The sequence below is a fragment of the Nicotiana sylvestris genome, chromosome 8, assembly GCF_000393655.2.
Source record: "Nicotiana sylvestris chromosome 8, ASM39365v2, whole genome shotgun sequence".
NCBI classification, from domain to species: domain Eukaryota; kingdom Viridiplantae; phylum Streptophyta; class Magnoliopsida; order Solanales; family Solanaceae; genus Nicotiana; species Nicotiana sylvestris.
Window position 1 is genome coordinate 3,718,018 of NC_091064.1, and position 72,089 is coordinate 3,790,106.

At 34.4% G+C, this 72,089-nt stretch overlaps 2 protein-coding genes and 1 non-coding gene across 3 annotated transcripts; 2 read left to right on the forward strand and 1 right to left on the reverse strand.

The window, feature by feature from the left end:
* Positions 1 to 7,272: 7,272 nt before the first annotated feature.
* LOC104228182 (probable aminotransferase TAT2) lies at positions 7,273 to 16,900 on the forward strand. Its single transcript, XM_009780594.2, has 8 exons — positions 7,273 to 7,429; positions 12,606 to 12,979; positions 14,310 to 14,649; positions 15,012 to 15,230; positions 15,322 to 15,381; positions 15,632 to 15,787; positions 15,871 to 15,964; positions 16,476 to 16,900. Exons 2-8 carry the CDS (start codon positions 12,651 to 12,653, stop codon positions 16,604 to 16,606), a joined length of 1,329 nt encoding a protein of 442 aa, XP_009778896.1. The 5' UTR covers positions 7,273 to 7,429; positions 12,606 to 12,650; the 3' UTR covers positions 16,607 to 16,900.
* On the reverse strand, positions 8,246 to 8,440 carry LOC138876730 (U2 spliceosomal RNA). The gene has a single exon (XR_011402064.1). It is a non-coding gene; the product is annotated as a U2 spliceosomal RNA (small nuclear RNA).
* Positions 16,901 to 32,297: 15,397 nt separating the features above from the next.
* Positions 32,298 to 33,005, forward strand: LOC104228184 (homeobox-leucine zipper protein ATHB-52-like). The gene is made up of 2 exons (XM_009780597.2): positions 32,298 to 32,488; positions 32,585 to 33,005. The coding sequence occupies exons 1-2, from the start codon at positions 32,298 to 32,300 to the stop codon at positions 33,003 to 33,005; spliced, it is 612 nt and encodes a 203-aa protein (XP_009778899.1).
* Positions 33,006 to 72,089: the final 39,084 nt, after the last annotated feature.

Consider the following 72,089-nt stretch of genomic DNA (forward strand, 5'->3'; position numbering starts at 1 on the left):
ATGGGTACCCGCGCTCACTATGGGTGTGCAGACTCCGGAGGGGCCCCTTACGGCCCAAGCGCTATATCAAGCCACCTCGTGGCATCATCACTCAGCATATCCTCACATCACTCAAGCCACCGCGTGGCGTAAATAGTAACTCAGGCCATCAGCCTCATATCACTCAGCATATCCTCACACATGGCCCTCAGCCTCACTCAGTCCGGAAATCATCATAAGCCCCTCTGGCATTTGTAAAACAGTAGTTCTCAGCTCAAAATACCATTTAGAAATATCATTTGAGTTTTCAAATCTGCATAAAAGCGGCTGAGTTTGTAAAACAATAATTATCAACAGGACTGAGTTTAAATATAAGTCAAAACAGTGAGGAAATAGTGGATAAAAATTCCCAAAGGATTCAAATAATTGGCACGAAGCCCAAGTATGGCAATCAACCCAAATCATGATGATAACAAATAAGTTTCAATCAAATATGCGGTAAAATCATCAATCGGGATGGACCAAGTCACAATCCCCAGTAGTAAAAGACCCCGCGCTCATCATCCAACGCGTGTCTCACCTCAATATAGCACCACGATGTGCAAATACGGGGTTTCAAACCCTCAGGACATCATTTACAGTCATTACTCACCTCGAACCGGCTAATCCTCTATCTCGCGATGCCTTTGTCTCTCAAATCGACCTCTGAATGCCTCGAATCTAGCCACAATAATTCAATTCAGTTAATAAAAATTATAGGAATTAATTCCATATGAAATTCTACATTTTCCATTAAAAATCTGACATCAACTCGACCCTCAAATCTTCAAATTAAACCGAGAGGGTTTTCAAGATTTTCCCAACTAAAATCACCAAATAAATGCCAAAACTAGTAATAGATTCAGGTAATCTAACCAAAATTAAGTTAAGAACACTTACCCCATTGTTTTCTCTGAAAATCGCCTCTCCCCGAGCTCCAATTTGGTAAAAATGGAAAATTGTACTGTTCATATGTACTGTACACGGGCACTGTGCACGTTACTGTACATGGTACTATACACGGATACTGTTCACGCAGGTGCGGTTACTGTTCACACGTGCGAAAAATGTAGAAACTGCCCAGAAAATTGCAGCAGCTTTTCTTTTCACTAAAAAGGCTCTAACTCCATCATAGGAACTCGGAATTCGATGATTCTTGTTCCTATGAGTTACAAATAATAATACGAACATAGCCCTTCAGTCGAAACTCAATTCGGAGCTCATTTTCTTAGTTCAATACCCATTTTGCTCGTTAAACAATTAACTCATATTTCGTGTCAAAAAGCCCATCACGACTTGATGAAATTAGACCAAACTTTCTAGATCAGTCCTATAATTCATTATCAAAATATCGGAAGTCTCGAAATTAAATTTCGATCTCTAGAACTAAAAATGGACCTTTGGATCATTACATGCTTATGCTCAAAACGGCAAAATCTTCCAAAATCTCTTCCAAAACATATCCGAGCCTCATGGGACCCCGACCAAACATGCCAACACACCACATAACATAATTCAAACTTGTTCCAACCTTCGGAATGCTCAAAACAACATCAAAACATTAAATCATCCTCGGATTCAAGCCTAAGAATTCCAAAACTTCCGAAATCCGAATTCGATCAAAAAGTCGACCAAACGACGTCCAAATGACCTGAAATTTTTCACACACATCAAAAATGACATAACGAAGCTACAACAACTCTCAGAATTCCATTCCGACCCTCGGATCAAAATCTCACCTATCAACCGGAATTCGCCAAAATATTAACTTTGCCAATTCAAGCCAAATCCTTCCACGAACTTCCAAAATATATCCGCGCTCCTAAGTCATAAATCACCCAACAAAGCTATCCAAATCATAAAATTTCTGATCCGAGCTCATATACAAATAAGTCAACTTTTAGTCAAACCTTTCAAATTCAAAGCTTTCAACTGAGACTGTTCCTTCAAATTCATTCTAATTTTTCCTGAAAACCAAAACCAATGATATACATCAGTCATAATACGTTACACGGGGCAAGTCATGCCCGGGAACTGGCGATCAAAGTGCAAAAGTTCAAAACGACCGGTCGGATCGTTACAAATATATATACTCTGTTTACCCCATCCTCTGAAAAAAGAAACACATATAGTTCAGTCATGCCCCATTACTTTAAAACAAGGTAAACCAACCCCCTCCCTTCCCTCCACCCCTCCCCAAAAAAGGAAGTTAGAAGAAAACAACAGAAAAGGAGAAATCTTTCTAATAAGGAACAAATAAAACCATACGGGTATGTTCAAATGAGTGGCTAAACCAATAAAAACTAGCAAGAGCATAAGTATATCCTTTTACTATACATAATATTTCTCCAAATCGATTGATCTGTTATGCTATTGAAAAGAATCTCCTTTCTTTCAAAATCAAACTCAATCCACATATATAATCGTCTTTACAAGATGAACACACTATTTGGCATATAAAATAAAGGCGAGCAAAAATCAATCAAACAAAAAAGAATTTTTATCAGCAATACTTTTCAAATTTGGATGTAATTAAGTATTTGAAAGATATGTAATTCTAAGAAGAAATCCAATATTTGATAAACACAGAGTTAATTCATACATAGGAAAACACATAGGTTGAATAGAAGTTTATAGATTACCTTGACAAGAAGGAAAATAAAACCCTGGGTTGTAGAAAAGAAATCAACTTGTGATTCTTTGCAGATCTTTGACTGCTCAAAGCTAGCTATGTGCGTGTATTCTTGTAACTGCAATTTGTCTTGTTCTCAATTGATAAAAAAGAGAGAAGTTATCTTGTTCTCAATTGATAAAATAGTAAAAGGTGTTTTATTTTAGGAGGGGTGGTCACGAGAGTTGAGGGTTGTGGGCTGCTTGTGGATTGGGTAAAAAAACGAGGGAAAAACTGGCGCCTATTTATTACTTGTCTTATTGCTTATAATATATTTTAACGTCCGGATTATTTTAATTTTTAATGACCGAAAATCATCCCTTCGTAAATATAAAAAGAAATTAGACTTTAACAACCAAAAAAAGTTTGGTCGTTATACATACACTTTTAACAACCGGATTCATGTCCCTTAATTAAAATTTTGTTGTTAAAAGTCAGTATTCTTGTAGTGTATTCTCTTTTGGTTTCCATTCCTATTTGGAATTGGATTCGGTTTATTCCTATTTTGAGTGGATTTTGGCTTTAAGAGAAAGCACCACTCATGATCTATAAATAGGACAACTTTGGAGAATTATTCTATGCTCATTGATACAAGTCTTTGAAAGATTTAAGCACATAAGAGTGGTTTTTGAGAGAGATTTCATCAAAAGAGAAGAGAGAAGAAAAATATTTGTTGCTGCAGATTTTTATTCCGACCATCCAACTTCAAATCACGTTTTTCGATTCGTTAACCGTTGGATCGGGATGAAATTTTGACTGAGTGTTCGTAACATCTTGGTCTTGATTTTAATGGTGGAGATCTTAGTTTACAAAGCTGAGAAGATAGATTCACAGAGTAATGAGAGCTTAGTTGATATTGATCCAGTTTCAATTGCTAAGGCACCTATTACACATGAAGGAACCCAAGACAATGATGGAGATAGTGATCAAGATCAAAATGATCATCATGGTATAGATGTTATGGATGCTCCAGTTGATGAAGTTGTGGTTGATCAGCAACCAATTCCTGCATAGGTAACTACTTCGAATGCTCCTGAAACCTCTCTTAGAAGATCTATAGGGAGAAGCAAAAATCCATGCGCTATCCTCCTGAAGAGTATGTACTTTTGACTGACATGGGAGAACCTGAGAATTATGATGAAGCCATGCAAGATACTCACAAAGATCAGTGGATCGAAGCAATGGAAGATGAGATGAATTCACTCCATGACAATGGAACATATGAGTTAGTGAAATTGCCGAAAGGTAAGAGAGCTTTATCTAACAAATGGATATTCAGAATAAAGCAACATGACCATACCTCTGCGCCTAGATACAAGGCGAGGTTAGTTGTTAAAGGTTTTGGCCAGAAGACGGGAGTTGACTTTGATGAAATTTTCTCCCTTGTTGTGAATATGTCTTCTATTCGTGTGGTTCTAGGCTTAGCTGCAAGTCTAGATTTAGAGGTTGAGCATATGGATGTCATGACTACTTTTCTTCATGGTGATTTAGATGAGGAGATTTATATGGAATAACCTGAGGGCTTTGTAACTAAGGGAAAAGAAAATAATGTCTGCAAATTGAAAAAGAACCTGTATGGATTGAAAAAAGCTCCAAGGCAATGGTATTTGAAGTTTGAATTTGTCATAGAAGAACAAGGGTACAAAAAAACTTCTTCAGACCACTGTGTATTCTTCCATAAGTTCTCTGATGATGATTTTATTATTTTATTGCTTTATGTGGATGACATGCTTATTGTTGGCAAGAATAAATCCAGAATTGCAGTCCTTAAGAAGCAGTTGAGCAAATCGTTTGCGATGAAGGACTTGGGGCCAGTAAAGAAAATCTTGGGCATTCAAATCCACCGATATAGAGATAGAAAGGAGTTATTTCTATCCCAAAAGCAATACATTGAGAAGGTAATCAAGAAGTTCAATATGACAGATGCAAAAGTGGTTAGTACTCCTCTTGCTAAACACTTCAAATTGAGAAAAAGGAGATATCTCGTATTCCTTACTCTTCTGTCGTTGGTAGCTTGATGTATGCATGGTTTGCACTAGACCAGATATTGCACATGCCGTTGGTACTGTTAGTATATTCCTTTCTAATCTTGAAAAAGAATATTGGGATGCAGTAAAATGGATATTAAGGTATTTGAAAGGTACTGCAGATTTGAAGTTGTGCTTTGGCAATGGCAAGCCTGAACTTGTTTGTTACATAGACTCTGATTTAGGAGGCAATCTTGATAATTCAAGATCCACTTCCGGTTATTTGATCACTTTTGCAGGGGGGGCTGTTTCTTGGCAATCTAGACTACAGAAGTGCATAGCTCTATCCACCATAGAAGCCGAATATATTGCTGTCAGAGAAGGTGTTAAAGAACTATTATGGATGAAGGAGTTTATTAATGATTGTGGCTTTAAGAAGCCAAGGTACATCTTATTTTGTGATAATCAGAGTACTATCTGTCTCACCAAGCACTCCACTTTTTCAAGCCTCGAACAACAGCTTCATTTTTGTGGATTATACTCTTTCTTCAATTGATTAGTTGTTGCTATTGTTGCTCTGTGTTTGGCACTTGTTGTGTAGCCAATTTGGAGAACTTTTGTAACTCTCTTATTGTTATACTGGAGTTTTTTGGATATTTGTGATCCTGTGGTTTTTAACTTCGATTTAAAGGGTTTTCCATGTTAAATTTGGTGTTCTTTATTTTCTTTATTTTCAGGTTTGCCTATTCCTCGACATAACAGTGGTATCAGAGCCTTGGTTATTTATCCGGGTTGTTACGGAATGAAGGGGAATATGAGCAAGATGGTATGTTTAAATGGGAGAAATTATAATGTTTGGAGAAGCAAGATGAAAAACTTATTGTTCGTGAAGAAGATGCATCTACCCATTTTTCAGCTCATAAACCTGAGAGTATATCCGATGAAGATTGGGATCTCGAGCACCAACAAGTCTGTGGATATATACTACAATAGGTTGGAGATAATTTTCGCAACCATATTGTGAACGAGATACGTGCAAGATCATTGTGGGGAAAGCTAGAGACTCTTTATGCTTCAAAAATCGGGAACAAATAATTATTTCTGCTAAAGCAATTGATGACCTTTAAATACAAGGAAGGCAACCCTATCCTTGATCACATAAATGATTTTCAAGGCGTCCTTGATCAACTATCTGGAATGAGAGTTAATTTTGATGATGAGATACAAGGACTTTGACTTCTTAATACTCTGCCAGACTCTTGGGAAACTCTTCATGTTTCTTTGACAAATTCAGCTCCTGTAGGTAAGGTGACCATGGAATATGCCAAGAGTGGTGTGTTGAACGAGGAAGTAAGGAGAAAATCTTAGGGTTCGTCCTCACAAGTAGATATATTGGTTACAGAAGACCGGGGGAGAGATAGAACAAGAGGCTCAAGGAATAGAGGTAAAAGTAGAAGTAAGTCAAGGTCCAAATACTATAATATTACATGCAACCACTGTGGCAAGAAAGGACACATCAAAAGGTTTTGCCGCAAGTTGAATCAAGACACTAGAGAAGGAAAGAAAGCTGAAAATAACGAGAACAATGTTGGATCGGGCTGCAATTGTGATTGAGTGTTCGTAACCTCTTGGTCTTAGATTTGAACGGTGAAGATCGGATTTGGAGGCTCATAGCATCTTATTTCGAGCCTCGAACATCAACTTTATTTTTGTGGATTATACTCTTTTTTCAATTGATTAGTTGTTGCTCTTGTTGCTACTCCGTGTTTGACACTTGTTGTGTAGCCAATTTGGAGAACTTTTGTAACCATCTTATTGTTATAGTGGAGTTTTTTTGGATCTTTGTGATCCCGTGGTTTTTACCTTCGATTTGAAGGGTTTTCCACGTTAAATTTGGTGTTCTTTATCTTCTTTATTTTTGGGTTTGCCTCTTCCTCGACATAACAATATTCTCTGTGCCAAGAATTCTTTATTCATTCTCAGGTTAGAAGACGAAACTTATAATTAAACACTGTGAATTATTCAGCGGACTCGAATTAATTTTTGTTTCTTCTACATTTCTGTTTATATATTGTTTTTTTTCTCCAGAATTATTTTACAAATATAATATACTAACAAAATAGAATTGTTTTCTGAATATTTTTTGAGGGAAATATTCTCTATGGCTATAGTCATCAAATTCTATTTTTCCAACTCATTTTGCTATCTTTCTCCTCATCTACGAACAGGCAGAGACGTCTTCATGTGAGACTTGTCATCCTCATCTGCATAACTGCTGACTCACATTACTATGTGTCTTTCTAATCCTATGTATCTCTATTATCCAAAAACTTGGGAGATTTAGAGTGTGTTTGGTACGAAGAAAAATACATAGGGATTTGGGGGAAGAGGAAGGGGTAAGAAAAGTAGCATAAAATATTTTTTGAAAAAAGTTTTTCATTCACCAACCAGACAAGTAAAAATAAGTAATAAAATCAATCATTTTTCGGGATTCATACCAAACACACTCTTAGTGAGATCAATTTTTAAGGTTTTAGGTTTGAACTCACTATTTTTCAAAGTTACAAGTTCATTTCAATTATTTTATTTCAATTATAATAATTTTTTACACATAAATTATTTTTTGCATCAAAAGTTTGGATCCAGATCTATCCAGTACCTCAAAACTCTCTCTCTATATATATACGGGGAATGGGCAGCCACAATTTCACACAACTGCTAAGGTTGCTACAATTGCATTTCTCGACAAAGTTTCATCTACTTCTACTTACAGGTATGTTTTCTACTGGAAGAATAATGCTTACTAAAATGAAATATCACCTTTTTGTTTTTAACATAATACTATAGAGTTTAGTCTTAGTTTTACTTTGTATTAAAAGAAAAAAACAGTTTACGATAGACGTTTAATATTATGCTGGAATTAAATTTATAGCTTTGAGAAAAGGTGTAGTTATTATGTTAAATGTCTATTTACATTTTAGATCATATTATCCTCATCAATATTGATGAAATGATAATAACATGGTTAAATTTGCTTTGTTTCAACGATTAGATTTGATACACATGGTTACAGGGGCGGATCTAGGATTTTTAGTTTATGAGTTCCTACATCGATTTTAAATTAATATATTATAATAACCAGACTAAAGAACTGGGTTCCCAACTAAATATTCTTATACATTGAATGATTTTCTTAATACAAATACGGGATCTAGCCAAAAGCTACTGCGTTCTCGGGAACCCATACTCACACCTTTAGACCCGCCCCTGCATGGTTAACTTTGAAGACAAACTAAAGTTGCATTTGAATAGTTTTTTTTTTGGGGGTGCTCCAGGCATAGGCGTATCTAGGATTTTTAGTACATGAGTGCATAATTAAAAAAAAAGGAAGAAAAAATGTATTGGGTGGAATTGATCGTTATTCCTCTAGATAATAACACAACTTTCAACCAAGTGCCCCGTTCAACCTTCTTGGAGCATGGGTGCCAACAGTTAATATTATATCAATTTTTAAAAATATGTACATAAAATATTTAATTTTGCCGAAAGACCATGGGTTCATGTGCTCCGTCATTTTACCTATACATCCGCCCCTGGCTCCAGGCCTGGGCTGTAGTGCAACGCCTAAGCGATGCGTGAAGGCCCGGATAACAAGCTACTCTAATGGACATTTCTCTTAAAAAATTGAGTTAATATCGTGTGGGCTGATGTCTCACTCATCATATATTAAACTGATAAAAATAGATACTACACTTGATCTTTGCCAAAAGGCCGAGAAATGTATGCATTTGAATAGTTGTTCTTTTAAAGAAGTTTTTTCCCTTATACGAATCGGAGCGACAAATGGCCGAATCTTAAAGTAGTTCTCATATGTTCCAAAAAGAGATAGTATAATTTTTTTAGTACCTCGATAACTTTTACTAGAAAATAATTTCTCTTCCATAGTTAAAACAAGCACCATGTTTACATTAAGGACTTATTACAGTTTTATGTGGGTGTATTTAGTGGCGAAATCAGGAATTTTATAACGGGTGTTCAAAATTTAATACTATATATTTATTCAAAGTAAATTTTGATCTCTATACATAGTATAATTTTCTATATATATTCAATACTCTTCGTTTCAATTTATGTGAACCTATTTTTTTAGTCCGTGCCAAAAAGAATGACTCCTTTCCTTATTTGAAAATAATTTATCTTTATGCAATGTTTTATAACTACACAAAATATATATATATATATCTTATTTTATACTACAAGTTCAAAAGTCTTATAGTTCTTTTCTCTTTTTACTTGACTATAAATATTTCTTTTGTTAAGCTTAAGCTACACAACAAGAGGAATACTTGTTGTAGCTCTGAGGTATTGGATTCATATGAACTCGATAATTTAGACGCGAAATAATAATTTATGTATAAAAATTTATTAAAATTTTAGTAAATATTAATTATGAATTCATAATTTTAGAAATATAACTAGCTAAATATTAATAATTTTAAAGATCGAACCCATAAAATTTAAACCCTAATTCCGCCCTTGAAGTGTTTTATATATAAAAGGCAGCTTCAATTCCTTTCTGTCGTTTTTACTCGTTCAACTTAGCAAATATTTAGAAGCCAAACTCATCTATTGGAAGTAATTGTTACGTAGACAACTTAAATGAGTTTCACCCCTCAATTAATCTAAAATTGAATTGTTTATGTTCCTTAAGTTAGATCGACATATGAATTGACAGAAAATTTTTGTTCTTTTCTAATAATCGAAAAAATGTGCCCTCACAATAAAGAATGTCTGAGCGATTGGAGTTTAGTCAACCAATCATCTTTCGGAAAAAAGTGAATATAAAATTTCGAAAAAAAGTGAACAAAAAATTCAAGTGAAAATGGTATTTGAAAGTTAGAGTTTTGTTTGGACATGAATATAATTTTGGGGTTTTTTGAATTTTTGTGAGTGATCTGAAGTAAAAATTTTGAATTTTTTTTTTAAAGTTTTTCAAATTTTTAAAATTTCAAAATTCATCTTTAAGTAAAAATCGAAAATTTCATGGCCAAATATTGATTTCAAAAAAAGAAGATTTTTTTTCGAAAAAAGGCATCTTTTTTTTATGGCCAAATAGGCCCTTAGTCAACCAATCATCTTTAATGACATCTATATTGAAAATATATAATGCACTATTATTTACCCTAATTCATTAATCTTGAGGGAGGAAAGTACGTATTAAGATACAAAATTGGTTTGATAAGTAAAAATTAAAGTAGAAATATATATGACTTGATCATGGTTAAGTAACAAATATTAATACGTTCATATAATTTTTTTTAAAAACGTTAAGGTGCTTACTCTGTGCTCTAAAATTAAACATATTTCTTCTTTACCTTTTTGAAATATTTGATTATATCTTTTGTAATATGCTTGATCTATTTGATAATTTAATATATTATTGTAATACATATGTTTTGGTGCCTAAATATTAAATTGATTTTACTTATTAACATTTTATACATTTTTAGTGTATTTTACACAATCCATGAATATTCTATCTGATTAAACACTGTTTTAAAACGTTTATCAGCCAGGGAATAAGCTCCACAAAATTTTAATTTTTATATAAATAAGGTAAAGTTTATAAATAAAAAGTACATAACATATATATATATATATATATATATCGTATGTTAAAAACTGTTTAATATTCAAAAGAAAAAGTAAGAAAATCAGTATAATTAATCGAGGCAAAATAATACACGTTGAAAAGTATTCTAATAGCCTGTTTGGCCCAGCTTCTCAAGACAAAAAAAAGTATTTTTTTTCTTTCCAAAAGCACTTTTTTCCCTAATTTGAGGTGTTTGGCCAAGCTTATTTGGGAAAAAAAGTATTTTTGGGAAGAAGCAGAAACAGTTTCAGAGAAGCAGAAAAAAGTAGCTTCTTTCCAAAAGCAGAAGCAGAAGCAGTTTTGGCTTTTCTTCTTACCTAAAATACCCTTAACAAAATATAGTATATACCAAAATAACCCTTAAACCTAATACTTAGGATATTAATTTATAAATATTTCTTCTTATTTTTAGGAAACTTTCTAATATATAGTGTCTTTATGGGTGAATGTTTTTATATTTGTTGAAGGAATTTTAATATATTTAACTTATATTAAAAGAATTAAGTACTTTTTAATTTTATTTTCATATTTTACTTAAATAAAATGATTTTTTTTTAAATATTGCATGTAATAAAAAAATTTTGATATTATTTATTTGCTTATAATATTAATTATTAAGTAAATCTATTCATGTCCTTATTCGTAATTTGATACTTAAAAGCACTTTTTAAAAAGCTTGGCCAAACACAAATTATTTTCAAAAGTGCTTTTTTAGACTGATTAGCCAAATACAAACTGATTCTCTCCAAAAGCACTTCTCAAAATAAGCTGATTTTTCCCGCTTGACCAAACAGGCTATAAATCACCAAATTTCTTAATTATAATCAAAATAATTTTCAACACCACGAAGAGTATAGAGCTCTCATCCGGGCGCGTGGGGAACTTTTAACCACACAGCGTCAGAGAATACGGACAGTTTCCTAGTATCCTATGGGTCCCACATATAGATATCGACAAGTATCCAACTGGGCCCCACTTAGAACACGGATCTTTTTTCAGTTCAAGCAATTTTGGCAGAATTTAAATTTAAATTTTTTGTTTGTTTAATTTCATCCACCAATGCCAACCTAAAAAATGTTTGGTTTAACTTTTGTCTCCTATATGTTCGTGGAAAGATCATTTTTAGTCCGCGATCGAAATTATTATATTCAATAGCTGCATAAATATATAAATTTTGTATATTTTTTGTATATAACATACAAAAATAAAAAAAATTATACAAAAATATATTTTTTCGACTATTATTTTGAGAGCGTTTATATAATGTTATTTTTGCTATATATTCACTCTACCAAATAATATGATGAGATAGTTAAGACCCTTATAACTTGAGCTTTAAATTTGAAGAACTTCTTGATAAGAAGCGTTTAATCCTATAGTAGGTATATACAATACGAATTTGAAATGATCGAATTTGTGAGCTTATACGTGCGCTCTACTGAAATCAAGAGAGATGTAGTGGGATGGTAAAAGTCTCAAAATTTGAGCCTTTAAAATAGAGATATTTTGGTAGAAAATGTTTTATCTCATAATAGATTGGCACGATCCGAATATGAATTAATTGAAGTAGTGAATTTCGTGAGTTCATTACTCAGATGGTCACTGAACAATATAAAATTATGGAATAAAGTTACTTTTATTTCATTTGTAACAAGAAAGTCACTTAACTATCCGAATTGCACTCTGATGATCACTCAACCAAATTTATTAATTTTTTCAATGAAAAATGTGGACTTGGCAGTCTACATAGATGTTTGGACCATATAGAATAATTTATACCCGAACAAAGCATATAAACCTAGTGAAAAATGTGAACTTGGCAGTCTACATAGATGTTTGGACCATATAGAATAATTAATACCCGAACAAAGCATATAAATATAAACAAATCGGATCGAGATGGATTGGGTGTATGGGTTAATTTTTATATTTTATTTTGGTGTTAATTATTTTATATAGTCCAAAAGTATACGTGGACTGCCAAGTCAATATTTTCTACCGACAAAACCAATAAATCTGGTTCGGTGATTATAAGCGTGCAATAGTAACAATTGAATTTCTTGTTACAAAGAAAAATAACTATATTCAATAATTTCAAATAATTTAGTGACCGTATTTCTAATATAAGAATATAAAATGATTCGAGTATGAATTAATTGAATTAGAGAGTTTCAAGATTTGGAAGGGTTAAAAACAAAAAATAGAGCGTGAAGCTCTAGAAGTCTAAAACGAGTGGCTATCATTTAGACTATCATTTTTTGTCTCTCTATTTAACGAACCAAATTTCCAATTTCAGAGCTGAAGAGTAATTTCAAATTGAGCTGAAATTTCAACTAAAAAAATGGAGACCAATGGAGTGAAAGTGAAAGCAAATTTGAGTGACGGAGTTAACAACCAAGAAATTGAAACCCCAAATAATATTACAATCAAAGGCATTCTTGGATTATTAATGGCTAATGTAGAAACAGCTGAAGATGAAGATGAAGAAAATGGTGGAAAATTCAAGAAGAATATGAGGAGGAAGAAGGTTATATCATTGGGAATGGGTGATCCTACAGCTTATTCTTGTTTCCATTCTCCTGATGTTGCACAAAATGCTGTTCTTGAAACTCTTGCTTCTCACAAATTCAATGGTTATTCTCCTACTGTTGGCCTTCCTCAAACCAGAAGGTAATGTTTTCACCTCAATTGTTTTTCAGTTTTACCTTCGTCGGGTCAGTCTGTGTGTAGCTCGGCGAAGCCAGGAATTTCTCCTATTTTGTTCAATTTTAAAAAAAGGCAGCTCGGTGTTAAGCTCGCGCTATGCGGGGTCCGGGGAAGGACCAGACCAATGGTCTATCTATTTTTGCAAGAGGTTGTTTCCACGGGTGGAACTCGTGACCTCCTGGTCATATGACAACAACTTTACCAGTTACGCCAAGGCTCCCTTCGGTATTCAAACTTAAAAAAGTAAAAAAATGCTTCCGACAAAGGGTGTTCGATATATGTTATAAAGCTCTAAAATCTAATATTTTACCTATATACACTGTGTAATCCTACCACCCTTACCAAAGTATAGCTTCGCCCTACATGCTACCTCCCGCCAACACAGGATAACTCTGTCCACCAAAGCTTGGACAGAATTCTCCTTCAATTATACTGCAAAGTAGATATATACAATTAGGCAAAATATGAGCTTTTCTTGTTACTCTATAGGCTTTCCATATTTGTTACTCCTTCCGGTCCCAAATATTAGTCGTTTTGATAATCTGAATTTGTTTCAAAATATTTGACGTTTTAGTAATGTACACTCACCTCAATTCTCCTTCGTTTTTTTTTAAAAACCATGATGTTCTTGGCCAGCTTGCATGTACCTCAATTAATTACACGAGGTATCTACTATCTCTCATTAGGTATCGAGTAACTTTGTCCGTCAAGGTTTGGATAGATGATAAGAAATCATCTAATATTTCTGCTCAGCGTATTTGCACATGAGACTTCATGTCTCAATCCACTTTATTGATTGACCACTAGGCCATAACCTTAATTCGCCTTCAATTATACTGCAAATATATACAATTAGGAAAAGTATGAGCTTTTCTTGTTATTACTGTGGGCATTCGATATTTGTTACTCCCTTTGGTCCCAAATATTAGTGCAATCTGAATTTGTTTCAAAATATTTGAGGTTTTAGAAAAACAAGAAGTAATAATGCTTCTTTCCAAATTTACCTATACTGTTCTAGTTAGTGCAATGTTAATTAAGTGAGATATTTAATGAGAGATAAATGGTAGTTTAGACAAATACTCTTATGATTAAGGTTATTAACAGTCCGTCTTATGCGCAAAAACATAAAAAGATTGCAGAAAATATTAGGAGGTAGTAACTTCTTTTCCCCTTTCTGTTCCTTTTCTTTTTCTTGAATTGAAGTTCTGAACGTTCAATGAAGTTACTTTATTTTTGTCTTTTACCACTTGGTTCCTTAATTTTAATTCGTTGTTGCATGTTATTGATCGAACAGGGCAATTGCAGATTATTTGTCGCGTGACCTTCCAGAAAAATTATGTGCAGATGATGTTTATGTCACAGCTGGTTGCACTCAAGCCATTGAAATAGCCTTGTCAATTCTGGCTCGCCCCGGTGCTAACATATTACTACCAAGGCCTGGTTTCCCAATTTATGCACTTTGTGCTGCCTTTAGACACATCGAAGTTAGATACTTTGATCTTGTTCCGGACAAGGGCTGGGAGGTTGATCTCAAAGCTGTTGAAGCTCTTGCAGATCGTAACACAATTGGCATAGTTGTTATAAATCCTGGGAATCCTTGTGGAAATGTTTATAGTTATCAGCATCTTCAAGAGGTTGCTCTTAGTACTCTTTTTACACACAACGATTACTTCCTCCGTTTTATTTCATGTCTTAGTTTGCCTGGGCATGAAGTTTAAGAATGTAAAGAATTTTTTTTGCATTTTGTCGTCTTAAATTAAAGGTGTGTATAACATACCAAAATACGCTTTGAATTCTGTGGTCTTAAACATAGTAGTGTCATTAAGGGTAACATGGGAATGTTGAAATTAAGAATTTACTAAATATAGAAAGGCGACATTCCTTTTGAAACAGACTGAAAAAGGAAAGTAAGACATAGAAATTGAAACGTGTGGAGTACTATTCTTTTCCTCAGTATGCATTAGTTCTGAGAATTTGTTTTGTGTGTTAATATCAGATTGCAGAAACTGCTAAGAAGCTTAGGACCATAGTGATTGCGGATGAAGTATACGGGCACCTTGCTTTTGGAGCTAAACCATTTGTGTCGATGGGAGTTTTTGGCGCCATTGCTCCCGTGCTTACTCTTGGTTCTTTATCTAAGCGATGGTTAGTTCCTGGATGGCGGCTCGGTTGGCTTGTCACAAATGATCCCAATGGCACCTTCAAAAATCCAAAGGTTTGTACTAAACACAGCATAATCAAGTACTTAGGGATCAATTATGGTATATCAGCAATAACACGACTTTTCTATGGAATTGATTTGTCAGTTTGTTGAGCGCATTAAGAAGTATTGTGACATTTGCGGAGGTCCAGCTACCTTTATACAGGTTTACATTTAATCCTTCATATTGTTATTATATGTCTAAAGCGTCGTAGAGTTTTGGCTATTGATATGATAACTCATAAATACAATTAGGGGTCGTTTGGTTATCAGGACAAGGATATTAATTCCAGGATAAAATTTGGGATTATATTTATCAGATATTTGGTTGCAATAGCTATCCCATATCAGAATTTTAGGCAAGCCATTTAATATCTGCGCCAATAACCTGATACTAACAACCGTTGATGTTGAAGGCGGCGGTCCCTTGCATTATTCAGCAAACCGAAGAAGTTTTCTTCAGGAAGACTATTAACTTGTTGAAGTGGACAGCTGGCATTTGTTGCGAAAAGATAAAGGAGATTCCTTGTATTAGCTGTCCACATAAACCAGAAGGCTCAATGGCCGTAATGGTAAGCAGTAAGAGAAATCAAACACCTATAAATTTATCCGCGACATGCTCTCCTTCTTAAAACAATTTCTCTAATATATGCAGGTGAAGCTGAATCTATCGCTTTTAACAGACATTAGCGATGATATTGACTTCTGTTTCAAACTGGCGAAAGAAGAATCTGTTATACTCCTTCCAGGTAAGAATTAACAATTTAGTAAGAATGATGGTCGTAGTAGTGAAAAAGTAAAACCACAAACACGAAAGAGAACAAAAATAAGAGGAAGTCTAATAGTTCAGGAAATAATTGTTTGGAGATATAAATGAAAAAACGGGCAGCCCAGTGCACGAAGCATTCCACTTTTATGCAGGGTCCAGGAAAGGGCCGCAACCCAAGGGGGTGTGATGTAGGCAGTCTACCCTGATGCAAGCATCAATGGCTGATTATCGTTGCTCCAAGGCTTTCGGAGATATAAATGAGCATGCATATTATTGAAATATCAAGATGATGTCTTACTTGGATTTTTACAAAACAGTTGGCTGGATTGCTGTTTACTTTTCCGAGCCGCTATACATAGATTATACACTGATATCTGATTATATACGGTTATACACATATTATATATCTGCCGACTATTTCTAGTTTAAGAGGTTGAGTGGGCGACTATTTAGGTTAATTCTTCTTCTTTCTTTGGACAAAACATTTGCAGGACTCGCTGTGGGTCTCAAAAACTGGATTAGAATAACCTTTGCAGCGGATCCGTCTTCTCTTGAGGAAGCACTAGGACGGCTCAAATCGTTCTGTCAAAGGCATTCATATCAAGAAAATGGTCATTGTTGATTCTACTTAGTAAGCGATCCTTGTAATCGATCTTCTTCTCTGCTGAGCACCTATAGCTACAGTTGGATTGCTTAGTCACAGTCATAGTGCAAGTTATAACAATTTATTGATTTATGAATATACTTGTCTATATTAATTTTATAGGTTGATTACATGGCAAGTTACAAACACATTCAACTGCCAATCATGTACGTAATAATGTGCAAGAAAAACCTGAATTACACATACCAAAAATGAAATATGTAATTACTATTGATTTTGAGTTGTATTGCATGTCATCTATTTTATGGTTTTTGTGATGCTGCTGCTATTTTTATGGTTTCTGTTGACAGTACTGATATAATGTCTCTTCTTATTTTCTTTCCGTCTTCCTGAATTGAAAGTCTTTTGGAAACAGCCTCTCTGCCTCATCGGGTAGGGGGTAAGGTCTGCGTACTCGCTACCCTCTTCAGACCTCACTTATGGGATTTTACTAGGTTGTTGTTGTTTTATTTGACTGGTTGTGGGATCTCATGCATTGCATACATGAATTATGCTTCTAAAACTTATACATGACTGGTAGCCTACTTTACTTATTAAAGATAATGAGAAAGATAGTCTTCCCCTATTGGGCATCACCTTTTCTTCGGGATCTTTGGTAGTAGGCTCAAGCCCGAAAGACAAGTGAGTCTTAATAAGATAAGCGAGAATGCCGAGTTCTTTGTCAAAGCCTCTTCAAAGCAAGAGCCTAAGATGCATGAATATTTTTACCTAATTGCATACAATATACCCATAAAAAGATAGACTATTGCAACAATTGAACTACCTAAAGCTACCCAACAAACACATTGGAAGGAGCATTTACCAGTAAGGAGGAATGGATCACTTTCCCTCTCTTATAGCCTGTTTGGGCAAGCTTTTTTTGGGACCAAAAGTGCTTTTGACTAAAAATTGAGGTGTTTGGCCAAACTTTTAGAAGGAAAAAAAGTGTTTCTGAGGAGAAGCAGAAACAGTTTTTGAGAAGCAGAAAAATGTAGATTCTCTCCAAAAGCATTTTTCTGAGAAGCACTTTTGAAAAAAATACACTTAAAAGAAGTTTTCAAAGGCTTGGCAAAACACTAATTATTGCTCAAAAGTGTTTTTCAAATTAATTAACAAAACACAAACCGATTCTCACCAAAAGTACTTTTTTGAAAAACACTTTAAAAAAAAAACATTTCTCAAAATAAGCAGATTTTAGAAGCTTGCCAAACAGGCTATTAATTCTTCCAACTTTCCACATGCTTTTCGGGGCTAATGAATAAGAAAAAGGGTTGGGGCCACACCTTCACCCACCATCCCCATCAAGTTTCCAATGAGTCTAGTACTTCCTCTACCTCTATCAATTAAAGCCTTATATCCATAGAAAAAAGTTGTTAGGCATCGGGTGTTAAATAGGTGATTTGGGGCGATTTTGAGCGGGTCAAAATGGGCTGAGTGACTAAATGAGCAGGTCAAATAACCCGCCCAAAAATTACTTGGGCAGAGATGAGATGTATTTGACCCGCCCAAAAGTTACTTGACTGAGATGAGCTGCGTCAAGTTGGACTAAAATAGGGTCATAGCTCAATCCCCCAACTTTTACTAAACTTTAATTAATATGTGTTATTTTCTTATGGGAGTATATAAATGCTAAATAAGACTTTTGTTCTTTTGTTATCAAACAAAGAAGAATTATTTCTAAGATAATTTGGCAAAGTTACTTATGGATCAATTTGACTAAAAATTAGCCAACTTTAAAAGGCTTTTTTCACTTTTAGCTTGCCCCAGAAACTATTTACATTCGGTAGCCAAAAAAGTGTATAAATTTGTATAATTTTTGTATATAACATACGGAATGTATATATATATATATATATACATAAAATATATATATAAAAAAATATATTTCGGCTATTATTTTGAGAGCGGCTATACAGTGTCATTTTTCCAATTTTAAATTGGTTAAGTTGGGTTGGATCAAGATGGGCTGAGTTTAATAAATGAGTAGGTCAATACCTAACCCAACCTTAGGCGGGTTGGGTAGGTCATATGAGCTTGGGCCAAATTTGACAACCCTAGCCTAAATGAGTAAAAATTGCACGGGGCGCCCTATTTGGTCGCCCCCATTTAACCTATACCCATTTTTTTAAAAACTTTTAACTTGTACCCACTTTTTAAATAACTCCAGTCTCATTTCTCCTCCTCCTTCTCTTCCTTCGTTTTCTTCTTCAAGTTACAAAACAAACTGGTATTTATCTCCAGAAGCAACGCTGCTTTAGTTATAATGTCAATTTTTTTTAATTGAACAGTTCGGCAGCTGTACTTCTGCTCCAAATTTACAACAAATTAGTCTTTTTAAGTTACCAGTAGGATGAGCTATAAAATTTTGGAGTTTTTGTATGTTTATTCGTGTTTGAGCTGAGAAGATGTACACTATTTTTCTTAAAAAATCACTACTAATTGTGGTGCTTCAGCTCTAGAGCTGAAGTTCGCCAGTTACAAAACAAAAACTACAAACAACAACTTCAGCTCTAGAGCTGAAGTTCGCCAGCTACAAAACAAAAACTTCAGCTCTAGAGCTGAAGTTCGCCAGTTACAAAAACAAAAAGTTCGCCAGTTAAAAAACAAAAACTTCAGCTCTAGAGCTGAACTTCAGGCCCGACTACTAGAATGCTGAAGTTTTGCGTGATTGCCTTTGCTATTTCAGCCCTGTATGCTGAAGTTATGCGAAAAAAGGGTACGCTTGCAATTTTTTTTTGCAAAGCGATCACAAGTTAAAACGTGACACAAAAAGTGTGTATAAATGCAAATGCCCCCTAAATGAGCACAACCAGAGATTGTGTAAATTTTTTTTTATCAATAAATTTAACATGTGATATGAGGCTAGTTACCATTTTAACCAAATACCAATTAATGCTTATCAAGAGATTACCCGTAATTACATGATTGTCCTGATTGTGTAAATATTTTAAAACCCTTACATAGAACTTAAACTCAATCTGAAATAGGCTTATCTAAACACTAGACTCTTCCTACATAAACGTTATTTTTGTGAGAATTCTTGATTATTTTGTGCATGGCAGTCATAATAAGCCACGCCTGAAGAATGCTTAGCACGATTATTTTGGTGAGGTTATTTCATCATCCGAAAGAGACTGATAGGTAGAGACGGACCTATATTATAGAACGAGGGGTCACCGGCACCTATAAAGTTCGGCAAAATTTCATATATATATATATATATATATATATATATATATATATATATATAATTTCAAAATAGTGATTTAGTAGGACACCTTATATATACAAGGAAAAATGATATTGTATAGCCGGTTTCAAAATAATAGTCGAAAAATACATATTTTTTTGTATATATATACACATTTTGTATGTTATATACACAATTATACAAATTTTATATACTTTTCGGTTATCGAATATAATTAATTTCTGACACGAGCTAAAAGTAAAAAAGCTTATATATAAAGTAAATTTTGATTGAATGTAGATTTGATCCCCTGACCTTAGGTTATTGGAAATAAGAGACCAAAACCAATGCACCACTTGGTCTCTTTTGACCATGGGTTCCATCAAGTATATATACCTATTTTCGCCAAATTATATACATCATATCTATACTTTAACCCGAGGACCACAGGTTCACGTGAATCATATTTTACATGGTAGATCCGCCCCTGTGAATGTGCACCAACTATCTCTAAATCTTAGGTCCGCCTCTTGAGCAAGCCCAATACAAGAATACCTATAACTATGATTGATTTAATTGTTTTAATATAGGCAAATTACATAAGTTGCCACCTGATCTATGACCCAAATCCTCCTTACACACTTTCTGTGGATAATAATAACATTACACACATAACCTTTGTAAAGTGTATCTAGTACACACCATCTTTTTGTTGACTAACTTTTCAAAATATGTGTAATATCACGCACCAATAATATCGTGACACGTGTCAAAACAGAAAGAAAATACAATAAAATACCTAATTTACACCATAATTAAAATTTCTTCTTTAAAAAAAAGAAAAAAATAAAGAAAATGAACATAGACCATAGTAGAAAAATTCCAAAAAGTACTTTAAGAAAAAAAATGCCCAAAATTAGAAGACTCAATCAGCTTAAGCCACGTGGCGAATAGTAATGATCTTTGGTCAATAAACAAGTTTGACTGCACCATTTCCTCGTGAACCTACGAAACAGAGAATCAGAATTCGAACACATTGAAATCCCAACAATAGAAAATTCGAAAGGGAATTCGAATCGAAAATCTATATCTATATCTATCTATCTATATCTATATTATATTAAAAACATAAACGCTCTTAGCGAAATGTTGTTCGTCTTTTTTACCCTTCAAATAAAAAGTTTATACTGATCAAAATAGTCATTTGATTATTTTTTAATATTTAGTCTCCTTTTAGGTTTCATCCTTAAAACAATTCTTGTTCGAGCAGCACAAAACTAATGGTTTTGCTTTCTCTTTCCTAGAGCAAGAAGCTTTGTATTACGTATTTATATTAATAGTTGAATTTTACATTCAACTTGTAAACTTTGTATTAGTAGTTGAATTTTGCATGCACTTATTTGTATTAGTAGTTGAATTTTGTATTTACGCATTTGTAAACATTATATTAGTAGTTGAATTTTGTATTCACGTATTTTATTAGAACTTTGAATATAATACAAAAGCAATTTGTATTATACATTGTCTTTAATTTGTATATGGTGTTTGTAGGCATTTGTTACAAGATTAATGTGTTGTAAGCCATCCTCTGGAAAGCTTTCTTTTTGATAATGGTTTTGGTCTGGAATGTAATTAAATTTATGTGTTCTTTATCTTACAAAATTTTTTTAATTTTTATATAATTGTTTGTTTCATATTTTTTATTTAGCTTGGCTTATTTTATATTTGATATCTCACAAACTTATGTTAATTTTAATATAATTTTTGTTTCATATTTTGGATTTAGCTGATTTCATATCTGATTTATTTATAAATTATATATAGGTTATTTGGACAAATGCGGTTCATAACAGAAAATTAGTTAGACATCTGATCTAAGCCTTATTAAATAATATTATTTTTTTCATATGTTGTATAATTGATAAATTCCAACCAAATTGCCCGTCTTAAACAAATTATAAATTAGATTGTCTCTTGTAATATCGATTCCACACCGAACAAAATAGTCTTTTAATTATTTTTCTAATATTTAGGAATATACATCTAATTATATTTTAATATTTTGGACTTAAAATCAACTAAACTTTGTGGATTAAATTCTTTCTTATTTGAACTATATAATATAAACATATTTGTAAAAATAAAAAAATAACACATGAAAATTACATTAAAATTTTCTCACTTTTAATTTCTTTTAGGTTTAGGAGTGCTTTATTTTCATAAAAGAATTAATAAATGTTAGGTGTTGGTCAATTGGAATCCATGAAAAAATAGTACATTATCTTACATAGATCGAGAGAGCATGTCCATGAGTGATAATTTTTACCCCTTTTTTTTAAAAAAAAATATAGATATATAAAGGAGGATAAATAAGTAAACAATGATTAGACTTTATAAATTTATAGATGTACAATAAATTAATTCTTTAGAAATTCAATTATGTATTTTAAAAATAAATTAATCAACAAAAAACTTTCTATATTTATTAATTTCTTATATCTATCTAAACTATATTATTTTAAAAGCACAAATTCCTATAAAAATATTGATCAACTTTTTTTAGGTCAGCTAAAAATTGCTACTCTAAGTTTTGGTATATTAGCAAAATCTTGGCATTCCTTTTCCTTGAATTTTGGTTAATTAACAACTTTCCTAAAAGTTTGGGTCATATGAGAACCTATAGTTGGTGAGAATTACTTATCAATTAATATTTATTCCCCAATAAAATCAATTATAGCATATACAATTAAGTCCCTACTCACTGATTGCTTATTAAAATTTTATTAAGGTGATATTTCTTTAAATACAAAATGAAGAATTGTTTCTAGAAACCAAAATCAATTGAATAGGAAGCATATATAAATGAGTATTTTCATAGGAATTGAAAACTATAGATGGGAATATTTAAAAAATCAAAAATATATAGGAATTATCACCCCCCAAATAAAATATTTTTGAACTATTTGGTTTACTTGGCATGATGATTAAGTTATTTTTAACAAAATAATCCACTTAGATAGGATACACGCGCAACGCGTGTACCACAAGACTAGTACTATATTAAAAGCACGAAGGCCCTTAGCGAAATGTTGTTCGCTTTTTTTACCCTTTAAAAATAAATTTAACTTTGGACAAAATTGTAATTTAAGTTATTTTCCTAATATGTAGTACTTCAAAATTGATTAAAATTGTACTTATCAAAACATTCCTTATTTGAACTAAGTAAAAAAGTCCTAAATATTAGCATATTAATATAATTTATTTCCTTGTAGGTGACTTCAATTTCTGAACGCGAAACGTAGTTATCTTGCTTGTCCCAAGTTTTTGTCCATTTCTTTTCTTATTTTGGTATCAGTTTAGACTAAATAAATGAATTATTAATACATTTATCCGTTAAAGCTTAATACAACTATAAACGATAAATATATAAAATTTACCACGTACTAATTATCCATTCATTTATTTTTTCCATTCTATGTAGTTAAATTTGTGTCTCCTATTCCTAATCATGCAAAAGTATATAGTTATATTTAGAATTACAAAAGTAAATTTGTTGAGTTACATATTTCTTCATTTTATATTAGCTCAAAAACTTTTATATGTTGAGGAAAAAAAAATACGCAACATCTTTTTATAGCATTTTTCTTAATGTATTGGTGGTTGTGACATGGCTATGTACTAACAATATAAGTATTTTTTACAAAACTATAGTGAGTTTAACTTGTGATAGCAAGTTAAAAATAATTTCTAATATACTACCAATTAATGCTTAGATGTAATTAGTTATTACCTTATAAATAAATTTATCGTATAAATAATTTGGCGTAACATCGGTCTCTCTACAATTACCTTCTACCAACAAAAGTTGAAAATCTTTCTCAACTTAAAAGTTTAAAAACAAAGAAACATCTTATATTTCCCATTTTAGATTAAATATGAAAGATACAAAAAGTTTTTGAAATTTTAATTTGATGAATGTTGTACATTGTCTTCATCTTTAATTTGGCAAGAAATTATAAATAATTTACTATGTTTTTATCATAGCAATAAAAATAAGACCAAAAGATATAATTAATTACCATGTACTAACTACTAAGTACATAATATCCAATTCAAAAGAAAGTTAGAAGAATCCTATTTACTAAAATATATTTCCAATAAGATAGAAATGTCGCTCGTTCAAAAAAACGCTTTTAGTGGTGCTTTTTATTGATTGAAATAGAACAAAGATAAAAAATAAAAAAATAAAAAAAGTTATTTTCTCTCGATTCATTGACCCTATTTATGTCTTTAGGATGAACTTGAAAATAACTATCCAAGACGTATTTTAGAAAAACTCTTAAATCTTCAAGGCTTACATATTCTTACTAAAACTGAAAAGAAAGTGATAAAATTATGAAACAGGAATAGATTTTAAATTGAAGGATTTCTATAGGATAACTTCTTTTGAGTTAACTATATATGATCAATATTCATCCTTTTTTCGGAATATATGTGTTTTATTTTATAGCTCAAACACAATATCTCATATACTAACATTTATGAGACTAACATTTATCCTTTTTTTTTTTAAATTACTCAATGACACAGGCACACACGCGCACTCCAAACATAAATATATAGAATCCCTACATGGGGGGGGGGAGGGACTTGATGCGGGAGAGGCATAAGTACAGTTCAATTTTGTGGTGTATTCGTTTGTAGTAAGTATGGCCTCTTGCTTATTGATCAGTTCGCCTCCGTTCTATTGAAAAATCGGAATTCCTACGGCAGTTTTGCCAATGAACGACGTCTCGGGCCGAATTGACTAAGCTAACCCGCCCTTAAGGAGGCTTTTCCATATTAGGAATATCATCAAATCAAGCAATTCATGAATTTGATTGTGAATACACAAAATTCCAAGTTCCCAAAGTACCTCTCTTAGATCTCTATAGTTCTTCCAAGTTTCTGATCTAAAATCTGGTTTATGTCTCGAATTATAGGGCTTAACTTTTGAATCATTATTACTTGGATAGCTAAACCTCTTTGCTTAGCTAATAAACAAAAGAACTCTATGTGTACCTTGTGTTAGCATACAATAAACTTTTTACTACCTGTATTTGTTTATAAGAAGTTTGAGCTTTTGTTCACGCTCTCCTTTTTTTTTAATTATTGTGTTAATATATTCTTGTTGTAATTGTTGCTTTCTTTATTATTGCTATTGATGATTTACCTATATATTTTAGTTGTGAACCTGAATCTTATATATTCGTTCATATGTTGTATCACACCATACTATGATACTTGAATCAAAGAAGATTCACGCAGTTTTAGGTTGATTAGAATTCACAAATTTTAGGGTTGTGTTTTAATTTCTCCTCTCTCTTTTTTTTTCCTTTTAATTTAATGTTTTAATTATTTACATTATATACTTATATTATATGTCCATATATTTCTTTTCCCAAAGTTTTTGAACCTACAATAGCTCGTAGAATGAATTCGTTAAGATAATGTAGTTTGGTTGTTTAATGTTCTTTTGACGCCTCTATACGAATTGGACGATCAAACTTCAAATTGAATTAGACAAAAAAAAATATCGATTCTCACCACATTGCTCACATCCAAATATGTAAGCCAGTCTGTTTGGCCAAGTTTTTGGGAAGTCAAAGATAAATATTTCTTTTTAAATGTGCTTATTTTGGAGAGTTAAGGTGTTTTGAGGTACTTTCGAATAGTGGTAGAAGCTGAAAAAAGTAAATTTTCCCATAAACATGGCCAAAGTACTTCTAGCTTGAAGTTATCCCTAGAATTTAATTATGTCAATACAATTATATTTTCAGATAAAGTATTTTTTTTCATTTAAATGATCGTTGTATATATCTCTACATCAATTGCTATTATAATAATTCATTCGTATTCAATATGTTATATAATTTTTTAATTAATAGGCACACAATACACGTGCAACGCACGTACACTAAAACTAGTTGAAAAAAAAACGCTACAAATACCACATTCACATTTTCTCCATTAAAGAGAAAGGTTCAGTTTTTCTTTTAGCTACATTTACAGTGAAGTTCAGATCAAATCAATGGCTGAAAACTCATCACAGGACAAGCCTAAACCGGGTTTAAGGAAGCCGATTTTCGTGAAAGTGGAGAATTTAACGCCTGGTACTAACGGCCATACGCTGATCGTGAAAGTTCTGGAATCGAATACTGTGTTGCAGAAGGGACGTTCGGTGTCTCCACATCTACGTAATACGAGTATTTCTGAATGGTTGATCGGTGATGAGACCAGCACTATCCTCTTCACTACTCGTAACGATCAAGGTACGAACAGATGAACTTTGCGATCACCTTTTTGGGAAGATGCACTTATATATTTTAGTGTTCCTTGAGCCGATTAGCCGAGGGTCTATCGGAAGGAGGCTCTCTATCTTTACAGGGTAGGGGTACCTCCCCAGACCTAACTTATGGAATTAAATTGGATTTGTTGTTGTTGTTGCACTTATATATTTTAGTATGCGCTAAGATTTTTCGGGCCAAAGAGACGAATTTATTTTATTAAATAGGTGATCGTAAAACTAAAGGAGAGCCTTGGAGCAACGGTAAAGTTGTCTCCATGTGACCTATAGGTCACGAGTTCAAGCTGTAAAATCAGTCGCTAATGCTTCACTAGAGGATCAGCTGCCTACATCATACTCCTTGGGGTGTGGCCATTCCTGTACCTGTGTGAATGTGGGATGCTTGGTGTATCGGGCTGTCCTGGTGATCTTAAGACTCAGAAATCAGGAAATGTGCCAGTTCTAATATTGTGATAAATTAGACCTCCTTGATTAGGCTATGGTTACATATAGTAGTGTTTTTATAAATTAAATGCAAAAGAGACCTAATGTATCCAGCGTATGAGGTTGGCTGCTTTATACTTTTAGTTTTCGTCATTGTTTATTACTGAAGCCAGTGGCGAAGCCAGGAATTTACTCAAGGGTGTTCAAACTTATAAGAAGTGAAAAAAATCTCCGAGAAAGACGAGAATAATCCTTTTTCTTTAGTGGGTGTATGGTTGTGATATATCAGCATTTATCAATGGAAGCGATCCTATTATCTGCATTTATCAACTTTCTTCACATGGCTGTTCTTTTAGTTGAAAAATTGGCGATGTATTTCATCTTAGCTTTAAATGTGTAATCTTTTCCAAAAGATAAATATATCGATGAACTCACTCTTACAAAACAGGATGATGGTAGTAGTAATTCTGATTTCTTCATCATATGTGAGCTGAGTTGAGAACAGTTTTTGAACTTCTTCGGACCTCCTGTCTCCTGGACACAAGTGTACAAAAGCATTTCATAAGCCAGAGCTTCAAATTGTACCTTCTCTTGTCCATAATTTTCCCTTCGCCTTCTTATTACGGAAGGTGAGAAGTTCTTGGAGGGAAGGATGCCGGGGGTCTATTTGGAAACAGTCTCTCTACCCTAGGGTAGGAGTAAGGTCTGCGTACACACTACCCTCCCCAGACCCCACTAATTGGGATCATACTGGGTTGTTGTTGTTGTTGTTGTTGTTGTTGTTGTCTTCTTATTACGGAAGGCTCAGACACTTTTTTCTGTATTCCATCTCAATATCTTTGATGTCTTTAGCCGCTTCAAAAGAATGATAGATGATGCTGTAATTGTATTGGGAATTTCTGTTTGTGTCTAATATCGTACTTGACACACAACCTAAGTTGCATACACTTAAAAGTCTATCATAGGGCTCTAACTGTGAGACAAATACATTTAACATAGTATTTATGTTTGATAATGTTGATTTATAGGCTTTAAATGTTTGGAAAGAGGAAAAGTTCTTCGCTCAATAGTAATTGTTTCTTAAAAAGGTTGGAAACTTATATATTTGCATGAAATAACTTCTAGGATCACATGCTTTTATTTTCTAGGTGTAAAAGAAAGTTGTTTGAGACAGTACAAAGACAGCTCTGCAACTTCTTTGGTGTTATGAAATTTGCGGTGGATCATTGCTCTTTACCAGACTCGCACTGCATTTTTATGTGAAGTTGGACAATTTTGCTGAAAACTATGTGTTTTCTTTGTTATCCTCGTGTGTTAATAACTTGAAAATATTAGTTGAAAGCATTTGAGCTTTCCCTTTATATGTGAATGCTCATATCTCAACAGATATTCTTTTTATTACTTTAAACAGGCAAGTGGATCAAGAAATATGAATCCTTCTATTGTCAATACTCTTCTGTGTTATCCGAGGAAAACTTAATTTCTTCAGTTGTTGTTAAATTAAACTTAATTTCTTCAGTTGATGTTAAAATTCACTTCCTTCTCCTTTCAGAGAGCCTGTAACATCCTCGCAATACAAATTTCTATATTTGGCACTGCTATGTAGTCTTCTTTCTAATTTTAGTTTCTACAGTATTTTCTATGTTCTGTGCCTTTATTGTCTCTTTTCCTGTTTACTTAGCCTCTGATCCATTTTGAGTATATATTTGTGATCATGGTGTCTTTCTTTGTACAAATAGTTGGCTTTTTAATTCCTTTTAATCACTGAAGCAATTCTCTCGTGGCTTATTTGCATATCATTTACTTTAAACTGCCAAGGAATCCAGCAATTCTCTATTAGACTAATTATGAAGTTGATAAATTAGACTGTTTAGTAGTTGGATGGCTCATTATTTTGGTAGGGGGAAGCTCAGGAACTCGCAGGGTGCAAAGGTGTAAAAAAAACAAATCTTTTCTGAAGCGTATGGATATTTTAACTTCATATATAAATCTAATTTCAAAGTGTGCTAGCTTTTTATTTCCTGATTCATTCATATGTCTCCGTGTGATTTATAAGTTACGGGTTCGAGCCGTGGAAGCAGCCACTAATGCTTGCATTAAGGTAGAGTATCTATATCACACATGCGGCCCTTCTTTGGACCCTGTGTAAACGTGGAATGCTTTATGCTCCAGACTGCCCTTTTTCATCGGCTCTCTCTGCTTAAAAGTTTGTGTTGTTGTTAAGTATTCTCCAATTTATGTAGTACTTTTAGCTTATTGAAAGTCAATTTAATTAATTTTTAAGTTAAATTAGATTTGATTAACTCAATATTTTAAAGTTACAATTTAAATATTCAAAAACTATAAGAAAAGTACAATAATATGTTTTTTTTTTCTCCTGTCAATATGATGATTAAATACATTTTAAAATAATGATTAACATGAGTGTCACATAAATTGGGACAAAAAGAGTACTGCATCTATTACGATACCATAGATAGGTGAGAAGATAAATATAGGAGGTTAGGATTTAATTAGAATCCTAATAATCTAGATGAAAATCGAGTGTTTACTTTTGAATATAAAGTTTCCAAAAATGGCATGGTCAAACAATATGAAGGAGCTTATCAAGTTAATACTTAAATTAGTAGTCATGCTAGCAAGTCATGTGACAGATAAGTTTGTTTAATGTTTCTCATAGATGATTGATTCCACAGACAAACATAAATCCAACGTTAGTTCTTTGGACCATTTTAAACCAATTAATAGCATAAAAATAATTGAGTTTAAATTTTATGTAATGATTGCATAGAAAAAAATATTTGCACAATTAATCACTTATAAATTAATTTTAAGTAAATTTTTATGATAATTGGAGCTCCTGAATTACAAGGTGAAAGATGTCTCTCACTATAGGTTGAAATATTGCATTTCTTATAGTTTGCTTTTTTATATTGATAAAAATATAGGGAGTTGGGGCAGATTGAAGCGAGGGAAAATAGTAAAGTTCTTCCCTCGAGATCGACTACAATAAGCTTGTGACTCTAGTAGAAAGAAATAATAAGCTCTCTACTCCATTTGCCTGATAAAAATAGTAACTAATATGTATGCTATCATACACGAAAAAACATTTAGTGTAAGAAAAAATCACCTATTTTATATATATATATATATATATATATATATAACACAACAACGACCCAGTATAATTTCACAAGTGGGGTCTGAGGAAGATAATATGTACGCAGACCTTCCTACCCCGAAGGGTAGAGAGGCTGTTTTCAGAAGACCCTCGGCCCAAAAACAATTTTGGAGGCAATGAGAAAGAAGGACAAGGGGGTGTTGGGGGTGGGGTAGGATGGTGCTGTTGGGTGGGTGGGGCTAGTTAAGTAAAGGGGGCTAGGTCCAAAATCTTGATTAAGATCCCAAATTTAAATCAAATAGAAATCAGTAGTCATGTCAATATTACATAAACCCTCAGGTGCATGAACAAAGATTCCAACTACCATTATTTAATTTGTGGGGAATGTTATGCCCTTCCAATAGCCTACATTTTTTGACAAACATTAGTTCAACTCTACCAAAAGAAGAAATGTTTTTTTTTTTTTTTTTTGTGTGTGTAGTATTTTGATATAAATACTAGTTTAGAAGACTTATGGAAGTGGATCTGCCGCAACTATGACTCGAGTTACTGGTCGTTGGGATTCCTCACAAGAGGGATGAACTCCCTTATGTTCACAGCATAAATATACTCTAGTGATGCAAGAATATTTTTGTGTAGCTAATTCTTAAACGTCTTTTGTTTTCCATAAAAAAATGTTGGAAAAACCTGTTATTAATTTGTATTTGTAAAGTAATTTTGGAAATAAAATAATATAAAATAGAAATGTAGAAGAAACATAATTTTAATCCGAGCCCACTGAATTTAGTGTTTGCTTAAGGAACTTAATCCCCTCCTAGTACCCGAGGTTGTGTATTATTTCCTCACAGGATAGAACGGATTACACAGTGGTGTAGCGACACTTCATACCCAAGTGTTTCAGCGAATACAATGATCGGTAGCAAATCACACTTATTGTTGCTTTCTTTCAGTTGAAATAATGCAGAAGAAAGAAGGAGAATTCAAAATTTTTGTAAGGAAAATCTGAGGGAATGACCTGCTACTTATAGCCAACAGATTGAGTTTAAACGAAGAGGTGCAACTCTTTAGAATGATTGTTATGAACGCGGAGTATAAAAGGGCTAATTTGGATGAAACAATATTACGTTAATCTTAATATTAACAAATAAATTTGGTCCAAAATATGATCAATCAAATTATTTGACCAAATTCAAATCCGAAATCGAGCGAATGACGACAACAGTGCGAGACTTGCCTTCTTCTTAACACTTTAAGAGCTAGAAGAAGAGCAATTGTATATATATCCATCAAAATTCTTTTCCTCCTCCAATACGGGGCAATGTACCTTTGTCAAACAGAAAAATTCAAATATTTCATTTTCCCTTCCATTTCCCATTCACTCTTTATTTTAAGCTAAACCAAGCTTAAACCTAACAAAACCTTATTTCTCTATATCCATTATATTGTATTATAAGTTATAAATAGGATTTAGGAGGATGGCCAGCTGAGCTAATGTGCCAATTAGCACGCCTTATGGATGAACCCGACCCAATAATTTTTTGCTACCATTTTGATTAGGTACCAAAAGAAGAAATGTCACTTCAAGATTGTTGATTTCCTATTGGTGATAGGCATAATACGAAAAGATTAGATGATATAGATACAGTTAGAAATGGTCAAAATAATTTTTTTAAATGATTGTAAATTAGTTGATTAAATAAAGTTAATTAAGAAATTATTGGTGTACGACTTCAAATATCTTTCTTGCATTGAAAAAAATTTCCTTTTAACAAATGGCTTGCTACAACATAAACTTGATCGGCCTAAAAACTACTACAACAACAAACAGTTAAAATTTTACGAGTAAGGTCTGGGAAGGGTAGTAAGTATGCAGACTTTATCTCTACTTTGAAAGAGTAGAGAGACTGTATCCGATAGACCCTCGGCTTAAGAAGATAAAAAGAAGTAGTAGATCAGTAACCGATTCACCTAAAACTACCAAATAGTTAAACATTTATCATGGAAGTGAATATTCTTTTCAAAAGGACCATAAGGAATATATATTATTGCATACAGCTATGCTCTCTTTAAATTTAGCTTTGATCACCAAAAAAAAAATGGGTGGCATTAATTTGGATATGTTTTCTTTCTATTCTCTTCCTTTAATATTTTTTTGTCTTTTTAAATGAAATATTGTTGTAGTGGAGCAACAAAAAGATGACCAAGTACATGATACGGACATTAAAACTAGTTTGGTATTATTTTTTTTCTTAAAAAATAAAAAGATATTGTTACTTTATTTGATTATCAACTCCTTAATCTGTATCGGATAATAAAGTTAAATAATCTAAATGTTAATTTACTAAAAAATATTGTTTTTTAATAACATAGTAGGACCAACTTCACGTGAACATCAAACTCACTGCATGAGAAGTCAGCCCTATCCCTACACAAATATTTTGAACCTTCCCTATGTATATTAAACAATTCAAAAGAATAATTTAAAAATATTTTCAAGACTTGAATTTTTTTGTATAAATGCAACAACATAAAAGCATAATACATCATTTCATTACAAATTCCAAACTTTATCTCATTTCTAATTAACAACATGAATAATTTCTTGAATTCTCAATACCTACATAAACACCAATCTATATTGAACCACAACAAAAAGAGGCTAAATCAAGAACAAGTCAAGAGGTTAGAGGAGAGTTTTGATTCAACAAAGAAGCTTGAGCCAGAGCAAAAAATCCAACTTGCTAAAGAGTTAGGTGTTCCTCCACGACAAATTGCTATATGGTACGTACGTTCTGTTAAATTATATGATCACTTCATCTAAAAACTTAAACTGTCTGAAAGAGAAAACGTTTATTTACTTAATTATGTGTTCGACAGGTACCAGAACAGACGAGCTAGATGGAAGAACCAGAGCCTCGAGCTCGACTACAATGCACTCCAACATAAGCTTGACACTACATTAGCTGAGAAGAGGAAGATTGAGAAAGAAAACGAACGTCTTCGAGGCGAGTTGAAGAAGGTAAATGAGATGTTAGTTGCTTGTAAAAAAGCACAAGGATATGAGGAAATACAAGGATTAATTCCTTTAAATGCAGCTAATTCCATTTCTAGTGGTTGTGAGGAAGGAATAGTGAGTTCTAACTACCAAGAAGATGTGAGTTGTTCATTGGTAAAAAATAATAGTGAGTCTAATTTGCAATTTGATGAGCTTTATGCTTGTTTGATGGGTGTAGAAGAAGGATCAAATTGTCGTTTAAGTTGGCAAAATGGAAAAGATCTTTGGGTGTGGAAAAATTGAAAGACATGTATTATTGAAACAATTTACGTACTGTATCATGTACTGTATCATGTTACTTACATCAAACTAATGAATACAAGATATGTGTTTTTCAGACACATTTATTGATCTATTGATCATAATTAAGTGACGTGTTTTCACACTTCTAATTAGTAATTGATAAGGTTGAATTATTTGGTTTGATGTAAACATATAATACGCGTAATATTTTCCTTGTGTTACACTATTTATAGTTACAATGATCTTGCGTTAATTGCTACATTCCTTCACTACTAGGCCACAAATACCTCCCTTAATTATACATGGTATTATTACTTTTAGCCTGCACAAGAAACTATTAATATCTGATAGTCGAAAAAGTGTATAAAAGTTATATAAATTTTTGTATATAACATATATATAAATTTTATACCTTTTTCGTTTATTATTTTACAGCTACTATACAATATCATTTTTCCTAATTATATCGTTCTGCTAAGGTGACCAAGAAACTTATATATCAATCATATCTCCATCTTGTTGACCATAATAAAACAATACTCTTCCTTTGCCAATCTATGTGATACCTTTAGTTTTTGAGATTCAAATTTCTTAATTTAATCGTGCATCTGGATATAAAATATTTAAATTTTTGAAAATAAAATTTATATATTTAAAAATTACGTAAAAAGTACTATAAGTCACAACAACAACAACAACAACAACAATAACCCAGTGAAATCTCACTAGTGGGGTCTGGGGAGGGTAGTATATACGCAGACCTTACCCTTACCCGAAGGGGTAGAGAGGCTGTTTCCGTAAGACCCTCGTCTCAAGAAGACTAGTCACAGTAATTAATAATCCAAATATTTAAAAGGCATATGAAAAAACTACGATCAAAGTATAATTCATTTGACTATTGAAATCTGAACACCCATCACATAAATTGGGACAAAGAAAATATTAGAGTAGAGAAGAATTAAGAACTCGTTGCGGCCAATTCTAATATTAAGGTATCATTAGTTGTTGCTTAGACCCTATATATATTAGTATTAGAAAATTTATTTTATATTGACAAATTCAGAAACCATAAACTTCAAATCTTGACTCTCCGCCTCTTCACCTGTTTTAAGGATAAAGCTTTTAATGTAGGCAACAATTGCTTGGAAATACAAAGATTCTTACAGAAAGAAACTGAGGAAGGCAGTTTCAGAGGTTCATGGCAAAATGATAAATGTGTGTTATGTCGTTTTAATGTTTCGAAAATTTTCTTAATTTTTTTTAAAACATACTCCCTCCGTTCACTTTTAGTTGTCAAGTATTTTAAAAATAAATTTTTATTTTTACTTGTCACTTTTCGTACATCAAGAGAAAAATAATTTATTTTTTTCTGTGTTGTCCTTAGCATTAATTACTCATTATAAATCACTTTTCAAATTCTTTAAGGCGATACACCAATTAATATGAATATTATGGTAAATTATGTACTTTATTTATTATTTCTTAAAGGGCGTAAAAAATTTAAAGTGGACAAGTAACAGTGAACGGAGGGAGTATATGACTTCATTTCTTTCTTTCGCATTCTTTTCCTCGGAAATTGAAAATAATTATTTCTCGTAACTAGATCAATAAAGGATCTCAAAAATCTCATAAACTCTTGGAATATTTATAAAGAAATCATCTCGAATAGTCTGCTGAGGCATTATTGAATAACCAAAAGCAAGTTTTTAGGTTATAAGCAGTCAATTCATTGTATAATTGACTTTGCCGTATAACTCATCAAGGATAATGTGAGAATCATAATATCTATTTATATCTATATCTATCTATACTATATTAAAAGCATGAAGGCCATTAACGAAATATCGTTCTATCTCTTTTACCATTCGAAAATAGAATTCATACGAGATAAAATAGTCATTTAATTATTCAGCTAATATTTAGGACATTGATATTAAATTTTCCCTTTTTGAACTATATACAAACTCCTAATATTTAGGAACTTAATTAATACTCGAATAAAATTTTACCTACGTATAATTCGATAATTATCATTAGAGAAGGACCCATAATCTATATTATATTAAAAGGAGAGTAGTGAAGCATGAGGTTAAGCCAAGTGGCAAGCTAAAAAAAGCCACTTGGCAATTTTAAGACAACATTAAAAATTTGAATTATAAATGAAAACATAATTAATAGAAGTAATAGTTCAATAAGAATTATTTTTTAATTATGATACAAATCTCTATTAATAGTATAATTTAGTTAACATTTTTTTTGTATAATTATGGTAGGGACGAAATAAATTATGGTAGGGACGAATTTTAATTAGTTGATCAAGCTTTGTAACTGACCTTATTTTGGTACAATATACATTACTGTAGGTATCTTTAATTAAAATTTTATGTATAATTCAGTTGTGGTCGGTATCTTTTTTTGAGAAAGAATCAATTAAATTTTTATTTTGTATCTTACACATTAATTTTAAGTTGAAATAATAATTCTTTATTTAGTAAAACCTTTGTATCTGACCTTATTTGAGTGCAATATACATTACAATAGGTATCTTTTATTAAACTTTTGTGTATAATTCAATTATGGAAGGTATCCTTTTTTGAGAAAGAATTAATTAAATTTTTATTTTGTATATTACACATTAATTTTAAGTTGGAATAATAATATTTTATTTAGTACAAGCTTTGTATCTGAGCTTATTTGTGAACAATATACATTACTATAGGTATCTGACCTCATTATATAAAGTAATGAGGTTTCGGACAAATAAATATTTTATATATAAATAAATATTTATTAAATTAATAGTGGAAATATTGCTGCAACAATTAGAGTTTTTACGATTAATATTTGAATTGAGTATTGCTAGGTTAAGTTTGAAAGTATAAGATGATTTTTGAAAATGTGGTCCAATGGAGAAAATAGAAGAATAAGATATATTTGAATTTGAGATGAGACTTTTTTTTAATATGATAAGAAAAATCATATTTAAGAATATGAGCAATAGAGTCAAAGTTACTATTGAAATAATTTTTATTTATTATTTATATTATATTAAAATGAATGTAATAAAAGTGAATATTAAATTCAAGTAAACTAATGAAAAGCACATGACAACGTTAATAATATTAAGTATTGAATATACAATAGCAAAATAAGAAATAAACAGAGAAACAATTAAAATTTCTATCATAAAGAACAAAAAAGGATAAAACTTATTTAAATTTGACATAAAAAGTTTTTTTAAGTATGATAAAAAAGGTCATGATGTGGATAAGGCCACATAACTGAAGTTTAATAGAATAAATTAAAAAATATCAAAATATTAATAAATTAGAGATAATGCGGGTTATTTATACTAAGAATTAGTTTTAAAAAAATAAAGTAAATATATAATGCTTAAAAATATTATTAATGAATTTAAACTATTTAATAATTTTGAGTATTAATTTTAAATAAAATAAATATTTTTTTCAATATTAAAAAATCATACATCGATTTATCTAATAATATTAAAGGATATAAATAGATTATGATATTAAATAAAGAGGTATGTTAATGAAAGCCACATAAGAAAATAAAATACTACATATTAGGTAACTTAATAGCAATAATAAAAAATTTAAAAATATTTAATATTAAAAATAGAAGGGAAAGACGATTTGAACTTGAGATTTAAATTAAAATTATGGTGAAAATGCTCAAACTATGGATAGAACTACAAAATTAAAATTTACTAGATAAAAAACTAAAAATTGGATAATAAATTAAAACTAAGGAAATACAGAACAAATATCTTATGTGGGTAATTTTATGAACGAAAATTAAAGTCTAATTTGTATCCTAACGTTAAAAGAGAAAGAGAATTTAATTACACGTGATATAAAAAACAATTATAAGAAAATTTAATAGATTTAAAATATAATAAGAAAAAATATATCTATTAATATTTTAAACTAATTCAAAGTTATAACTTAATATAAAAATGTGATATTATATATTTTGTTTATTGGTAAAATATTAATGTAAATAACTAATTAAAAATTCACAGTAGGGACTAGGGAAGAGGATGTATAAAGAGGAAAATAGAGATAGTGTGGGAATATTTATCCTTTGAATTAATTAAGTATAAGGAAATTAAATAATTAAATAATACTCAAAAATATTATTGAAAGATTTAAATGAAAAAAGAGTTCCAAGTAATTAAGAGGATAAAAGTACAAAAATAAATTAGCTTTTAGGAAAAAAAATTATATTTATATATATTTATCAAAAGGGCAATAAGCAAGATATCAAGTCAATTGGTAAGCTAATAAAAGATTACATGAATATAACATTATTAAGTAATAGATAATGCAATAACTAGAAGCAAAGATTAAAGAAAGAATTGTTTTGGGTGAAAATGTAGAAGGATAAGACTTATTCGAATTTGCGGTGAAACATAAAGTGGTAGTAAGAATTTTGTTAAATAATATGCTCAAACAAGACATATCACAAACGTGATATGTTTAGTATTATTTAATATTGACCACAAAATAAAATACAAGTACTAAATCAAGGAGTTGGATTATTACAGATATAAAATAAAAATATAAATAAAAAGAAACATGTTATCTGGAAATTTTAAATTTTAAGATAATTCCAATAACTCAAATTATAATTTGATATTTGTGTCCACGCATGACGCATCGCACGGGTACTAATACTAGTTCTTTATTAAACGGAATCTAGAAAATTACAAATAAAGAACATGCACCGAATCATGGCTCCTTAACCTAATTCATCAAACTAATGTTTGTATAGTATAACTTCGGCAACTACTCAAAATATAAAATAGATTCATAAGCCATCTCCGCTTCAAACATAAAACTGTATAAAAAATAGTTAAACAAGTATTTATCGAGATCTAATAAGTTAAATTGATTTAAAAAAATAGGCAAATTATATTAAAGTTAAAAATATGCCAACTTCTTTGTTTGCAAATTTCTAATTAATTTTTAATATATATTATTTGATAATTTTTTGAAGAATCATAATAAAAGTATTTTTTTTATTTGTATTATTTGATAATTCTTTGAAGAATCATTATAAAAAAAAATTGTGTGTTACTTATTACGTCATAGAAATAACAATAATCTCTATTGTAGTTTCTGCGGTATTTAATCTTTGAAGACAAAAAAAAAATAGATTGAAAACAACTGATTTTCATGTCATTTTCAGTACATAAATTCTTTATCCCATCACAAGATTATGTAAATTATTCTTAATCTTTATTGTTATTTTCTCTTAGTTGGCTAAAACATTTTAGATTTTATATTTATTAATCTAGATACATGTGCAAAGCACGTATCCTAAGACTAGCTTTAGGGTACATGCATTAGTGATATGTTGTCCGCCTTTTTTACCCTTTAAAAATATATTTCACAATTAGGTAAAATAGTCATTTGCTTAAATTTCTAATATTTAGAACTTTAAAATTATATAACATAGAATATTTTTGAAAACTACGGTGAGATTTGGTTACTTATTATATGTAAATTTTGAAAATAATGATTTTGAAAGTATTAAAATAAATTAAAAATAAACCAAACAAAAAGTAAAAATATGTAAGGCACCTAATAATCTAAAAATTTATGGAGTAATTTATATGAAGTAAATTACCATAGAGTTAAGTTGGCCGATATATCCAATTTTATACCTTCTAAAAAATAAATTAATCCTTCAACAAATAAATCTATTTAAAAAAATCTAATAGGATTGGCTATCATTATTTTCATAATTTTAAATGGTGCCAAATTCAAAAATAAAAGGAAAAAGATGCTTGTACGCACATTAGATTTGCTAATTCAATTGATCCTACTGGGTCTAGATCAAGGTTCCCGCTTGTTAGCTTTGTATTGGCTCCCATCTTACTACATTTATTCGCTAACTTTTATTATATAACTCAAACACAAATATTAAAATAATATTTATTTGACTTTCCTTTATATTTTGTATTCGTTGGGATTAGGTACACGCACAACGCGCGTACCATAAAGACTAGTACTATATTAAAAGCACGAAGACCCTTAGCGAAATATCGTTCGCCTTTTTTACCCTTCATAAACATATTTTACACTGGACAAAATTGTCATTCAATTATTTTTCCTATAAATTAGGAGTTTAAAATCAACTAAAATTTTGGTCATTAAATATTTTCCTATTTGAACTGTGTAGCAATTCCTAATATTTAGGAGTTTAAAATCGATTATATTATTCGTTATTAAAATTCTTCCTTATTTTAAAACTTTTACTTATTAGAAAAGCTGCATTTATAAAATTGCAAAACCTTGAATAGTTGGAAGTTCGTAATGTAGAATACAATTCCTTCACTATATTATGTTATTAGAATACTTTTAGTTGGGGCCGAGAAAAAATTGTTTATATATTTTGTTAATTTTTAATTCTCTTCTTTTAATTTGTTGTTACCTTTGTAGTAAATATGTGAAATTTACACACACACACACACACACACACACACATATATATATATATATATATATATATATATATATATATATATATATATATAGTGAGCAAAATTAGTCCACGAACGTTAAATAACACTAGCGGTTCAATAACATAAAGATCCAAAAATAAAGTACTCATTGATTCTTTACTATTTTAGAATAAATTATTATTTAAAAATTAAATTTTGTAATATATTTGATAAAAGTGTAATTACAATTAATATTTTAGATTTGTGACGAGCTATATCTCTTACACTAAAAATTCATAATCTATTTATTTACACTAACATATCTTGCACTTTTATTATAACTCAAGCACACATTTTAATATAATATTAATGAAATCTTATTTTAAAATAGTTAATCATTGTGACAGGGTACATGTGCAATGCGCGTACGCTAAAACTAGTCTATATTAAAAGCACGAAGGCCTTTAGCAAAATGTCGTTCGTCATTTTTGTCCTCCGTAAAATGCATTCCAAGTGGGATTAAAATGTAAATACAAATAAAAAAGTTTATAGCAAAATACAAATATCGTAGGACAAAAAGAAAAGAAGAAGAAAATAAGTTGGAAACTTTCCAAAATAAATAGATATCCCATACGAAGTGGGATTGTCGTAGGTTAAAAAATTATACTATAGGATACTATAATAGAAACTTATTATATAGTATCCCCTATGAAAATGAAGTCAAATTGTGCAGGTTCGAAAGAAAAAAATAATGCGAGAATATAGGTATGAAACTTATTAAATAATATGGCTACTAAAGAGGTTAAAAACTCTTTATTCTCCATGTACGATTTTAGTTTGTTTTTTTTTGCTTATTTCAACATATACTTCATATTAACAGTTTATGACATGTCCAAGATTTTACGAAGAAATTTCTCAAGAAGTTTAGAAGTTACATATTCCTATTTATTTTGAGTTGAGGTAAGATTCCTCTTTTTTATCTTGTAAAACACGTTTTCATATTAGAAAAAATAATAATTTAAGTTATTTTTTTAATATGTAGAAATAGTCATTTAACTATTTCTCTGATATTTGAAATAATGAAATAATTATTTCTCTAATATTTAGAGTTTTGATATAAAAATCAAGTACTTTCAATTTCCTTCCAATTTTAGGGGTTTTCATATCAAGTTATCAACTATTTAGATTTAGCAGTTTTAGGTGTTTTCTTTGGATGTTTATGAGTATTAGTTTAATAGTCCTTGTTTTTCTTTATTTTGTTGTTATTCCTACTTGTTGTCACATTTTTCTCCTCTCTTTTTTTATCCGTTCTCCAGTCGAGTATCTATCGGAAACAGCCTCTCTATCCTTCCAGGATAGGGGTAAGGCTGCGTACATCTTACCCTTCCTAAATCTCACTTGTGAAAATTTACTGGGCTTGTTGTTGTTGTTGTTGTTGCTGCTTAGGAGTCCTTATTTTCCTTTTCTTTTTTCCAATTTTAGGAGTTCTTTTATAAGGTTTATGAGCATTTTTGTAAATAATACAATAATTATTTAATTATTTCTCTAATGTTTCAAAATTTTAAATCCGCTAAAGTTTTGGATTAAACCATGCTTAGTGGGAATAATCTCAAATTTCATTAACTCCAAAGTTTTTAAAATTTAAGTATCAAGCTTAACTAATAAAATATTTTAATTTTAAGAATATAAAAGAAAGAGATTGGCTGGTAAGAATCAATAACAGTAATGGTTTTGCTCGCATAAAGAATCTGTCATATAGTGCTCTTTTTTAATTCCTTTTGAACATAGAATTCTTATTGAATAATAATTGTAATATAGACTTACAGTTAAATAACTAAAACTTAGGATGACTAACATTAAGATTTAAATCAATAAAAATAAATTATTTTCCTTTAGTTAAGAACAAAATATTAAGTCCTTGAATCAATTTAACCAAAAAAAAGTCTCTGAATTAACTAATTTGTAAAAATAAAAATAAAACAAATCACATTTTTGAAATTTTAATATAAATCGGTTTATAATATATTATCAAAAGTTTTTTTTTTTTTGGTAATTAAACTTTGTATTACCAGGGAAAATATTTACAAGTAAGTCAAAAAAACCTTACAAGATAACCTTCTTTCCTATACTTCACCCCCTCCCCATATGTTTGGTACTTCGACAATGTATCTCTTGAATGATCTTCTTACTCATTGCTTCCCAACCTGTCACCTTTGCTTGAAAAATTCTAGTATTCCTTTCTTTCCATACATGGTATACTGTTGTTGCTGCTGCCATTTTATACAACTCTGCAGCAGCTGTATTTCTTTTAGTCTTCTTTTCAGCCCATCGTAGTTCCTCAACCCAACCAGCTACAGGTCTTCTAATTCCTTGCCATGTTAACAGCGCGCTCCACAATGCTTTCACATATGTGCATTCAAAAAACAAGTGTTGTATAGTTTCATTGGCTTGGTTGCTTAATACACACTTCTGATCCACCTGCAATCCTCACTTCTGCAATCTATCCTTTGTGTATAGCTTCCCATGAGCTGCCACAGTTAGAATAAATGTCCATCGTGGGCATCCTGTATTATGACAGACTATCCTTCTCCAACTAACTTTTTCAAATCTTCCACGCAACCTGTGATATATGTTTTTGATTGAGCAGCTTTGCATATTCATGATGTCTTCATAGCTGAGTCCTGCATCCATGAATGTCTCCTTTGCTTTTAAGATCTTATTCACTATCCACGATGCTTGTTTTAGTTGAACATCCCATATGTGTCTTCCTTTGATGTAGTAGCTATGTATCCACTGGATCCACAGTTTCTTTTTCTCCTTGCACAAATTCCAGAATTGCTTACAGATGGCAGCCTTGTTCCACACAGCTATATTCATAATGTTGAAGTCTCCTGCAGATTTAGGCAAGCAGACTTTCTCCCATGCCAGTAGAGCCTTCTTCGATATACTTCCTTCGCCAGTCCACAAAAAACTTCTACACATTGCTTCAATTAACTTTGTAATCTTTTGAGGCAACACAAAAACTTGTGCCCAGTATATCTGTATAGAGAACAACACACTTTTTATTAGTTGGACTCTGCCAGCATAAGATAAAAATTTGGCAGTCCATAACTCTATTCTTCCCATTATCTTGTCGATTAGAGGTTGGCACTGGGCTTATCAAAAGTTAAATTGGTAAAAAAGCAAACTTTACACAATAAGGGTGAAACAATATACGACAAATTAAAATGATACTAAGTGAATTGTCATTTTTTATATTCATTTTAACCAGGGCGTATGCAGAAATTTTTATAAGCGTGTCGATATTTAAAGACGTGATCAATATCATATTAAAAAATTAAAAACACAAACTCTAATATATGAATAAAACACAACTGAAGTATATTATTAATTTTTTAAATGTATTATTAGTCTCGTTAGAATTAATACTAAATATTTTCTTTCGTATAATACACCAGATCACAATCACTCAAAAATATACTGTATGGATTAAAAAATTCTAACACTAAGCAACAGGGAATCGAACTCCAGATGTTCCCGACAAATATGTAGCGCTAAGAACCCTTTTTGTAAAGTGATGTCGCTCCATTTTATTTCTATAGTATTTAGTTTGCGTATCAATTCGTATTCATATATTTAGTAAAATTTTCTGGTCAAGCGGTGTCGTGAGTCCAGGTGCATCCGCCCCTGATTTTAACAAATGACAATTCCATATATTTTCTTATATATTAATTTATTTATTGTAAAATATTATCTTAATATAGTAATTTTAAAACTCTTTGCATGTTCTTTACAGATTGACGCTAGGTGCATATTTTAAAATATAATTTACATGTTCTTTTTGTACATATATTTTATTAATTAACGTTAGGCACACGTGCAACGCACGCATACTAAGACTAGTTAGAATTAAATAATAACGAGATTATTTAATGAATATACTATTATTAGTAGATGTTCATTGGGTTAAAAGTAAAATATACAAGATTTAATAGTATATTCATTAAATAATCTCTTTATTATTTAATTCTAACTAGTCTTAATATGCGTGCGTTGCACGTGTGCCTAACGTTAATTAATAAAATATATGTACAAAAAGAACATGTAAATTATATTTTAAAATATGTGCCTAGCGTCAATCTGTAAAGAACATGCAAAGAGTTTTAAAATTACTACATTAAGATAATATTTTACAATAAATAAATTAATATATAAGAAAATATATGGAATTGTCATTTGTTAAAATCAGGGGCGGATGCACCTGGACTCACGACACCGCTTGACCAGAAAATTTTACTAAATATATGAATACGAATTGATACGCAAACTAAATACTATAGAAATAAAATGGAGCGACATCACTTGAAAAAAAGGGTTCTTAGCGCTACATATTTGTCGGGAACATCTGGAGTTCGATTCCCTGTTGAAAAATATTAACAGAAATTCAAGTTGCTCAGCCCCAAACTCCGTTGTCTTTGTTCAAGAACAAACCCTAATTTCCGGCGAATCCGCGATCGAGCAAAACCCTGAATCTCCATGTTTCCACGCATCCTGTAAAGTAGATAATTTCGTTGTATTGTAAACAACACAATAAAACAAGAAGATAGATAATTTCGTTGGAATTGATAACTGTAAATTCCATGGTAATCCAAGAAATTGAATAAGCAACAAATTGGCCACCTCCCTCTTACTCTCGTTCTCTCTGTTTCGTTCTCTTCTTATCCGTTCCTCTCTACTATATCTGTGTATGTGTATCTTTAATTTTGAGGAAAAGAATGATGAAGATCTAAAGGGGTGTGAGGCGCTGAAGATGTCTCTTTGGATTAGGTCCACTCTTTGTCCAGCCGTTCTCCTCTCTTTAAGCTGCTGCGCCAGCTTTTTTTCTTTTTGTTACTTTAGGTATTTTCAGAGAATGGGGGAAGAGAATGACATGTATCAAAGTAGAGAGAGAAAGAACTTGGACTGAGATGTTTATGTGAAATACGGTAATTATGTGAGAGAAAAATCTGAAAAAAGGAGAGAGAGAAATAAAAAATAGCGCATTTAGTGGCTTAGGGGTAGGTGGTAACCAAAATTAGATATTTTGCTATAAACATTAAAAGGTATATATAAAATATAATTTTTCAAAATGGTATTTATTTAAAATAAATAAGATGTTAACATTTGCTATAAGAGGTAAAAATTCCAAAAAAAAAAAAAACAATATAGACTTGGACTAATAGTTTGCAATTGGCACGTCTAGGCACTGACTAATAACATATAGAAGAATTAATCCAAATAACCGTTCACCTAATCTATTAAACTAAAAATAACTGGTAGATATATAATATATGTATAATGTATATATAATAAATATTTAATTGTGTGTATTCAATATATAATTTATGTATATCAGCTAGAAAAAATAAACACTAAATTTGGCCGGCTTTTGTGTAATAGTACCATAACCTAAATAGCTGCTTGACTGCTTACACTAAAAATGTTGGAAGATGCATAATATATGTACAATATATATATAGTGTGTGTGTTAATTTATTTATACCGGATAGAAAATATAAATAGTAAATTTGACCGATTATTTGTGTAAAATTGATATTTGTCGTCTAATTATCTATATTACACATTTGAGAAGTAAATAGTTTTGCCTATTTGTATTTCATAATGATATAGAAGTAATTGGATGTACGTTAGGGATTATTACACAAATAGCCGTCAAATACAGTGTAAAGAAAATTCAGACAGCTTTTAGTTGGAGTCCTAAAGGCAGGCTCTGTTCAACCTAGCTCACTTGGACTGGGTACTTAGGCCCATGATCGGGTAAGTCGGATATGGGCCTGAGCATTCAATAAGAATATAAATGACATTAGATAGCCACTTTTATGGCTACTCTTTAAAACATAACCAACAGCTAATGACTAAAACATAGGAGCATTTGCATTTATATCCGCTATTTCGGTCACGTTTTAACTTGTGCCCGCTTTGCAAAAAAATTTGTAAGCGTACCCACTTTTTCGTGTAACTTCAGCGTACGAGGCTGAAGTAGAAAAGGCAATCACGCAAAAGTTCAGCATTCTAGTAGACGAGACTGAAGTAGCAAGTTTTTGTTTTTGTAACTGGCGAACTTCAGCTCTAGAGCTGAAGTTTTTGTTTTGTAACTGGCGAACTTCAGCTCTACAACTGAAGTTTTGTTTTGTAACTGGCATAGAGCTGAAGTTTTGTAACCCCAAATGCTCTCTTTTTAGAGCTGAAGTTTTGTAACCCCACATGCTCTCTTTTTTATCACACATGGGTCAACTCCATTTTTTCTTCTTTCCTTTTATGGCTCATGGCCACATGATTCCTACGTTAGACATGGCTAAACTCGTAGCTTCACGTGGGGTTAAAGCCACTATAATCACTACCCCTCTCAATGAATCCGTTTTCTCCAAATCTATTGAAAGAAACAAGCATTTGGGGTTCGAATTGGATTGTAAAGGAAGTTGCAATAATAAATACCAAAAGAGTACAATGAAAATAGATGTTGGTGGTGGTGGCAGTTCTTGGCCTAATTTGTTGAGCTGAACTTCAACAAACAATGGGATCTGACAATATTGGTAAAGATCATTGTCTCTGTTGCTCCATTTTTACATATTATTGGCTTCCTTCAGAAGGGATATACGTATCACTATAGAAGAAGAAGAAGAAGAAGAAGAAGAAGAAGAAGAAGAAGAAGAAGAAGAAGAAGAAGAAGAAGAAGAAGAAGAAGAAGAAGAAGAAGAAGAAGGAGGAGGAGGAGGAGACAGAGACCTGAAGTTGTTTAAAAAGTAGGTACAGGTTAAAACTTTTTAAAAAAATGGGTATAGATTAAATGGGGGTGACCAAATAAGGCGCTCCGTGCAAGTTTTACCTAAAACATATGCTTTACAAAATTTAAACATGTGCTGTTTTATTGCACATAATTATTATCGCTTGTTACAGTTAGTTTTTTTTTATACATTTTCATCTTATTTTATCACTCTTTGAATTTTTTTATGTGAAGACGTAAGCTCTGCATAAATGGTGCAGCAAAAAAAGTTATATATATTAAACCTTGTGGTTAAAGGTTAAGATTTCATGTGTTAGGTTAGGTGATAGATAACATGAGTAATTAAATAGTTTTCTGTTTATCTCGAAAATACGAGTAACAATTAAATTTGATTTGTTGTTTTAAAGATACTGTATTGGTCAAAATCTGACCGCTACGGTCGATCCAGCCGACATCCCCTCCAAGCGGCGAAACAGTGAAAGCTGACATGGTTTATTTCAAATCCAGTATTCACCACACCGGCCAAGTCAAAAATCAACGCTTAGGGGACGACAGAGGCGGACGTAGTATGAAAGTGTATCAAACCAAGCACATAACAAAGATTCCCTAACTATATATATGGGGTAAAAATCTTCTAAAAGGGGGACTTCTCTCTCTCTCTTTCCTCTCCTCTATAACCTTCATAGTAGAATGAAGAACAAAGCAATCTCCAAGAGAATATGTAAAATGGCTTCCTCCATTGATTAGTGAGAGACAAAATGAAAAGTATCAATAAGATCGATTACCTCTATCTCATTTTATGCATTATTTTCCGATTAGTTTATAGATCTGGAGTTTATTATGTTTAACTAAGATTTACCCCTTAATTATTTCTATTGATTTAGTCGAAAAGGTTTCAATATCTTTTTGGTCAAACAATTTGGCATTGTCTGTGGGGATTTCTTAATGAAATTTTCTAGTCTCTTCTAAATCAAAAATCGGAAACATGATTACCCACCGAAAAGAACGCTAAGGCAAAGCCCAACCCACGCAGGGCAAAAGTACAACATAGAAGGAGAAAGAGAGCTGAATAAGGTCACCGAATTTAAAAACCATCGCCCCATCAACCGTTGAAACGCTAGATAGAACGAGCAATGTTATAAATCCACCCTCATTTACCGACTCATCGGATGTGGGTAAGGAAAATATTATTTTGACTCACCTTCTGCTCTTTGCTTAAACAGGAACACAAGCGCTGCGCGGGCGAGCGAGCGAGCAAAGAAATATCTCAACCGGAGAATGGGAAACTATTACAAAACAACTGAAATATCGCCCACCTGACAATCCAACTTCTAAAAAATGACGCCCTTTAAGCTGTACTCTCTCTCCCTCACCTAGGAGTTGCCCCAATAAGGTTTTCCTGCGAACTTAGGGATCGAGTCGACGAGGGAGTCATCCCCAAGTTCAAAGTGTAATTCATCTCCACGCCCACTAATGAAATCTCTAGACCAGAAAACGAAAAGATTAGACAAGGAAACTCCAATGTATGCGCGAAATGAACGTGAGCAAAACAATAACGTTTCATACTCTCCGACATTACATACTCTGATGCAAACAAAATCAAGAGAACTAGGACTCACCCAGAAAGTGAAGAGGTCGAGCAGAACTGGGACTCCCCCAGAGGATACCCGGTTCTCCAAAAAATTGGGACTAACGACGGGTTAATATTCGATGAAAGTTCGAAATAACACCCTTAAGGCTAAGGGCCTTCGCCAAAAGAGGTATGTTCGACCTCGATCGAACAACGACAGGTTAATATTTCGACGAACGTTTGAAATAACACTCTTAAGGCCAAGGGCCTTCGCCAAAAAGAAGAGTTCGACCTCGATTGAACAATTACGGGTTAATATTTCGACAAAAGTTCGAAATAACACCCTAAAGGCCAAGAACCTTTGCCGAAAAAAGAATAAGGAAAGTTCGACCTCGATCGAACAACGACAAGGTAATACTTTGACAAATGTTCGAAATCACACCCTTAAGGCCAAAAGCCATCACCGGAGAGAAAGTTTGAAATATTCCTAAGGCCAATGGCCATCAGAAAATAGAATGGGAAAGAAAGACTGGGACTCACGACGGGATAATACTTTGATATAAGCCCGAAAGTAACATCCCTACGGCTAAGGTCATTATAAAAAAAAGAAGGTTCGATACTAATCGGACTATGATGGGATATCATCTCGACACATACTTGAAAATACTATCCCGCCAACAAAAACCGTCATCAAGATCCCATTCAATCCGAATGGCACTAAATTCCCGAAGAGTAGGGAACTCATCATGCGGGAATCCACTTCGCATCGAAGTCATGAAAAGCAAAATAGAGAAAAAGTACAGGGCATATTACAATGAAAAATTCCTCTTTATACAAAGTCACTGCGCAAACAGTCGCAAATTACATGCTGCTTGAACCAACAGTCTAAAAAAGAGAGGAGAAAAACAACGACAACAAACAAAAAAAGGACAGGAAATAGATAAAGACAACAATTCTTTCATTTGACGTCATTATTACCACCATCTCTAGGAAGTCTTCCCTCGTCATTTGCGTCCTCATCAGCTTCTAGCGTCGCAGAGTCATATCCACAATTAACACAAGCCTCTCGCACCTTCGCCTGTGCTCCTTCATATGTGGCCTCGGTAATATTGCCTGCCTCCCACAAACTCTTATATATATATCCTGTCGGGCTTCAACATGAACCCAAATCTCGTACAAGTGGCGGGGAGCAGCGACGGAGGAATACTCTATTTGAGCCAACAGTTGCTCCTTTTCGGCCTCTAGGGCGGCAACCCGTTCTCCCAAGGTCGATGCTTTCCAGTCGATCACACCAATGCATTCCTCAAACCTCGCCTCCATTAGCATGGTCGTCGCCCTCTCTGATTCTTGCTCGGATTGGAGGACGCGGATAGTGTTCTCCAAGGCTGTCGCCCTTGCCGAAGCCGAAGACCAGGCACTCTCGATGCTCTCCAACCCACAAACTTTGTCTCCAACTCAGACAATTTTCCCATCCACTCCGCGTTCATCGCCTCGACCCGGATAAGGTTCTGATCCATCTCAGACTGCATTGACCTTAGCTTTCCCTGAAGATAGTCACACTCTGCGGCAACCCCTTTTCCTAACTCAAGCTCTTCGTCATTCGCAAGAAGTTGCTCATCGAGCACGCTACTTCTGTGAATTGACTCCATCAATTGCTGGTCCCTCTTCTCCAATTCCTCGCCAAGGGATCGAGCACCAGGATTCTTCTTCAGTCGCTCGTGCATCTCACAACACTTATTGTGATAGTGTCGATATTTCTCCAATGCCTTCAGGAAAATCTTAGTCCAAGTGTCAGCCCTATGAGCGCTCCCAATCTCCAACATATACGTCTGAAAAACGAAAAGATGGGTCAAGACCGTATCGTCTAGAAAAATAAAAGAAACATGAAAGAAAGGCGGAACGTACCCTCAGGCCCATAACGACCACTTCATGCATCAAGTCGATATTAGGAACGTTCTGAAGAGCCTCATTATCGGCAGCGAAACACAAAAGGTCGAACTGCGGCACCAGATCCTCCGTGTCCCCCAAGAGATTAATATTTGATGGGATCTCAAGAATACGGGACGGGCCTCCCGCATGAATCAATGAGTGGGTAATACCCCCTTCAAATATCCTAACATCATCAGGATCGAGGTCCGAATCGGATTTGTAGTCATCGACCACGATGCCCTTTCCCCTTTCAGCAGCCGAGGAGGAAGCATGACCAGGTATCGAGGACGAAGGCCCGTCCGAAACAACAACAACGGCCTCAGAAATCTAACCCCTCGTCGCGACAGGTTGCTGATCAACGACCGTGGAAGGAATCTTCGTCGATGGGGCAGATACAAAGGCTGGCTCCGTCTCTACAGGCAGAATGGTATCTGCCCCAGATCTCGTCAAGGGAGAGTCTTCTTCTAGATGTATTACAGCCGGATGTGATGTCCCGGACTCCACTTGCCACCTTTTGGATGTACCCTCTCTTTCCTTAGCACCAAAAAATTCACCCGTAGGATATGCGACACGGGTCGGAGGCTCAGTTTGAGGGGTGGCCTCCGTAGGTATGACCACAGCTGTAGATTCAACTGAAGTAGCCCTCGACGAAGGTCGAGCAGTAAATACTACAGCAGGGCGAGCAGACAATGCAGGCCGACAAAAATCTAATGGAGGAGCCCTCGCTCTCTGCACTCTCCCTAACATCGACAAATAGCACATAAGAAACCAAGTAAAAAGAGAAAAGGGAAAAATAGCGAACAGAAACGAAATCTCACCTGTAAGGGTCTTGCGTCCATATTTTTCATAAAAGGTCGACCATGTGCAGACCCCCACCATATGAGGAAGGATGGCACTCACCCACTCGCAGATACCTTCAACAGGTGGAGGGGTAGTTTCGCAGCTTTAAAAATATAACAGGGTTTAGTTCTACAACGGAAAGCGATCGGACATCTTTCCGACTAAAAGTATAAAACTTACGTGCAAAGTTCCACTTCTCAGGGAACCCTATAGGATCTGCCAGAAGGTGCTCGGTCCGCACATAGAAGTAATTCTCGTAGAAGCGACGGTTAGCCCTGTCGTCCATCTTCACCACCAGACTCTTTGACCCTCGATGAAGCATGTGAATCATCGTGCCGCGAATGAGCTGAGGGGCGAAGATATTGAGCATGTGCCCCTAAGTGATCTCACGACTGTCGAGCTTCGCAAACTCGAGCAACATAAGGAACAGTTTATACAGGTACGACGAAAGTTAAGCAGGAAATACGTCGTAAAAGCGGCAGAAATCTACTACCAGGAGAGGGAGATGAAGCGTGTATCCAACAAGAAAGGGGTAGGCGTAGAACACGCATTACCCTGGGTGGTCAAAATGGACTATATTGTCCCCTATCACCGGTAATATTTTGACGTAGTGAGGAATTCCCCACCTAGACTTCAATTCTGCGATCCCCTCCTCATTTATAACAAAGTGAACAGGTTCTGGCTCCTCCCCGGCGGGACTGTAGAAGCCGGTCCATGCTTTCCCGAGGCAAGGCAAGATCTCGGCTACCGACGGTACCTCCTCATTCTCTACCACTTCTGCTTCTCTGGTGGCCAGAACATCCCTTTCCGGCGCCGGAATTATGACAGGAAGGTCAGCGCGAGAAGAATCACCATCCATTATGTCAATTTGGTAAAGTAAAAAGATAAAAAAAGGGAGGATGACAGTTTTTGGATAACTGGGGACAATCAAAAATTTAATGTATCAGGAAGAAAGAATATTCGCAAAGTTCTTTCAAGTAAAGGGCAAATAATTGTATCAAAAGAATGATGTGTTCCTTATATTTATAAGAGACATAAACCCCCAAGCATGAAACCCAAGAGTCGCCAATCAAATATGATATGGCACGAAACATTTCAATTCCCTGGGAACATGTGTCATAATGGTGGCAACCACGAACAACGTTTCAATCCAAACGATATTTCATTTCTGAAACAGCTGCAACGGTCCAAAGATATCGAAAGGGCGTTGTTACCTCACTTGAGCCTAAGGACCATGCCCAAGGGGTAGGTATTTAGATTTATCTCAGATATGTAACAATATAGTCCATCTTCCAGGCTCGATAGGGGACGACCCCGACAGACGGAGGGACTAACTGTATTGGTCAAAATTTGACCACTACAATCGATCCAACCGACATCCCATCCAAGCGGCGAAGCAGTGAAAGCTGACATGGTTTATTTCAAATCCAATACTCACCAGACCTGCCAAGTCAAAAAACAACGCTCAAGGGACGATGGAGGCAGACGTAGTATGAAAGTGTATCAAATCAAGAACATAGCAAAGATTCCCTAACTATATATATGGGGGAAAATCTTCTAAAAGGGGGACTTCTCTCTCTCTCTTTCCTCTCCTCTGTAACCTTGATAGTAGAAGGAATAACAAAGCAATCTCTAAGAGAATATGTAAAATGGCTTCTTCCATTGATTAATGGGAGACAAAATGAAAAGTATCAATAAGATCGATTACCTCTATCTCATCTTATGCATTATTTTTCGATTAGTTTATAGATCTGGAGTTTATTACATTTAGCTAAGATTTATCCTTTCGTTGTTTCTATTGATTTAGTCGAAAAGGTTTCAATATCTTTTTGGTCAAATAGATACATGATTTAGTTCAATACCAATTAATAATCAAGAAATATGAAGTATAGGTGAAGAAAATAAGTAAGATCAAACCAGTATATAGGTCAGTCTTGACCTTGAGCCCAGTGACCTCGAGATGGAATAGAACAGTAAAACAAGAAAAGTAAAATTAAAGGACAATTTAGATGAACAGTAACAGAGAAAAATAGGATAGTATATTCTTGCCAATGAGTAGATGATCCTTACAGATGATTGGGGGGTCCCCTTTATATAGGAGGGGAGCCTAAATAAAGTACATTTCGATTTACAGTAAAGAATCTTATTGGGGACAACTGTATAACTGTCTAGTACGAATTTTTACTAATTCGTACAAATCTATTTTGGAATTTACGCCATGATCTTGGGGATGTGGCGGGAATCTTGTCCTTCTGTAACAATCTCATAACGGTACTGTTTCGGAGTCGATTGTACTTGGCTCCGATGTTCCTCGAGCACTTAGGTCTTCGAGCCTCTTATTCTACCTTCGAGCCTGAGCTTGGTTTATATCGAACTTTTGTCCTCGATACGACTTCTCAAGCCTACAAAATCGGAGGCATATATCTTTTACCGTATACATCAGTCTCACTCTTAGTCTATTTCGATCTCTCTCTTGAAGTGACTCTCGAGCCCACGAAATCGGGTAGCCCCAATTTCTACCGTATATAGATAGTCCCCGCGTTTCTTAGAGTATAACGACAAGAAACGAATTGAGTCCTTGATCTTTATCTACGATTTGCCATGACATCATCATCGTGTTGTAAGTGACTGAGGAACGAAAGCTTGGAAGTTGGCCTTCCATGGCTTCTGAATCTGTTACCCTTTTGTGCGGGTCAAAGCGCCTTATCATAAAATTCTTTTTGAATGTCCAAAGTTTGAGATGGTAATGATCGATAGTAAGTTCTGCCCTCGAACCTTTCTGATCAATGGCCCCCGAATGACCATTCGAACTTGAGTTTGAGTAGCTCTTAGGTCAACGGTCGATGAGGTAAGGTAGCCCTTTGATCTTGATAGTTGAGTGAGTGCACGCTCGAACTCGAAATGAAGTTAGCCCATAGACTTTATGGATAGTCCCCAAGTGACTCGAGCTCGGGTTAAGATAGCCCTTGGGCTTTTATGATCGAGTGACGACTTGCTCTAACTCGAAATAGAGTTACCCTTTAGGCTTTATAGATAGTCCCAGAGTGAGAATTTTCTTGAACTCGGGTAGCCTTTGGGCTTAGTAGTCGAATGAGTACTTGCACGAACTCGAAATGAAAATAGCCCTTAGGATTTATAGTCGAGTGAGGATTTTCTCGAACTCGAAGTAAAGTTAGCCCTTAGGATTTTTTATATTGGCCCTTAGGCTCTTTTAAATCAGCTCTTAGGCTTTTTAAGTTAGGCCAATTTGGCCTTTAAGACGGCTATACTTTTTCCCTCTTTTCGGCTACAAGATTTAGTGAAAATTTCTTTATGCCTTAACATGTGTTTTTTGTACCCGTTAGGTTTTTCGAGGGTTCAATCGATAAGAACCCGTTCGTGTTAATACTTCTTGGCTTTTTCGAAGGCTTATATTATCGAAGCCTTTAAATTATTCAAAGGCTAATTTTATCAAAGCCCTTTTTGCTTTTGCCAAGGGTAGCCGAGTTTAATCGATTTTTCAAAGTATTTGAAGGCCTTTAATTTATGGCGGAAGTCAGACGTCTCCGAGCTGCATTATTTCATCCGTAGCCTTTTACATGACCATAGTCTTTAATATAGTCATAGCTTTTAATATGGTCGTGGCCTTTAATATAGCCGTAGCCTTTAATATGGTCGTAGCCTTCGCGTATATCTCTTGGACTTGTTTCCCGATAACTGAACTTGTCCGAAAGGTTAGTCCCTGAGTATGATGGCCTTGGCCTTTGCGTCAAGGGATGCCTCTTTGAGGTCTTATAAATTCGAGTTTAGATACTCGAATTTGTTGACCTTAGATGATAGTTCCCGAGTATTCGAGGTGTATTTACGTTTTGGCCCTTGAGCCGTTTCTCGTGGAATCACAAGTATGATGTTCGTATAGTAGCAAGTTTCTTTGATACACAAAGTGTTTTGATATAGAAAGAATACTTATTTGGATAATTGATACATGCGTACATATTTCGCCATCGTACTCGATTATTATATACGGACACGGTTCATCCGACCGTTTGACCCATTACAAAGTTCTCCTATCGAGACCCGATGTCCTTGAGTGATTCCCTTGTAACTAAGTAGACATTTGAGGGCAATGCCCTTCAGTACTCGAGGTTTATTGTAGGGAACCTCGGATAACGTTGGATTGCTCTAAGTTAACCCTCGTTAAAAACCTCGCCAGAAAAACCTATTTGGGACAAAAACTGGTCTAAGGGAAAAAGAGTGCAACGATTGCTTTAAGGTACAAAACTTCATGCCGATCATTGTCGAAAACCTACAAGTGTTAGTCAAAAAAATTGAAAGGATTGGACTGGGGTCGTACCTTTATTCGGATGTTGGATATTTAACATGATCTTCCTCGGCATCAAGCCCCCGTGAATTTTAACCTCGATCATTTCTCTTCTCATTTCGTGCAAAGCTTTGCCCAGACCCGCTGCTTCTATGGTCTGCGTTATACGGCCGATATCGATATCTATTCGACCTCCGCTCTCGATTGACGTCCCTTTTGATCCTACCCATGGACCTGCTAGGATAAACAGACCTCGAAGGAGTCCCTAGTTGATCATCCTCAATTCTAATCTTCGACTGGTACCGATTATGTACGTCGGCCCAAGTGACAGCCGGGTATTCGAGTAAACTTTGCTTCAACTGATGGGAAGCTATAGAACTCCGAGTGTTGAGACCGTGAGTGAAAGCTTGAACAGCCCAGTCATCGGTGACCGGAGGCAAATCCATTCTCTCTGCTTGGAACCGAGATACGAATTCCCTGAGCATCTTGTTATCTTTCTGCCTTACCTTGAAAAGGTCTGACTTCCTCTTTGCAATTTAATGGCTCCGATGTGTGTTTTTACAAAAGAATCTGCAAGCGTAGCAAACGAATCAATATAATTAGGGGTTAAGTTATGATACCTTATCAAGGCGCCCTTGGATAAAGTATCCCCGAACTTCTTCAGCGGTACGGATTCAATTTCGTCATCTTCCAAGTCGTTTTCTTTGATGTCGTACGTATACGAGGTGACATGTTCATTTGGATCGGTCATCCCGTTATACTTGGAAATCTCGGGCATACGGAACTTCTTAGGGATTGGCTTCGGAGCCGCACTAGGGGGAATGGTCTTTGCATGAACTTTTTAGAATCTAGTCCTTCTAAGATTGGGGGTGGCCCCGGTATTTGATTAACACAGGAGTTATAAGTCTTCATTTTTTTGTCATTATCCTCAATCTTCTTTTCCCCGGACTCGATTCTCTTGGTGAGTTCCACAAGCAGTCCTCGAGCCATTACTGTTTGGTCTCTCCGGAACTGGCTCAATACATCGAGTGTTCCCTGGTTCGACCATACTTGGAATTTTATCCTGAATTTGAAGTTGAGCGATGACAATCTATTGAGCTCATAACATCTCGAATATTACTTGGAGGCTGATTCCTCCGTCTCCTATACTCTGTGTTCCTTGGGCCCCAGATCGGTCTTCCCTACATACACTTACTCCGGGGTATGCACCTAGATCCGCATTTAAAGCAATGTGTGAACTAACATCAAATGGTTCCATATTTGAAACTTCCTCAGGGTTTATCGGTGGTACACCGATCCCACATTGTTGTTTTCCCCATGAAGTCCAAGGCCATCATTGTCGTGTACATGTGCGTTTTGCGAGTTTGACATGTTTTTACCTTAGAACAAAAATTCTTGACATGAACAAGTGTAAAAATAATGTGTGTTATGAGAATCAGCACTGAAATAATCACTATTATCTTTAACCCCACGGTGGGCGCCAAACTGTTTACCTCGAAAATACGAGTAACAATTAAATTTGATTTGTGGTTTTAAAGATACGTGATTTAGTTCAATACCAATTAATAATCAAGAAATATGAAGTATAGGTGAAGAAAATAAGTAAGATCAAATAGTAGATAGGTCAGTCTTGACCTCAAGTCCAGTGACCTCGAGACGGGCTAGAACATTAAAGCAAGAAAAGTAAAATTAAAGGACAATTCTGATGAATAGTAAGAGAGAAAAGTAGGATAGTATATTCTTGCCAATGAGTAGACGATCCTTACAGATGATTGAGGGTCCCCTTTATATAGAAGGGGAGCCCTAAATAAGGTACATTTCCATTTACAGTAAAGAATCTTATTGGAAATAGTTGTATAAGCGCCTAGTACAGATGTGTACTAAGTCGTACAAATCTATTCCGGAATTTAAGCCATGATTTTTGAGCCTCTTATTCTACCTTCGAGCCCGAGCTTGGTCTATATCGAACTTTTGTCCTCGATGCGACTTCTCGAGCCTACAAAATTGGAGGCATATGTTTTTGACCGTATACATCGGGCTCGCTCCTAGTCTATTTTGATCTCGCTCTTGAAGTGACCCTCGAGCCCACGAAATCGGGTAGCCCCGTTCTCTACCGTATACATACTCATATCGACGTGACTACGTTTTTAATTAATGAGCTTATAATTCATGGTGCTAATATGTAATGTTCAGGCAAGTAATTCTTGCCTTGGAACTTTGGAGCAATAGTAAAATTATTTCTGTGTAATATATAGGTCATGGGTTCTAGCAGTAGTATCAACCATTGATACTTGTATTAGGGTACACCGCCTATATTATACTTTTCAGAGTGAAACCTTTCTCTTAACCCTGGGTGAACGCAAAATATTTCGTGAACCAGATTGGTCTTTTTCTAGTCAAGCTTTCACACACCTCTATATAGGTGCTTACCTCTTTCACACTTTATTGTAAGTAACTTTTTCAACCTAAAATTCTTGACTTCAAATTGCCTCTGTATCTTTAAACTCACTTAAAACATAGAGCTATATTAATCTATTTACTTATACTATACTTTTTTGCCACCTTTTATTTTTATTTAATTCTTTGAAAATATAGTGGTCAATTGAAGAGTGGGAAATAAGCTACACTATACTATACTATACTTTTTTTCTTATACTATACTATATTATACTTTTTTTCTATCATATATATGACAAATATTTACTATTTTAATTCATGATCAAAAAAGTAATTAGAGGAGATTAAGCATTTTAAGGGTGAGGGTGTGAAGGGTATATAAGCTGATGGGACCCACAAAAATACGGTCATGGGAACTGTGGCGGTCAATGCAAAAGAACAAATGTGCTGACGGGATCACGTACTCAGTTTTGGCATTTCCCACGCTCATCATTACAGTAGTAGAGCCGTTAAGATGTGTTTGGTTCGGAGTCCAAAACTGAAATGATGCCTTTTTGGGCATAAAATACCTTTATACAGTTTAAAAAAAAGTTACATTTCTAACTAAAATGCAGTATTATACTGCGTTTTACATTAATGGAAAGTTAGCCGTTAAAGTTAAACGCAGTATAATACTGCATTTTATATTTGTTTTTTTAGTATAAAACGTATTATAATACTACGTTTTACAATGAAATGTAGTATTATACTGCGTTTTACACTAATTTTTGGACCCACCAATAAGTGTTCTGTGGATAACTGACATAACAATAATTCAAATACATAAAACGTGGTATTATACTGTGTTTTACATAAAAAAATTCTGCACCCCAAACTCTGACTTGCCTTATTTAAAGGCGTTTGATTTTTATGAAAATCCATTTAAAACTTTCTTTCAAACTTCTCTTTTCTTTTTATCAAGCATTTTTTTATAATATCTGAAGAGCCAAAAATAAGGGTTCCATTATATTTGGGGGGGGGGGGAGGTTGTAATGGAGAATAACTCTGTGAGGTATAGTTCACCTCCATAGTGTCATGTTAAATTGCCGCTTACAATGGGGTACGATAAATTGGTATCGTTGTTACGTAAAAAAATGAGTGTGAGGAAACGTTCGGTGAACCTTAAAGTAACCGGTAGATTTTCGTATTCAGTGACTCCGCAGGGGTTTGCTTATTATTCTGAGTTTAACATCGAAGATGATGAAACTCTTAGAGATTTTTTTGTGGATTCCGGATGATTACAGGGAATTTATTGTAATAAAATTGTTGGAAATGTACGTCAAGGTTGAAGACGTTCCCAATAATGAGGGTGTGCATAGTAGGGATAACCTCAGTCATCGGGTGGTTATTCTGGAGCAGTTTTTGCCGGACAGATTACTGATGAAAGAGCTTGCCTTGATTTAAACTTGTCACCACCGGCGAATGAGCAACCACAAAATAATTTTTCGACTTTATATAATCCACAAGATGACTGGTAAACTTCAATTTTTCTACGCTTTAGCAATATTTATTTTATGTTTTAATTTAATTTGTATTAACACTCATATTTTTCATAGGGGGTACCGTCTGGATATGAATTTTACAAGTTATGACCCCGCCCCTAGTTGGAATATGTGTAGTTCTGGCATATTGGACCACGGTGGTCCATCCGGAAGTCATCACCAACAAGAAAATATCCATCATGGAACGTCAACACAGTACGACTTGCAAGTAAAGTGATATAGCTATATGTAAAGTATTTATCTAGTTGGGTAGCTTATCATTTTGTTCTTTTTGTGCAGTGAAAATGAGCAACTTGATGTTCCTGACCTCACACAGTTGCCCATAGACGACGTACTAACTCGTGATTTGGCAGATGCGCAGAGTCAGGAAGATGATAGTGATTATGACAACAATGTCAATAAGTCTGGAGATGACACACCCTTTCATGATGAGGATGATGACGAGGACGAAGTGGATGATGAACCTGAGCTGACGAGGGAGCATGCTCCTCCACCTCCCATTAGACCAAGAGTGTACGAGTCTCACATGCCCTTTCATGAGCGGAATATTCCCTACCTTGATAATTTGCCAAGTATTCCGGACGTGGATACCCTCATAAGGGATGATGATGAATTTCGGTCAGCGATGTAGGATGAGTCTAGACCAGCGGTACTTGCAAAGGGCATGTATTTCCCTGATAAAGCTCGCCTAATCAGGGCTGTAAAAATTTACAGCGTAAGAGAGTGCCATAAGATGACGGTAAGGGAGTCAACTACTGAGGTATACAAGGATGTATGCCGTAGAGACTTTATGGGTTGTCACTGGAAGTTGCGTGCCAGCAAGAAGAAATAAGGTTTGTGGAAAGTAGGTAAATCTATTAGCACCCACAGATGTGAAATGGACACATTCAATGAGAATCACTACAATCTAGATGTAGACTTGATTTCTCTTCTCTTGATTCCATATTTGGAAGTGTCCATTAGGTTCAAGATTAAAGAGTGTATTACAGCCGTCCACCAGGAGTATGGTTGTACTATAACCAAAAGAAAGGCATATCTCGGTCGTAAATGTGCCTTTGAACTTATTTATGGCAACTGGGATAAGTCTTTTTCATTTCTGCCCAGGTACATGGCCGCACTGCAACACTTTAACCCCGGGACTGTTGTTGAATGGAGGCGTGACCGGAGTCTGGACAGACCCGAATATATTTTCAACTATGTGTTCTGGTCATTTAAACCAGTAATTAATGGTTTTGTGCATTGTCGTCCTGTAATTTCTATAGACGGTACTCATGTCTATGGAAAGTATGATATTAAGCTTTTGATTGCAGTTGCAGTAGATGCCAACGGACAAATATTTGCACTAGCTTTTGCCATTTGTGCCAACGAAAGCGAAGAGACGTGGACGCTTTTTTTGAACCACTTGAAGCAGCACGTTGTCAAACAGCGTTCAGGTATTTGTCTAATATCTGATCGACATGGTGGTATTTTAAGTTCTGTACGACACTTTCCTGAATGGCAGGAACCCTATGCATACCACCGTTACTATGTGAGGCACCTGAAGGCCAATTTCCAGAAGAAATATCCTGACAAGGCCTTGCATGATTTAATATGGATGGCTACAACTGAGCACTAGCAGTGCAAATTCATGAGGCGCATGGAAGCGATCCGACAGTTAGATCCACGAGCCTATACTTGGCTGATGGGACATGAGCTTCACATGTGGACATTGCATGCTGATGGCGGAAAACGATGGGGACCCTGACTACAAATGTGTCAGAGTCATTCAATAGCTTGTTGAAGTCTGCCCGTGGATTGCATGTCACTGCCATGGTCCGCATGACATTCAAATAGAGTGCATAGAGGTTTATTGAAAGGCATGGAGCTGCATTGGCATTGATGGACATGGGTGTTCAATTTATGCCAATACCGATGAGAAGATTTGAAAGGTACAGGAGGCGAGCACATTGTCATTCATTTTTACAATACGATCACGACCGAGGTGTTTTTGAAGTTAAAATCGCTATCTGCGGACACCGGGGGAATAATCTACAGACGGTGAATGAAGCCAGCAGGTTGTGTTCATGTAGGAAATGGACAATCTACCACATGCCTTGCGCGCATGCCTTGAAGTGCTTTCAACAAGTTGGTTTAGGGGCAACCAACTATATTGATAGGCAATACAGTGTTGCTGCATACGTAGACACGTATAGTGGGCAGTTGCAGCGATTAGGTGCTGAGCATTATTGGCCGCCGGAAACTTTTAAGATGGTGTGTAACAAGGACTATTTGCGCAAGCTGCAAGTGCAAAAGAGAACGCGTATACGGAACCAAATGGATGTTGGTGACACCGTTTATGCGCGTAAATGTGGCATATGCTCGCAAACAGGACACGACAGTCGTAATGTCCTTCAAGTGGTGTGCATGGTGGTGGTAATCCAGCTGCTGGTGCAAGTTCGTCGAATGTACCCAACTATCAAGGATACATCTAGTCTTTTGTTTTCATATTTTTTTTGTAATACGTGTCTGTACTTGTGTATGTTTCAATATCTATCAAATAAAATTATGTTCCACAATCTTGTTACATCTTATTTTTTAACATGACCTTTTGAATTAGGATGCTGATATGGTTGTTCAAATATTAAACTTATTGGTGTTAGTAAAGAAGACCAATCTAAAAATAAAATAAAAATTAAAATCAAGACATCCTTTATTATCCTTCTTAAAATTTAATATGTAAGGCGTGATATAATACATCTTATTTTGTGAGTTATTTTGTCATTCTGAAAAAGCCGAAATGACTGCGAAAAAACTGTTTCGTTTCAGAAAAACTTTAATATATAAAGCATGGTACAATACTACGTTTTATCAGTTGTCTTGTCGTTCTGAAAATAGCTGAAACGACTACGAAAAAGCTATTTCATTTTAGAAAACCTTTAATATGTAAAGCGTGGTATAATACCGCGTTTTATGTGAAATGTTGCCTATAAATAATGGGCGCATTCTAGTTGTTTTCTGTGCTTAACAATAACCAATAGCAAATATTTCCATAAAACCAAAATTTCTCTTTAAGAAATGTCTCAACAACCCCTTTATGTCCCAAGGTGCTACTTTGGAAACAAAAGCATGATGTACAATTATTGGGAAGAAGGTGGACGCCGCTACTGGGCGTGTATGAACAAGTTTTATAGGCAACCCGACGAGCCTACATGTGATTTTGAGGTATGGATTGATGAACCTTGTAAGCAGGAATACTACAAAGGCCAGTTGTATTTTCTTCATAATTTGTGTACGAGGCAAGGGGAAAGAGAGCGTCGATCCAACCAAGAAATTGAGGAGTTGAAGGCGAAACTGAAGGAGGTGGAAGAAGAAAAAAAAAGGCTGGAAGATCAACTCAAGTGCTTGGAGCAGAGAGTACTAGGCAGTCGTGACTAAACAATGGCTTTTACGTGTTGAGCATAGTAGTGTATTTTTATATTTTCCTTGTCATGTGTTTTCATTAGTTGTACTGTTTGTTTTTGTTATGTGTATCTTTAGGTTTGCTATGTTTGTGTTTGTGTTATCATGTTAAAATAAAATTGTTGTTTAAATTCTGTTACAATAAAAATATTGTTAAAATAGAATTGTTGCCATTATTTACATAATGTAGTATTTTCTTCATAGAATTGTTCAAATATTCAACTTATTGGAGTTACTAAAGAAGACCAATCTAAAAATTAAAAAAAACTATATGCAAAGCGTGGTATAATACTACGTTTGTAATATGCAAAGCATTGTATAATACTACGTTTTGTGAGTTGTCTTGTCGTTCTCAAAAAAGCTACAATGACTGCAGAAAAACTGTTTTGTTGCAGAAAAATTTAATATGTAAAGCGTGGTATAATACTACATTTTGTGAGTTGTCTTGGCGTTCTGAAAAAGCTAAAAACCATGTGAAAAGACTGTTTCATTCCAGAAAAAATGTAATAAGAAAAGCATGGCATAATACTACGTTTTTTGAGTTGTCTTGTCGTTCTCAAAAAACCTGAAACGGCTGCAGAAAAAGCTGTTTTGTTGCAGAAAAATTTAATATGTAAAGCGTGGTATAATACTACATTTTCTTAGTTGTCTTGTCGTTCTGAAAAAGCTGAAAACTATGTGAAAAAGCTGTTTTGTTTCAGAAAAATTTAATATGTAAAGCGTGGTATAATACTACATTTTGTGTGTATGTAAAGCGTGATATAATACTACGTTTTATGTGAAATCTTGCCTATAAATAACGGGCGCATTCTAGTTATTTTCTGCGCTTAACAACAACCTATAGCAAATATTTTCATAAAACCAAAGTTTCTCTTTAAAAAATGTCTCAACAACCTCTTTATGTCCCAAGGTGCGACTGCGGAAACAAAAGCATGATGTACGATTGTTGGGAAGAAGCTGAACGCCGCTACTGGGCGTGTATGAACAAGTTTTATAGGCAACCCTACGTACCTACATGCAATTTTGAGGTATGGATTGATGAAGTATATGAGCAGGAATACTACAAAGACAAGTTGTATCATCTTCATAATGTGTGTATGAGGCAGTGGGACAGAGAGCGCCAATCCAAGCAAGAAATTGTGGAGTTGAAGGCAAAACTCAAGGAGGTGGAAGAAGAGAAAAAAAAGTTGGAAGACCAGCTCAAGTGGTTGGAGCAGAGAATACTAGGCAGTCTTGACTAAACAATGGCATGTACGTGTTGAGAGTAGTAATGTATCTTTATGTTTCCCTTGTCAAGTGTTTTCATTAGTTGTATGGTAAGCAACCCCCACTTCCAACCGAGAGGTTGTGAGTTCGAGTCTCCCCAAGAGCAAGGTGAGAAGTTCTTGGAGGGAAGGATGCGGGGGGTCTATTTGGAAATAGTCTCTCTACCCTAGGGTAGGGGTAAGGTCTGCGTACACACTACCCTCCCCAGACCCCACTAAGTGGGATTATACTGGGTTGTTGTTGTTGTTGTTGTTGTATTGTTTGTGTTGTGTTAGGTTTGCTATGTTTGTGTTTGTGTTGTACTGTTAAAATAAAATTGTTGTTCAACTGCAGTTAAAATAAAATTGTTGTTAAAATAGAATTGTTGCCATTATATACATAATGTAGTGTTTACACAAAGTACAAACAAAAGTAAATCAATGAGTCCCACAGCTTGTGTGCTTCAGTGCTGCTGCTGGCCTGAGTCGCATCTCCTGTCACCCGGGTACACTATTGGGATCATCATCATCATCAAGTCGCCTCTTTATGTGAGGATGCGCAGCAGCATCGACAGTACAACTGGCAGGATCGGTAGAAGAGGTCGTCGGGCCGTCAGCAACCTACAAAACAAGTACTAAGCTTAGCATGTGAAAATGTATATTAGTATTGTACGTGTTAAGTCAAAAATATTTTCTTACCATGGTCTCATTGGCCTCTTGAGTATGTGCATCCGTGGTGTCCTGATCAGCGCATATAGTGGACTCCGTGATAGGTTGGGACGAAGCCTTAATAAGAAAATTAAAAATTAATTTATGGAAAATCATCAAGGAAAAGAAAACAAATTGAAATTTTACAGTAATACAAACATACCTGCGTCTGTGGTAGATCCGCATCAACTGTCGGGGATGAGGCATAACTCAACATGCACCCGACATCCACGTCCCGAGTCGACCGATCCTCAGCTGTGGTAGATGGGACTGAAAAGAACTGGTCTACATCTCCATCGAATGTACCCGTGATCAACAATGTATCTGGCGGGGTGACCTGCGATGCTGGCAGAGATAGTTGAAGGCTATACGACGACATGTTGTTGGAAGGCTCATCTAGCTGAGGGAAATAACCCGGCTGATCATCTCCAAGATCCTCATCATGTGCCTCAACAGGTGGGTCTATAGGTGCCTCAATGCCGCCTTGTTGGGGACCACCTCCTCGCCGTCCCCCCGACCCTGTGGGGTACCCCTACCTAGTGGGATAGCCCTGCCTCATGGGGCACCCCTGCCTCGTGCCCTACCCCTGCCTCGTGGGACAGCCCTACCCCGATGGTACTCCTCTGGCGCTGCATACTCAGCCTCATGATCCAACCTCACGTCATCTCTCGCTTGATACAGGGTCCGATGAGCTAGATCTTCCACCCGCCGGCCATACTCAACGACTGCACCATTGTCTCCATGCTGCTACATCTCCTGTCCCAACTGGTAGAACATCTGATGCCCAATAGCCTACGCAACATTTAAAATATTAATTAAATAATGCTATATCACAATTATAAGATATTAATATGCCAAAAAAACATATTAGTGCCTCGCGCCTCCCGGCATATGGTCTATACCGATCGCCAAGTATATGAATAGGGTTCCCGATCATCAGTTGGGTGTGAAGGCGGTACCATGAAGTATACAGCTCAATAGTGGCCTCCTGGATATGTAAAGGTGGTGGCGGAATATGGTACTCTACCTGGTCCCAAATATGGACCTGTTGCTCTAGCCATCCTACAAATTCATCATCCACCCTGGTACGGACATCCCGCTGATAATGTGTAGGCACCCATGTAGGCTCCCCCGGTATAGTCTTGGGACGGTGAAACTGGTGAAGTACACGCTCTGTGGCATGATTCTCCACCACATCGAAGAAGATCATCGAGACGGAAGTGCTCCAAAGCAGTCGGTCAACTGAGCAATAATTGGGCAGCTGAGCTAGCAACTCGTCGTTGTATGACATCCAGATGAACTATCAAATAATAACATAAAAGTAAGTATGCACAACACAAGTGAATTTATAACAAGTAAGTTTAGGTACATATTTACCTGTCCGACCACCAACATATCTAACACATCCCTGACAAGGGGAAGATTATGATGAGCATCAGTCCCTCGGTAGTTCCCACGCCGGAGAACACACTGTAAGCACGTGATTTTTGCCCTATATGAGAATTACTCCCAAATAATTCAAAAAATAAAATGATTTTTCTCTTGGTGTGCAATTTTGTGATATTTTGTGATATTTTGAATAATTATTTGTATTTATTTGTGCATGTTTATTTGCTAAATTAATAAAAAATACAAAAATATGTCGCATTTTGCATGTAGGATTTAATTCTACAATTTGTTAGTAATTAAGTTTGTTTACAAAAAAATAAAAATTTACAAAAATAGGCATCGTTTGCATTTTTAGCATTTAATGTCCAAATATACAATTTTATGCTTAATTATTACTTAATTGTGCGTTAATTGTTATTTGGAGTTAATTTGTGCTTTTATAACTTAATTTAGTTCTTAATAATAATTTAAGTATTTTTATAATTTAGTTTTAGAGAAATAAAAGAAGAAAAGAGAGCGAAAATATAAAGAAAGTCGGAATTGGGCCTCTTCTTCGATTTCAAGCCACAGACCCAAAAAATGGCCCAATCTTCCCAAACGACCTAGTCCATTTCGAACTGGGTCAAACCAGTCCATAACCCAACACCCCTATTATCTTACAAACAACACAAAACAAAAAAAGAAGAAGAAGAAAACCCTAAAAAATACTAACCCATCTGCCACCCCCTCCCTTTTCCTTCTTCTTCCTCAAGCATTACCAAGCTCCATCAATGGCTTCCTTCCTTCCCCTCACACCACACACACTCACTCACGACACACACACACACTCACGGCACACACACACACACTGTTGCGTCGTCTTCCTCCTTCAACCAAACGACCTTTGCGATGCCGCTCCATTATTTTTCCATAGCTGCTGCATCGTTGCTCCAGCTTTCTTCATTGCCATCTTCCTCCTCGACGACCATAGCTGCTGAACGCAGCAATAGTCGACGACCATAGCTGCTGAACGCAGCAATAGTCGACGACCATAGCTTCTTCAGCTCCTTCATCGCTGCTTCTGATGCCTCGTCCGCTGCTGCCCGTCCGAAGCCACCATCGCCGCTGCTTCATCGTCTTTCTCCGGTTGCGTCGCGGCTGCTTCCCTTCCTCCTTCTAGCTGCTACTGACCCTACTGTTTCTTCTTCCTCGCTTACTGTCACTGCATCATTTTCTCCTCCAAAAATAGGAGTCCGCCATGGCTGCTGTCGCGACTGCTTCTTCCAACTCCGTCGCCGCTGCTGTCGCCGCTACTTCCTCGTCGTTGCTGCTCCATTCCAGCTGCCTCGTCGAGCTGCTACAGCTTCACCATGGCCAGCTGCTTATGCCTTTTTCTTCATCTTCTCCAGCTCCTCAATTTTTTGCTGATGTTGTTCACGTTCCAGGCTTCTGCTTCATACTGCCTTTGCGTCGAACAAATGACGAAGTTGCTACTGCCTCACTAACGTTGTGGCTGCTACCTCATCTTGCCTTCGTCTTCCTCGTCATTCATTCGAGCTTTGGTCGAGGCTCGGAAAGATTTGTTTACAATCGAGTTCGTCGTTGATTCATCTCCGGTTAGTTGTTTTTGAGTTTTATTTTTGTCCATATTTCGTTTTTATATTTCTTGAAGTTAAAATCGTTAAATATTTGATTCTTGTTTTGTTCGTTGTTCATCGTTGAAATAATTTTCTAGTGTGTTCATGTGTTTTGATTGAATTAATTTTCAGATTTCAAATGGAAAGTTAATTAGTGGTTTTTCATGTTTATTTCATGTTTGTTTTATTGTTTATGTAAGAATTTGTTAGTTTGATGTTTGTTAGATTCAAATTGAAATTTAATTGATTATTTCTTCAATTTGTTTCATGTTGTTATGTATTTTCCAGAAATTATTAATGTTGTTTGAGTCATTTAATCCGTCATGTTTGTTGTTTTAAAAATAGATTCATTCATGTTCATACTTTGTTTATTTGTTCTTGAATCCGAAATTTGTATAGCTTGATTTCTTGTTTACCATTTATGATTATTTCTTGAATTTGTCTCATAATCTTGTTTAAAGTTTAATATAGGAATTGTTTATTGTAATGTTGTTAGAGTTGATTTTAAGTTCAATATTATTGAATTTAGAAATCTAAATATACTTGTTTGATTGTTGTTGTTGAATCTGAAAATAGGTTTGTTGCTAAAAATATTGTTCAATCAAATTTTAGTTGTTCTTTGTTGTTCAATCATGTTCATGTGATTTGTTGTTGAAATGTTGAAGAAATCATGTTCATGAGATTTGTTGTTTGAATTTATGTAGAAATTGGTCATATTGACTATATTTTGGTTGAGTGTGATTAATTGATTTGTTATAGCTGATGGGGTAGTTTGGTAATTTGCAGTACGTTCAGGGGTAGTTTGGTAATTTCAGTAAGGTCGGAGGGGTAGTTTAGGAATTGTACATTTTGTAATTGTTTATATGAAGCATGGGGGACAAAATGTAATGGGGTGGGTTGTGATATAGTTGTTTAATATAAAGGGGGGACAAGACAAAATTTAGTGGGGAGGAATCTTGTATTTGTTTAGTGAAGCATGGGGGACAAAATATAATGGGGTGGGGTTGATATATTTATTTAGTGTAATGGAGATGAGTGGGAAGATAATGAGTTTGGTGGGGGAAAGTGATTGATTTTAATTGATTAAAGGGTAGATTATATATAGGAGGTCTTGAACACAAAGAAAGGGAGAATAAGAGAAAGAACGAATATGAAATAAGAGAATAAAAAGAGACAGAACAGAAAAACACAAGGGGAGAGAAAAAAAAAGCTGAATATTTAAGAGAGAAAAATTCCGAAAAATATTCAAACTTTCAAATAAAAAAATTTTTTAAAAAAATCTTCTGCTTTCTTTCATTGTTTGAAATCAGCATTAATTGTTGTTGTTTCATAAAAGTTGGAAGCATTTGTTGTTTGGGATTACTACTCCACCGGTCTGTTACTGGTTTTTTATTGTTGCTGGGCTGTTGTTACTGTGTTGTACTGTTCTTACTGCTGCTGATTCTCATCTTCATTTTCTTTTGCTTCCAATATCAGGTACACAACTGAAAAGCTGATTATTGTAATCCGAATATGAAGCATGAATACAAAAAAATGAAGAGTTGAAATTCTGAATTAGCTTTAATTATATTCAGATTTTTATTTGTATGTACAAATTATTTAGCTTGCAAAAAATCAGAATCATGTAGCTATTTAATACATATAGTGGAACATTCGACGATAGCTTAACAGTTGAACTATCTGCATATATTGCCTAAATAAATAAATGGTGTAGTAACTTCGTCGAGTCAAAAATCAAACGAATAGGCCATCTGGTAGGAACTTGGTAGAAATATTGTTTAGATTAAATATTATTGGTTAATTTCAGCATGTAAATAAATTAAGACATTTATTTTATTTTATTTTGTAGAGACAGATTTAATAGAAAATAATGTAGGCATTTTAGGATTGTCTTTTAAAAATAATGAGATGAGCCTCGCCCAATAAAATGCACCAATTGCGGGGCCCTCAATAAATGTTTAATTGAGTATTTAGAATTCGGGATGGACTGTTTAGTGAATTCCACGGTCTTACCCATAAATAATAATACGTTAATCGCTTTAGGCACGATGTTAATAATAATACATTCTTAAACACGGGTGCGCATTTTTGCGACCCAAATCCAAATCCCAAAACATTGAGTAAAATGTGTTCCGGATTGCGGGTGCATTTCATGTGACGTAATCCAAAGACATGTTTTAAACAATGTTCACATTCTTGTAAAAATAATAATAATAATTATGAAAGCGGTAAAAAGATAAAACTTGCACATGAGTTCATATTTGTATAAAATCAGATAATCAAGCCAAATATAACAGTTGAGCGACCGTGCTAGAACCACGGAACTCGGGAATGCCTAACACCTTCTCCCGGGTTAACAGAATTCCTTATCCGGATTTCTGGTGCGCAGACTGTAATACAGAGTCATTCTTTTCCTCGATTCGGGATTAAAATTGGTGACTTGGGACACCCTAAATCTCCCAAGTGGCGACTCTGAAATAAATAAATAAATCCTGTTCCGACTGTCCTTTAATTGGAAAAAATTCCCTTGCACCCCCGCGGGGGCGGAAAGAGGAGGTGTGACAGCTCTGGCGACTCCGCTGGGGGTAAAACCCAGAATCTCTGGTTCAGGGTTCAGAATTCGAGCTTAGATAAATTGTTGTATTTAATTGTATCTGATTTTCCTACACGTTTTATGCTAAATGTGCTAAATGTTACCGCTTTTATATTATCTGAACTGTATATAAACTGTGCCGACACCCTTCTCTCTTCACCTCCGGGGATGTGCTTACTGGTTGAGACTCCCTATGCTGTTAGTGTCATACCCTGAAATAAGAAATAGGTCGAACAAGTTACGAAGCCGGATGGCCTTTTGGTTCCCGGTAAGTTGCCCCCTCCTCGACTCGAGTTGTCCGCTCGGGTACACAGTCTAGTACACTGACCCAAGTTTTGAATATAGAATAACGTGACTTCATGCCGGATCCCTAGTAGGAACGCTTATTTGCATCACGTTGCATTTGACTTAGGGGACTCAACACAGGGGTTGCATTTGACTTAGGGGACCCATCGTAAAAGAATGGGCAAGTTTGTAAAGTGTCATAAAATAATCCTCCCCGGCCTCAAAATTCCTGTGAAATTGGGAAGGGGCTACATTTGCAAAAATAACCGTTTGGTTGCATTTGTTAAACGGAGAAAGGGAGCTGGCATTTTATTTTTGAGTTTATAAATCTCTTGATTGGAATATATGAGTTGTTTGATTTTCGAGTTTGTAGGTCATCTTTAAACCTTTGAAACCCAGTTTGTTTTATTATGAAAATTGATGAAAAAAAATGTTTATTATTGTTTATCTTTTATTGGTTCGAACTACGCAAGGTCTGATTCATGCGGGGTCATGATACGTAGGCAATCTCCATAAGATTTGACCACAACAAAAAATGAAAAAAATGAAAAAAAAATCGAAAAAAAAGAAAAGAAAAAATGAAAAAAAAATCGAAAAAAAGAAAGAAAAAAAAAATGAAAAAAGAAAATGAAAAAAAAGAGAGGAAAAGATGTTATTAATAATGGGGACCTACGGAGTCCATTCTAACCTGTTTCGCTTTGAATCACAAAGAAAGTTAAGGTGGTTGGTTTGTGGTAAGCCGGAAATACAAGGCCTAGACACACTTTGCGGGGATCAGGCGTGATAACAGAAGCACTCGAATCCTATTGGGACTTGTTGACTAAAGTTGATGATATTGAAGTTGGCAATGGTCTGGGCAATACTGATGCGAAGCTCAGTGGCTGAGATGCCGATTTTGATAAAATGGGAGGACGCTCCGTTCCTTGGTTAGCAGGAGAGAAGTTTTTGGTGGCTTATTTTGTTGTCATTTCTGTTGTCCGGATTATTCTTAGGGTTGTAATCCGAATATTGTCTTGTGTCAAACCTTCTTATCTTTCCAGTTTGTCATATCAGTTTGTTTAAGTTTTGTCAAGGCTGTGTTAGGATTTTATTCTGGTTGTTTTGTTTGTTTTATTATTCAAACCATTTCGCCGGTAGTCTAATACAAAAGCCGGTCTTTTATTGTTTCCAGTCATCTTTTTGTTTAGTCCTTTCATCATTTTGTTCAGCGCCGATTCTCGTGACATGACATGCGCACACAGTTTGGGCCTAATCTTAAAAGTTAATCATAAAACCCTCGGAAGGTGATCAAAGCATTTAAAGGAAATAAGAACGGTTTGAGATTATTTGAAGCCCGAGTCATGTGGAACTGGGGCAAGTAAAACATAAAGAAAACCGTTAAATGCAAGATTCGCCAAATTGGCATGAGGGTCGTTCATGAGAATGAGAGTGTCGCCCAGCAGTGCTTTAGAAATGACAAATGAAAAAGCAAGTGTTTAACACAATTGTCAAGTCCAGCACCATCGGAAGAGACTATAAATCTATGATCAATTGTGTTGTTTGCACTTGGCATGTTTTGAAGACTGGAATGACGAAGACATTTTGTTCTGCTACCTAAACACTTTATCCTTCGTTATCCCTTTTGAGCCTTATTTATTTTCTTTCATACCCCTCGTTCGGAATCAATAGCAACGACTAGGAAATACGAGCCTGGAAGGTAAAGGAAAAAATAAACAAAAAAAAAACGAAAAAAAGGAAAAGAAAAGAAAAATGATAACAAAAAAAAACAAAGGAAAGTCAAATGAAAATAGAGGAATTGGGAACTACGTTCGACCTGATTCCTCAAAGAGGATACGTAGGCGCCTCACGGCTCGGTCATGGTGTAATAAAAATTTTAAAAAATAATAATAAATAAATAATCCCCAAGCAAGAAACTGGGGAAAGGGTTGCGCTTGTTGTAAGCAAATATGGTTCCGAAGGTTATAATTTTGAACCCCAA

Coding starts and splice junctions, on each gene's coding strand:
- LOC104228182 (XM_009780594.2), top strand. CDS start 12,651: ATGGAGACCAATGGAGTGAAAGTGAAAGCAAATTTGAGTGACGGAGTT. Junction 15,231..15,321: donor GCACCTTCAAAAATCCAAAG/GTTTGTACTAAA, acceptor TTGATTTGTCAG/TTTGTTGAGCGCATTAAGAA. Junction 15,965..16,475: donor ATCTGTTATACTCCTTCCAG/GTAAGAATTAAC, acceptor AAACATTTGCAG/GACTCGCTGTGGGTCTCAAA.
- LOC104228184 (XM_009780597.2), top strand. CDS start 32,298: ATGAATAATTTCTTGAATTCTCAATACCTACATAAACACCAATCTATA. Junction 32,489..32,584: donor CCACGACAAATTGCTATATG/GTACGTACGTTC, acceptor TGTGTTCGACAG/GTACCAGAACAGACGAGCTA.